Below are 72,089 nucleotides of genomic sequence, written 5' to 3' on the forward strand. Positions count from 1 at the left end.
AATGTCCTAGGGTTTAGTCAATGGTCTCCTAGGGTTTAGGCCAAAATGTTATAACTCTCTAAGCCATCCTTTGGACATTTTAGTGGAATCAACTTTCCATGTCAATGCAGATAGATGGGTCGATACCATACATTCATATGGATAACCTAGAAAACCTCCACAAAACCTTTACCATGTAGTTTCGTGCCAAAGTTTTATAGATTTCATCCCTTATTTCGTGCCCTTAACGATAAAAATTCTAACAACTTTATTTATATATGAGTGTTTAAAATTGATTTATCGGATAAAATCAAGGAATTTTATTTTTGATAGATATTTTACAAAAAAATTATAAGTTCATATTTAGGTAAATTGATTTGAATCAGGAAGGGTTTTAGATTCATCCTAAACTAAAACAAAATAAAACAGATAGTGCTAATTTTGTGTCATTATGAATAATTTAATTCTTTAATTTTAGTTTTACCTACATTTAAGATTTTATTTAAGATTAAAAAAAGAAACAACATAAATTACCTATTTAATTATAATTTACTGAATTTACTGGTTTATGAGACTAAACCCACTTGACGAAATTGAATCAATTAAATTTTAGTCTTACTACTCTCTTGGATTTTTATTGAACTGTACAGTTTAGAAAAATAAAATATTAAATTCTAGATGCAAATGGGATATTAGGAGAAACTTAACCTATGACCTGAATCAGATTAGGAGGTCGAATAATCAAGGAGGAAAGAAGGGTCCAACCCAACCCTATTTAGAGATCGTGTCAAAATGAGGCATGATTTTTTAGCTCCATAACTCAAATTTCAAACCTGCTTTCCTATTGGAAGATATAGGAAACATGGAACAAGGGTATATTCAACATTTAGAAGTCTATTAATTCCCTGGAGTTAAATCCCAAGGCTGATAGTATTAGGTAGCAATTTAAACTTATCTTTCCCTCTTATTATATATCATCCTTAAATTTGGTCCCAATACATTGTTGGCTGCCTCAGTGCATCAGTTTTTTTGGTTTCATTCTTTCATGGATGTCATATTGAGATAGTACTGATCTAAAGCTATTGATCCAGAGAAGAAAGAAAACCATCTTGGGCCCCAATTTGTGTGAAAAAAAAGTAATGGGTTACTTTTAATTATTTATCTATTTATATTCTCTTTGTATTAAAAAGTGAAATTAAAATTTAATTTATATTTTTTGGATTGTGATATTTATTTTAGTAATTAAATATAATTTAATGGAATAAAAATATGGAAAATAATGTAAAATAATTAAAGAAAGAACTAAAATATTTATCCTAATTAAAATAAATTATCCAAATTTTATAGAATAAATTTGGATTTTTTTAATGTCACTGTGACAAATGCTAATTAATTGTAATCAAATACCTTTGCATGCACTTCGGAAGCCCCAAGTGATGGTTGATAACGCAGGGTATGAATGGAGTGGAAAGGATTAAATAAATACTACAGCTGATTGTGATAGAGATGGTGGTGAATACACAATGTTGAGCAGCAGAGTAGGGAGAAACAATTCAGATGTACTATCATTAGTGGTAACAAAGATGTAGGCAGATACGTGCCAGAGAGCATTGGAGTTGGTGGTGGTATGTGGGATGTTAAAAAACTAGGCTATCCATGATGATACGATTGAAAAAATGATGAAGATACGAGTTTGAAAAACAAAGATAAAACTAACCGCATCATCATTCCCAATGGGCATTTTCTTAATCAAATCATTGCTCCCTCAATCCCTCGCCCTCAGAACACGAGAACAAATCCAATCACTATTTGAATGGACAAAACACTCTTCTTTGCAATTAGGTAAAAATCCAAGGGTGCCTTTTACAGATCTGAGATAGTGGATGGATAGAGTGGTGAAAGAAAAAGCTACCCTAATAACTCTGCCCAAAACTCATTCTCAATTATCAGATACTGCCATTTGAATTTGGAGCGATCTAGGTGATGCCGGACGTCGTCTCAACGGCGTCCGACCGTCACCGAAGGAAGGAACTCGGTGTCGTTTCGCTAACTAATCGGGTTACGTCCACGACGTCAACCGATGGATATGCGGAGAACAGAAATATATATGTATGACGATGACGAGGACGATGGTTCTACAACGGTACGTGCAATGCGCCGACAAGCTATGAGAGCCAACCCGGAGCGGGGACAGGGTCGCCAAGCTGGGTCGGTCCAGCCCTCCAAGTCGTCCGAGGTGGGTCGAGGGCGCGCACGCCGTCGAATGGGGTAACTCCCACGGGAATGCTCACACGCTGCCGGGCGCCCCACTGCACCGACAGGTAAGACGCTCGTCTTTGTTTCGTCGTTCTCTCAATCTGTCCCACTCACCTATCTAACCCGAGCGCGGTGGAGGCAATACGAAAGAATACTGACGGAAATAAATGACGTAAAGAGGCTAGGGAAAGCAGAGTACCTTCGTCGCGCTGGCGACGGGATTTTCGCACCAACTGGTTCCGGAGGAGGGAGTTGTCGGGTGCGCCGGAGGTTGACTGGTGCGGAGGGGCGGTTGTGCGCAGTCAGCGCGGAGGCGGGCGTGCGGCGGTGGGCGCGGCAGGCGTGGCGCGCGGCGCGCGGGCAGCGCGGCGGTGGCTCGCGGCGCGCGGCGCCAAGGGCGGCGCGACGGCGGCAGCGGCGCGCGCGGTGCGCTGGCGGTGGCGCGCGGCGGCGGCACGCTGAGGCGCACGGCGGGCGCGCTGGCAGCGGCGCGGCTGGCGGTGGCGCGCGCAGGCGGCGAGCGGCGCGGCGCGGCGCGTGGCGAGCTGGCGCGCGCGAGCGGCAGCGCTGGCGGCGGCGGCGGCGCGTGGCGCGGCGGGCGGCGCGGCAGCGTGCCGCGGCGCTTGGCGGCGCTGCCAGCGGCGGGCGCAGCGGCGGGCGGCGTGATGGCGGTGTGGCGGCGGCGGTGGCGGCGGCTGCCTTTCCTCTTCCTCCCCCCCTTCTCCTCTTCCTCCCCTCTTCTTCTTCCTTCTCCTCTTCTTCACGACCTGACCCTTCTTCTCAAAATACCATTCTTCAAAATGTAGGTCAAGGTGAGGGAAGAGCCCACCTCTTCCCCTTATATATGGGTGAAGATGACCCTGCCTTAAGTCCCATAACACAAAATAAAAGGGAGAGAAAATAAGCAAGAAAATAGGAAACGGGCTTGTCAGGCCCAACATAAAAAAAAGGGGGGAAAGGGTTCCTCCCATGGGCCCTCCCCCCGCTACACGACAATACGAATAAAGGGAAAACTATAAGATTAATGAACCGAAGGTGTCGGAGAGCTCCGGTGGTCGGCGTCCGGGCCATGCCGAGTAACGGAATGCGAATCCCGTGTTGCCGCGGCGCTCGCCGTGGTGGCTGGACTCGTCTCGGTGGCGAGCTGGGTAGTGCCGGCTCCTCGGTGTTGGGTCGGGAAGTCCTGCTGCTCCTCTGCTGCTGGCTCGATGACGTCCGGTGGTGACGCGCCATCAACCCTCCCGGTGGGAAGGACTCGACCGGCGAGTCAGGGTGGAGGATCGGCGACGGTGGAAGGAGGTCGGGACGGAGGCGCCGGAGCTCCTGTTCTGTAACCCACGTGACGTCCGCGCAGGTGTGGCCCGCCCAACGTACTAGGAATCTCCTCGATGCTTCCCCACCTGCCTGGTCCATTACCTCCTGCAGTACAATCGATTGCCTCGTGCCTATCGGGTGAAACAATTGGGGAGTGGTGTCGGCAAACTCACTCATGTTGAAGGGGTCTAGAGAGGTTGGGGGTGGGGAGGAAGAAGGGGCCCGACGAGCTAGGTCCGCCACATTGAATGTAGAGCCTATTCCCACGTAGGAGGAATTTCGACGACGCACGCGTTGTCGCCCGCTCTACGGAGGATCCGGAACGGGCCGGCGCTGCGAGCATGCAGCTTCGTTGCCGTCCCGGGAGAGTATCTCTCCGGCCTGAGTCTGACCATCACTAGGTCTCCCACGCCAAATGCTCGGGTCGGCGATGCAAGTCGGCGGCTTGCTTGTACAATGCATTTTGCTGCGTGATCCTATCATGAATGCGATGATGTAATGCAGAGACATGCTGGGCAAATGCAAGTGCGTCCTCGAAACCCTAACATGAGGATCTATGGGAGCTAGGTCTAGGGTCGACGGGGTGCCTGGCCGTAGGCGATCTCAAAGGGGCTCAACCCGGTGGTTCTGTTCACCGAGGAGTTGTATGCGCGAACTCAGCGCGTGGTATGACAAGATCCCAAGACGCGAGGTGTTCACCTACGAGGAACGTAGTAGGTTGCCCAAGCTACGATTGACCACCTCCGTCGACCGCCGGTCTGCGGATGGTAGGCAGTCGAGAACTTGAGCCGTGCCCAAGAGGCTCCACAGGGTCCTCCAGAAGTAACTCGTGAAGCGCACGCCACGATCGGACACGATCGAGGATGGCAGGCCATGGAGGCGCACGATCTCTCGGAAGAAGATCTGGGCGACCTTCACGGCGCGCCGACGCCTTCGCGCAGGGCACGGCGGGCCATCTTCGAACCTATCCACGACTACCATGACGGAGTCGTGGTGCTCGCGGTGCGGGCAGTCCCAAGACGAAGTCCATGCTCACGCCGTCCCGTGGACGCCGGCGTCGGCAATGGGGTATAAAGTCCGCGCTCTTCTTGACCTGCTTGGCCAAGGCACATACGGCACTGGCAACTATGTTGCCAACATCGCGCTTTAGGGAAGGCCAGTAGAATTGGCTTTCCATGGCGGCGATCGTCTTGTCGCGGCCAAAATGACCGCTAAGGCCTCCGGCGTGACATTCCCAAGTGAGGAAGTCACGTAGTGATGTGCGAGGTACGCACAATCTGTTCTTAAAGAACAGGTATCCGTCAGTAAGGACATAGTCCTTGTAATCGTGGGATGGTCCTCGTCGGACTTCCGCGTTGATGGGGCCGAAATCAGGGCAGTTATCGTACCCATCTCGGATGGTCTCGAACCCCAAAACTGTCACCTTCATGACGTTGAGCACGTGAGTTCTCCGGCTGAGGGCGTCGGCTACGACGTTGTCCTTGCCCTTCTTGTGCTTGATGACGAAGGTGTAGTCCTGTAGGTACTCGACCCACCTGGCGTGCCGATCGCTCAGTTTCTGCTGCGAGTGCAGGTACTTGAGCGCCTCGTGATCCGAGAAGAGCACGAACTCCGATGATAGGAGGTAGTGTCTCCAATGCCGTAAGGCTTGGATGACCGCCAGAGAACTCCTTGTCGACGTGGAGTATCGGCCTGGCATCGTTCAGCTTCGCTGAAGAACTCCACGGGTGGCCCTCTGGCCGAGGACGCCCGATGCCGATACCGAGGCATCGCATGTAACCTCGAACACTTTCCCAAAGTTGGGAAGCCGTAGTACCGCGCTGTGTCATCATGAGCTTTATCTGCTGGAAAGCTCTCGCTGCCGGTGTCCAGGTAACGACTCCTCCTTGAGGCGATGGGTGATAATAACGGAACTGAAGTTCCGTATGAATCGTCTATAGAAAGTCGCCAGTCCTATGAAACTCCTAACGTCGTGCATGTTTGCCGGGGTCGGCCACGACGTGATGGCCCGGACCTTCTCCGGGTCGGCGGCTACGCCCTGGGCGGACATGATGAACCCTAAGAAGGCAACCTCGGACGCTAGGAAGCTACACTTCTTGGGGTGGGCGTAGAGTTGCTCCTGCCGTAGGATGGTGCAGACCTGCCGAAGGTGGTCTGCATGCTCGTCTCTGGATCTGCTATAGACGAGGATGTCGTCGAAGTAGACGACCACGAACTTCCCTATGAAGGCGCGCAGTACCTCGTTCATGAGACGTTGGAAGGTACTGGGCGCATTGGAGAGGCCGAAAGGCATAACCCTCCACTCATATAAACCGTCCTTTATCTTAAAGGCGGTCTTCCATTCGCCGGACGGATCCGCATTGATGGTACCCACTCCTCAAGTCTATCTTGGAGAAGATAGTGGATCCCGCCATCATGTCGAATAGATCCTGCACACGCGGAATGGGAAAACGGTACTTGACCGTTATCTTGTTGATGGCACGGCTATCGCAACACATGCGCCACGTGCCATCCTTCTTCGGCGCTAGGAGAGCGGGTACGGCGCAGGGGCTCATGCTCTCCTGGATGAGGCCCTTCCCCAAAAGCTCCCTCACTTGCCGTAGCAACTCCTCGTACTTCGGCGGCTCCATGCGGTAATGCGGTAGGTTCGGAAGCGACGCGCCGGGCACCAAGTCGATGGCATGCTGTATGTTCCTCATCGGGGGTAATCCGCTTGGTAGCTCTTCCGGGAAGATATCTCCGAACTCCGATATGAGAGCCTCAACCTCTGGGGTGCGAGGGGTCACTGCACTGTCAGCAGGGACGTCAAGGGTGACGGCCAGACACATAGGTGTATCGTCACCCTCGCGGCCAAGGTCGCGAGTGAATAAGGGTCCTCGGACTATCACTAACCCTACGGGTCGGGTCGCGGCCGGCTTGCTGGCCGGCTTCGTGGTGTACGGGTGCCACGTAACTCGTCGCCCCTGGTGCATAAAGGAGCAGGTGTTCACGCGCCCTGCTAAGGTGACGTCGTGATCATATAACCACGGCCGACCGAGGATGATGCTACCCACCTTCATGGGTAGTACATCACAGAGTACGTCCTCGGCGTATGTGTTCACCTTCAGGGGGACGCGGCACTGACGCTTCACAGATAGTGATGAAGCGTCGATCCATGAAACGTCGTACGGCGTGGGGTGCTCTATCGAAGTCAACCCTAAGCCGCTGACCATAGTATCTGAGATCGCGTTGATGCAACTACCGCTATCCACGATCACCTTACATGCCTTGCCGTTGATCTTGATGTACGTGTAGAAGATCGACGTACGGATGGCCGCATCATCGAACGGTGTCGGCTGTTGAGCGGCCCGTGGCAGTCTAGCGGAGTTGTCAACCCGCGGTGATATCCTATCTCTACTGCTGCCGGGGGTGTCGACAGCGATGTTGGCTAACGGCCGGACGGACGCACGGCCTGTCACGGGTGGGGCTCCTCGCGCCTCGATGATCTGGATGAACCCTATCTGTCCATCGCCTCGTACTCAAGGGCGCATTCCTCGCTCCGTGATAGTGGTCCTCCTGGGTACGCCGGCTCCATCGCAATAATCCTGTTCGGTTTCCCGACATCAATCAAAAGTGTAGATGGGCATTGGTGCGCGGTGCCCTCGCCCTGGCATTTGTAGCACGTGATGGGTGCTTGACTTGGTGCAGCGCTACGGGCGGGCATCGCGGTCGAGGCCCGGGCTTGCGGGGTAGACCCCACTGAGGTGGTTGGGGTCGTTCCTTGGCCCCCGGTGACCGGTGCGACCCGAGTGGTCGCGGGTAGGGTGGAACGAGCGGGTGCAAGCCGAACCGTAGGAACTCGCGGCGTGGTGTGCGCGTTGGGCGCCGGGGTGTCTTCGACAGGTGGATCCATGTGCTCCACTAGGTGGTATGCCTCATCGACCTCTGCCGGTTGGCAGTCAAGGACCTTGCTGCGCAAGGCGGGCCGAAGGCCGTGGGCAAAGAGGCCGATGATGACGCGGGGGTCCTCCACGAAACGGCAACGCATCCGGCATTCCTCGAAAGCCTCGATGTACTCCGACACCGGGAGTCGACCTTGCTTAAGGTCGAGCCACGAGAGGAAGAGTGTCATCTGGTACTGACGAGGAACGTACTTGTTCCTTAGCTTCCGCGCCATTTCTGCCCACGACATGATGGGCTGTCTCGCTGCTCGGCCGAGAATTGCTCATTCTCCCAGAAGATCTTGGCTTGTCCGCTGCCGTGTCTCCGCGCACTCGACGCAAAGGTCGTCATCCATCCTGTACCACCTGAAATACGAGTTCATTTTGATTCCCAGTCAATGAACTCCTTGGGCTTCCTCGAGCCCTCGTGACGGTACGCCGGCGCGCGACGCCTCTGGATGCGTGCACGATGCTCCTCGCGCGACGCCGTCGTCATCATAGTGCCGCCGGGCACGGGTAGTCCTCGCCGCGGGTCCATGGGGCGACGGGCGGAATGGGTCGTGTCCGCGTCGCCCCCGTGGTAGGGACGACCATCCGCGTGCTCGGTCCCCAGGCACCGGGCGATGTGGTGGTGGGCATGCACCGCCAGCCCGTAATATGGCGGGGTGGCGGCCGTGGTAGTCTCGCGTCGTGCGGTGGCTCGCCGAACCGCGACCACGGGAGGAACGGGTCGAACCGACGAGCCGGATAGTCACGGCTCGGTCGCGCCGTACTGACGATAGGAGATCAGGTCGAGCATAAGGGACCCCGTCGTAGCCACGGGTGTAGTCGTCCCGCGGGCGATGCATGTCCCAAGCGCGGACATCCTGTGGGTCGCGCACGGGCTCCCTAGCTAGGCGTACCGGTGGCGGTACGCCGTAAAACGGGCGATCAGGGACCTCGTAATCATCAGCAAGGTCCGGGTCGTGGTGACCACGGTATTCGGGTCTACCAGCCCCGTAAGGGGGGCGAGGGGGGCCTCGTGCAACCGGTCCCGCCTCAACTCCGTGCTCGGACACTCGGGTGTCGGCGAGCATCCGCTCCAAGCGCTCCGTCCTAGCTGCCGATGCGCGACGTTGAGCTCCTTGGTCTTCCGGAAGTTCTTCTCTTGGCGGGGACTGGCGAGTGGCGCTTCGTCGTCCTCGCCTCTACCCCGTGCAGGGGTCGCTCTAGGGAGTACTCGACGACGGAGATTTCCGTGTGGTCGCCGCCTGCGTGGTATCCCGGTCTCCGTAGTCACCGATCGAGTCGTCGAGGACGCGGTGTGCCGCGTGGGGAGCGCTGGGCTCGGCGTGCACCACCGGGCGGTGCCGGTGATTTCGCTGCGCCTGGAGCACCCGTGACGTCGTGTGGGCCCGGCGTGTCCTCGCTATGGGGTAAGGTAGGTTCCGCAACCGGCGAGGCCGGTCGAGGCCCCGAGAGGGCAATCTCGCTGCCCCTCTCGGCTCGCGACGGTTCGACTCGTCGCGGGGAGGTAGAACCTCCGCGTTGCGCCATCCGCGCGGATCGCGTCTCACGCCATTCCTGGGTACCGATATGGATGCACGTAAATCGATGGATGCGATGCACTAGATGCGATGCGATGCGATGCGATGCGGTCGGAGACGTGCTGTGGCGACCACAGCCGGGCTCTGATACCAATTGATGCCGGACGCCGTCTCAACGGCGTCCGACCGCCACCGAAGGAAGGAACTCGGTGTCGTTTCGCTAACTAATCGGGTTACGCCCACGGCGCCAACCGATGGATATGCGGAGAACAGAAATATATATGTATGACGATGACGCGAGGACGATGGTTCTACAACGCGATGCGTGCAATGCGCCGACAAGCTATGAGAGCCAACCCGAGCGGGACGGGTCGCCAAGCTGGGTCGGTCCAGCCTCCAAGTCGCCCGAGGTGGGTCGAGGCGCACGCCGTCGAATGGGGTAACTCCCACGGGAATGCTCACACGCGCCGGGCGCCCCGACTGCATCGGACAGGTAAGACGCCGTCTTTGTTTCGTCGTTCTCTCAATCTGTCCCACTCACCTATCTAACCCGAGCGCGTGGAGGCAATACGAAAGAATACTGACGGAAATAAATGACGAAAGAGGCTAGGGAAAGCAGAGTACCTTCGCCGCGCTGGCGACGGGATTTTCGCACCAACTGGTTCCGGAGGAGGGAGTTGTCGGGTGCGCCGAGGTTGACTGGTGCGGAGGGGCGGTTGTGCGCAGTCAGCGCGAGGCGGCGTGCGGCGGTGGCGCGCTGGCGGCAGGCGCTGGCGGCGCGGGCGGGGGCAGCGCGACGGCGCGGGGTGGCGCGGCGGTGGTCGCGCGCAGCGGCGGCGGTGGCGCGCTGGCAGCGTGGCGGCCAGCGGTGCGGCGCGGCAAGCGGCGGTGGCGTGGCGGCTGGCGCCAGCGGCGCGCGGTGGCCTTGGCGGGCGCGGCGGAGCGCGGCGATGCGCAGCGGCTGGCGCGGCGGGCGGCGCGGGCGGCTGGCGCGGCGGCGGGCGCGCGGGCGGCGCGCGCGGGCGCGGCGGCGCGGTGGAGCGCGCGGCGGGCACGCGAGGCCGCACGCGACCGGGCGCGGCGGCGCAGCGGCGGCGCGCGGCGTGAGCGCAGCGCGCGCGCGGCGTGGCGCTGCTGGGACGGCGCGACGGCGCGGGCGGCGGGCCGCGGTCGGCGCTGGCGAGGGCGCGAGCTGGGCGGCGGCGATGCCATGGCGTGGCGGCGCAGCTGGCGGGCGGATGCCGGCGGTGGCGGAGTGGCGGGCGGCGCTGGCGGCGGCGGCTGCCTTTCCTCTTCCTCCCCCCCTTCTCCTCTTCCTCCCCTCTTCTTCTTCCTTCTCCTCTTCTTCACGACCTGACCCTTCTTCTCAAAATACCATTCTTCAAAATTTAGGTCAAGGTGAGGGAAGAGCCCACCTCTTCCCCTTATATATGGGTGAAGATGGCCCTTCCTTAAGTCCCATAACACAAAATAAAAGGGAGAGAAAATAAGCAAGAAAATAGGAAACGGGCTTGTCAGGCCCAACATAAAAAAAAGGGGGGAAAGGGTTCCTCCCATGGGCCCTTCCCCCGCTACACGACAATACGAATAAAGGGAAAACTATAAGATAAATTAACCGAAGGTGTCGGTGTGCTCCGGTGGTCGGCGTCCGCGTCATGCCGAGTAACGGAATGCGGAATCCCGTGTTGCTGCGGCGGCTCGCCGTGGTGGCTGGACTCGTCTCGGTGGCGAGCTGGGTAGTGCCGGCTCCTCGGGTGTTGGGTCGGGGAAGTCCTGCTGCTCCTCTGCTGCTGGCTCGATGACGTCCGGTGGTGACGCGCCATCACTAGGCCTTTTATCTTTCTTTCTCTCTTCATGTTGGATCACCAGGGTGGTGCAGTATCATCAGATTTCTTAAAGTATTCATGTCATAATCCACATTAAAATGCCCTTCTATGATGCACTGACATGTACCTTGTTTTTTGCCCCAAAATCCCAATTATTAGTGTTATTTCCATGATTGAAACAGCAAGGCCAAAAATAAAAGGACACATGTACCTACATATAGGAGAAAAGAGGAAAACATTACCTTAAAGAACATGTTTTAAAGTTGGTTGCACTTATGATTGGCTCACGCCAAGCATTTGTCACAACCAATAATTGGTCGATGGCAATCATTGGCTGGAATAAAATGAATAAAATTGCGACCATGACGGAGAAGATTAAATCAAATAAATCACATTAAAAACCCTTATATATATTGAAATATATTTTTATATATTGACTTATAAAGTTATTTTATTTATGAATTTAACATCATAAAATTGAGTAAAATATTGGAAAATCAGGAAAAATCAGATTTCATTCTAAAAATAAATCACGCCCTAAAAATATTTCAATAAATCATAAACATATTTTATGACTTTTAAATTTTTTTATGAAGTTAATGTCCGAAATTTCAATCAAAATACCATGAAAAAATTTCCCAAATTCATTAGAAACTAGTTCATTTTAAGCTTTATTAACAAGTATTTATAAAAATTTAGTCAAAATAAGCATATCAAATACATGAAATCACGATTAAAAATAGTATGTTATGTGTGATTATCAATGAATTGATATCCTCATATCCACACCATTTCTTCATACAGATATTGACTTGGAAAATGGATACTCAAAAATCTCACTGGAGAAAAGGGTTTTAATAAGAGAAAGGATACAAGCTGAGAGAGGATAGACCAATCCCGAGGCAAATTTTGAGCTCAGGATTGACAAAGAAAACATACCAAGAATCGAGTAAAGTCATTTTTTACTGAAAGCTTTGGATCTTAAGTTGCAAGAAAATAAAATTTCTATGCAAAGATAGTTAACCGGAGATATATGGATAAGAGATAAGAGAGAGGTCAAAATGAACTCTATGACTGTAGGTAGCTTAACCGTAAACCATTCAGTTATCGAGTGGTGGTGCAATGTAAAAGACACAGTGGAGGGGTTTGATGTTTCACCTCTAAAGCTTTTCTCAAGGCTGGTGGATGATACTAACTTCAAGTTCGGCCGTGTATATCACTCAATTCTCCAAGTATTGGAGGACTCCAATGATTCCCTTGGATCATAGTGTAGGAGGAGGAGATGAGACAAAAATGCTACATGGGATCTAGGCAAGTGGAGAATACCCGTGAAGGGGAATAAGAGGGGGGAGGTAGAAAATCAACTCTGAAGGCCAAGAGTGGCAATGACTGGCCAAGAGAGGTGTGTTAGGAAGAAAAAAATTTATGAATGAACGGTTAAACACTTGTATGATTTTAAAATCGGGGAATGAATCCTGATGAAGAAATCGGGGAAGAGTAACGGAGAGAAATAACTGTTGGCGTTTATCCTTCCAGCACAGTATGAACCATCCAAAGGAACGGGTGTTTTTCATGATTTTAAAATCAATTTATATCTCCCTGCATGGGAAGACATGAAAACACAAGTCTAGAGACAGTTAATCGTTTTCCAGATTTTCGATTTTTGATTTTATTTTAAGGAGCTTTTATCAGTTATGTGCATTTAATAAGCTGTAACATACCTATTTGAAAAGTTGTTTCACGGAGGAACACATGGCCGCCCACTTTTACATTCCACCACGTAACATAAAAGTATGATTTTATGTTATTTTCATGCATAGAAGTCTTTCCCTTATTATCTAGAACTTGTATAGCTGACAGCTGATTATAGCGCAATTTCATGATTGAATATGATGTTTAATTCATGATTTTTTAAGAAAACCAGATGTTATCATACCCCTACTAAAATCATTTCTTGTTTCTTAACGATGTGTTAAAGTTTTCCTTTGATACCATTTGCCTAAGTATTTACAAGACATGTATGTAAAGTGTTAAATATATCAATGGAACCTTGAAGAATGAATACTCCCATGAAGAGCTGGACAGAAACCTTTCTCCTAGGAATCACCCTACATCTCTTCCTCATGATTTCCGAACGAGCTAGAGGAGATGTGAAGAAAAACCTTCTGAAAAGGTTGTACTTCGCTTCCCTCCATATGATGGTATCTGTCTATTATGATGGATGGATACTTAATGCTTAAATATTCACCTCTTATAGTCCTCTTTATTCAAAGGCAAAAATAAAAATACATCTGATTTGGCATAGAATGTATGGTGAGTGAAAGGAAGTGGATTGGTGATAAAAGAAGGATAGACTGGCAAGTTATGGTAATGCATGAACAAATGGGATGGGAGATGAGCATTCCCCCTAGGGTGGTGAAAAATGTTTGAAAAATAATCATGATTTCTATCCTCATAAGCAGGTGAAAAGTACATAATTGAGATGAGAAAAAATAAATAGAGATCAAAAGAAGAAAATAGGTGAATAATTACAGCACAATACATTCCCCATAATAATTTCCCCTAATTGTCTCCATTTTTTTAATTACCTTTATTTATTATTTATTTTTTTCTCTTTATAAGGGAAGAGATGTTAAGAGGACAGTGATAGGACATTGTAGTTGAAGATGATGAAATGTGAGTTTAACTGATAATATAAAAATAATATAGAAATTTCATGCATATTAAGTCAATGTATGCATCAAAACATTCTTATTTGTATGTTATCATGGTTTAAACTGATTATTATAGCCTTTAATGTGATTTTATGATTTTTCCAGATTTTTTGATATTTTTCCCGATTTCCTGACATTAAATTCCTTATGAAATTGTTTCTATAGCCTGGAAAATTATTAAAGGCATTACATAGTTTTTCCTGATTTTCTGCATTTTTTCAGAATTATATTTTTCGACTAAATAATTAAAATATGGATTTTAGAGGCCAAATTTTAAATTTTTAGAGAAATTTAATTCAATATTTTTTTCTCGTCTAATGTCCCCTTATCATGTGGCGACCATTAGTGGGCAGACTGCAACCTTGCAGCACTAACATTAGTGCATCAAGGGTGCTAAAAAATATTTCCTCATTTTTTTATTAGTCTCTCTTTCTCCCTCTGACCTTTGAATTAGTGCTCAGGACATGTGGTGAAGAGTACAAGGAAGCATCATTAGCATCTAGCATCCGTGTAGATGATAGAGAACAAAAATCCAATGATCAATATTAAGCGATATTGAAATGATGATATTTTGAGGTCCAACCATCTAATTGAGGTTAAAATTTGAGGGCAGTTTCTTCTTATGACCCTATATCCATAAATATGGTTGGATTATCAAATTGATGATGGGAAGATTGAGAAAAAACACAATGGAAGCTCACCCCAGCCCTTGTTGGCGTAGAAGGACACATAAGCTTCTGAAGTCAAAAATCCCCTTGGATCCAAGATTGATCTCATAAGTTTATTCTTCATCTTTGAATTCCTACTTGAGCATTTGTGAAACTCCAAAGATGTTTTAAATGCCCTTTGAGGTTTTAAATGGCGAAGAGCATTGCATTTCAATCGGATAAAGGTACAAATATAAGAATATGATGCTATCTTATTTCTTATTTCCTATCTGTAACTTATATTTCAAGATCCATTTAAATTTCATTCAAAAACTACTTTCTCTCTAGATAACTCATTTATTCAAACCCCAATCTGTATCTATTTCCTCAAATAAATACTCCAGTAAATCAGGGTCTAGACAAATAAGTAGGATTGGCCAATACAGGGAAAAAGGTGTATGTATGGACTCAATTCACAAAATTCATTGCTTTCATGTTTAAATCTCCTCAGTCCCACTTTCATGTATCCTCCTCATTACAATAGATATCCTAGTAACTTTCCAGTTAATCATATATTTATGATCCTCGTTCATTTTATAGTTCCATGGGTAGTATTATATGGAGATGCTTTCAATCTGATAATAATATGCATATTTATATACGCATGCATAATAATATGAATGTTGAATGCTGATTAGGAATAATTATATAATATTGAATATCAGAATGTGAAATTATGGTAGAACTATTATGAAATCATGCATGGACATTTAAAATTTTAATTTCAGAAACTCTTTGGAATGAAATTCCCCTCAAGTTAATCTATATAGCCCAGCATATGATGTTTTATAACATGGATGGTTTTGAGAAAATTGACCAATCCAAAAAACCAAGCTTTAAAAAACTCCTGAAAATTCCATCCATGTTTTATAACGTGGATGGAATGTGATGTTACTTTTACAGCATTGCAAGGGGGGAAGCCAGTGGTATTTAGAAATTATTCAAAATATTTAGAAGTACTTGCAAAGAAAAAAATCAAAGTTGTGTGTTTCTAAAAAAGTAACATCACATTCCTCTACTAGGTGCATTATGAATTGATGTAAAGACGGGTTAAGAAGATAGACCACCCAAGCTGGAGGGGTTGAACTTTCTGGTCTTATTATGCTTTATATTCCACGTGGTGTGTATTGTCAGAGCCATTTTGGCTATATCACTGCTTCACATTCCCATTATAAGAAATTATTCAAAATTTTGAAATATAAAATTTCAAAATAAAGATATGGTTGGGTTGTTTCCCAAAAAGTTGTGTTTGGATTCCTCACGCAGGCTTAATGTTTTACCTCCTTCCTGTGACATAAACAATGCGAAGAAAAAATACCAAAAAACAACATTATAACTATATCAATTTTAGATAATGTTTGGACATATCCTAATGTATAATGTATTTATGGTGTTTATCCAGTTAGTGTATGCTTATAGCCAATTTCTCAAATGACATGCACAATTCCAACATGCTTATATCTGTACCCTAGTTGGGTATTTCCATAATGTTCATTATCATGTGATGTTTTATTCATATATTGGGATCACACCATGTTACTATCTGTTACACTAGTCCTTGAAGTTTATACCATAGGGATTTTAGGTATACCATACTTTTCTTCTTAACTGAAATCATCTGGATCATGTTCCCTTACCTTCTCAATTTCCTTCTGTAACTCTTTCCTTCGCATAATATCCTCATTTCACTGGGTGAATCTAAGCTTGGGTTTGTTTCTTTTGTATGTGCTGGGATAAGATCTAGAGATTTCCATAAAATTAAAAAGGATGCTCACGTTGGGTAGGATCTAGGAGTTTAATGGGTTCATACTCAAAATCTTTTTTATACTGATCTCTTTATCCACAGTCACATGGGCATTTTTTCGTCTAATGACTCAGGGTCGAGTGGTTCACACCTCAAGGCATCATTTCATTTTTGTTGCTTAGGGATAGTTCTACAGAAGTTGGAATCAGTGGGCTCTTCTTGCGGGAAGCTAGAGGGTTCGGGCCTAAGATGACATAGGTTGAGTAGGAAGTTTTCCCTGTTCTCTTTCAAGTAAAAATGAATCTGACTCATTCCAGAGACTTTCCTCATGTTGATTCTAGCCCCCAATTTCTTGTTGTCATGTATGTGCTGATGCATCTGATTCAATATATCATGTAATTGCTGAAACATTTTCATCATCATGTTCTGGGTTGAAGTGAGAGAGGTTTCTCTGAAGAAGCCTTTCTTTATTTTCCATCTAGTAGATATAGAGTGATTAAGGTCAAATTATAAAACGATTCTAGACAATGGCTTTAGTAATTCCTATGAATTTGTTTATCAAATGGCACCATTGTTGAGGAATCAGGTACCACGGGGAACTAATATTTATTCATGTTTTCTTTATTGAATTAACATTCTTGAAAGATTCAAAATGTATGAGGAAAATAGGTCATTTTAGTAAAAGGGTAAAATCTATTTACCGATGCATACTTGTTATTTTGTTGACAACGTTTCTTTTATGTACCTTGACTTTAATTCATTTTTTCATATTACCTGTTTTGTTAAAATTTAGGAAATATTAAACACCACCTAACTGACTTTGAATTAGGATTAATGCCAGCCATCAAGAAGCAAAATCGAGATAACAGTGGAGGAGACTAATCTATGAACAAATCAAGAAATATTAATATGACAGAGTATAGAGTCAAATTGAAACTATAATAAACTATCCTATAGATGTAAATTTCAGAGCAAAACCTTAACTGTATTTCCAATGGAATGCCGACTTAATATCCACATCAATATGTAGAAGAATCTTCAAAGGCTGATGTGTTCATCAAATTGAAGTGTTTCAAACCAGAATTTTTTTAAAAGAGACTATTCCCTTGACCTTGAATGATACTGAATACCTTTTTCGAATCATAGTTCATAATTTGATTCATTGAATGAGATTGAGGATTTTTCATTTATTTTTTTACATTTTTTAAAACCAAGGCCTATTTTATTGCCATAATGTATTTCATTTGGTGTTCATCAGATTGCAGTTTCAAACCAATTTTTTTTAAAAAGGGACTATTCCCTTGACCTTGAATGATACTAAATAATTTTTTCAAATCATTGTTCTGGATTTGATTCATTGAATGAGATTGAGGAATTTTCATTTAAAGTTTTTAAATTTAGTAAAACCAAGGCCTATTTTATTGCCAAAATATATTTTATTCATTTTGTGAGTCATGTAAGAAGTTGAATCACTTTCTAGGGAATTCCATCATTATGGTATTACCAACAGGAAGAAGAATAATTAATCATTGAGTGTTGAGGATAGGGACATGATAGACAGAAGTAGTGCAACATTTTTTGAAATCCCATGACAGCATGCATTTTGATGTATCATGATACACAATTTCTATTAAAACCTGAAGACAGAATGGAAAAATAAACATAAAATGGTAAATGGTAAAATATGTTCACTTACCTGGTCAAACGAAAAACTCTGTGCAGATTTGCATGTATAAAGATACACACTCATATATCTCCATTTCATTATGCTAATGTTCCATTTTTAATCTACGTGAACGAACCAATGATACCATCTCATTAAGGAATGGGAATTTGATTTCCACATGAAATTCCCATGCAAAATCTAATGAATTTCACATCATTCAGATTTTCGGTAGAGGGATGACAAATGCACTCCAACCAAAGCTAATAGTATCCTCAATCACATAAAAATGTGCCACTTAGCCTGCACAAATCCCCCAGGATCAGCTAATAATTCAATGATGAACATTTCAATTAGATTATGCAGCAGAGGCCCAGATAATTAAGATTGAGGGCTACGTTTTTAAAAAGTGAAGATGGATCTGGATAGATTGAATATTGGGATTGTGATTTACGAGATCCAAATCAACTTCTTAAGAGACAATATGAATGGAATACAGAAGTAGGCTTAAGAAGGCATAACATAGTACAATAAGTCATACCCACTCAATATAGAATCTAGATATTTCTCTCATGTTAATACTTTCCATGTTATATAGATTATAATGATGTAAATATATGAATGTGATATGAGCAAATGTCAAAGGCAATTTCCAATAAATTCTTATCGAGAAACTCCCCTCCATAGTTCTGAGATCCAAGATCCAAAAGATAGAGATCAAGAACAACCATGATAGAAAAGATATGGGATAGGAAGATGGGAAAGATAACTGGAGATCTGTAATCTTATGGACAGCAGAGCTCAATCCTGCTAACCAGCCTCCAGGTTGCGCCCTGCAACCACTTGGTAAAATTTTCCAAATGACCTGCTCCTTCTGGAGCTGTTTATTTATAGATTCTCACACATGCAATATTAGAGTGCAAGTGTGTTTTATTGATTGACCTTCCTTTTTCCTTATTTGGTAACTCTTGGGGAATAATCGTTATGTATCAAAATGCCATCTCTATGCTAAGACTTGGAAAATTGTTACTTATCAATTTAAGACTTGGATAATATATGTCTTCCAATTTGGGGAGTTAGATACCGTTCTTATAAAACTTAAATTGGATGACACAAATTATTCAACCTGATGAGATATTTTAATGAATATTGCCGTTTATATTTCCCTAGATATAAAACTTAGACCAAATTTGAGTCATGCGCATAATATTTATTCTTGGAAGACCCTTTTCACATACAGTCATATACACAGCATGTTTGGATAAGGTGACTGACCCACACTAATGATAATTCAATCTCCAAAACCTATTAAAAAAAGTGAGGGACAACATTCGCGCTTCTTTCTAGTTTCATCAATATAAATAAGCAGTAGAGAGCAAAATCTGCATCTTTGACATCAAGTCGTATCAATTAAGATTTCTATATCTCATCCCTAACAAAAAGTTGAGGCGGACTATAACAATAGAAGGTAATGAATCATGCATGGAACTATTTGAGGAAAAAACTTGAAAAAAAATGCATATATTCACCTATCAAACCGAGTGGATAACTGACGCCGATCGCCTTGTGTCCATCCAGTTTTGTGGGTAGAAATTAGGAGGGGACGACTAATACAAAACAGAATGATAAAACTAAATCTTTTGGCAACAGGTGTATATTTCTACTCTAGAATGTAATAAAGAATTATGGCATATCATAGTCGGGCAAAAAAGATAATGAATGTCAATCTGTTTGTGAGGGTATAACAATAGAAGGTAATGAATCATGCATACAACTATTTGGGAAAAACTTGAAAAAACAATCACATATATTCACATATCAATCCGAGCGGGCAACTGACGCCGATCGACTTGTGTCCATCAAGTTTTGTGGGTAGAAATTAGGAGGGGACAACTAATACAAAACAGAATGATGAAACTAAATCTTTTGGCAACAGGTGTATATTTCTAATCTAGAACGTAATAAAGAATTATGGCATATCATACTCGAGCAAAAAAAGATGCCGAGGCATGGCCTAAATGGGCTGAGAAGGTCCACACTTACCCAGGAATCCACATCAAGTAAGATCAACTGCGTGGAGCAGCCATCTGCTGCTTTTTTATTCTCTCGCCATTCTTCACCATGCTGCAAGTCCAGAGAAAGAAAAAAAAAATGTCATGCCTCACAAACAAAGACAACAGAAATACCCTCGTGTGCAGCTTGACGGCCACCTTATATCGTGGGGCGTGATGAAGATCCATTGGGAGCCCTGTGCCACGGCAAAGTCCACCAGCGCGTCTAAGCTGATCTTCCGGCTCACCGCATCCTGAGGAGCAGCAGGTGACACCGAACCAAGTCAACCAATTAACTCACCATGAACTAACTTACTCGCCATGAAGTAGTTCACCATGAACTTAACTCGCCATGAATCGAATCACCATGAACTTAGTCGCCATGGTGAATATGAATTCACCACAAACTAACTCAGCATGAACAAACTCACCCTGAAGAATCCTTGAGAGGATCCTCAACCTAACTAGGGGTAGTTTCGTCATGTTAGCCCACAGGGGTAGTTCAGTCATTTGACTATTATGTATTCCCTTTAAATAGGGATGCCCTTCCTTTAGGAGGGTAGCCAAGAAGATAGAAGAAAGAAGTGTTCTTGTCTCCCCTCTCCTCTAGGTCTGGTCTCCTCTCCCGCTACGATCCCCTGCCCTCGTGCTCGTCTCTACCTCACCACGTCTTCAGGCGGCTCGTCCTTGGCCAATCCCTACCCACCTCTGCTCGGCCTCCTTTCCAATCCTTCCCGTTTCACCTCTCTATCCCGGGAATTTCTACCTCGCCTCGTCCTCTACCCTCCTTCCGATACAAGCCTAGATCCAGGATCGTATCACTCACCATGCACTTACTCACCATGAAGTAATTCACCATGAACTTACAAGCCATGAATTGAATCACCATGAACTAACTTACTCGCCATGGTGAATATTAATTCACCACAAAATAACTCAGCATGAACAAACTCACCCTGAAGAAACTCTCCACGATCTAACTCAACATGGAAAAACTAACTAACAATGAACTAACCAAGAACTAACTCAATATGAACATACTGACTAGCTTTCATGAACTGACCAACTCATCATGAACTGGCCACGAGCAAACTCACCACGGACTATCTCGCCATGGAGAAACTATTGAACTACCGTGAACTAACACAAATCAACCAACTAACTCACGGATTGATGAAATAACAATCTATTTAATTCACTGATGGATGAACTAACAAACTCACCATGAATACATCGAACTCATCCATGGCACGAAATGGTGCCTCCGTCATCTCATGAAGGGCCAGTGCAAAGCACAAAGTGGAGAAGGAACGCTCGCCACCTGAGGAGAGAAAATAAGTTCAGTAGAATTATATTTTCTGATAGAGATGTCAAAAAATTGGGAAGAGAAATGGGTTAATCTCGCAACCAGAGAGGCCTCTGGTGTCGCGGACGGCGTTGCCTAATGCGTCTTGAGGCATTTTCACCTCCACTGAGAGGGTTTTTGCCTCGTAGTCAACCTTGACAACCCCGCTTATACCCTTCTTCCTCAGATGGCTGTTGAACCTGTGGAACATGATAACCAGATGAACATGAAGTTGAGTACCACAGATGGCATGATCCAGGTACAAAGAACTGAACCTACTGCCACGTCAGCTGACGCTTCAGAAGAGCTGCATTTCTGTTGAACTTGTTCCAACGAATGTCTAGGGCTTTCTGGCATGCCTGCACAAATTCCAATGAAATCAGGTACCTGTAGCCTAATGCTTTCACGAAAAGGAGGTGCGTACTTCCAACTTCTCACGGAAAGCTTGATATGTTTGCTTCTTCTTGAGAATTTTCTGTTCCTTTTTATGGTATGTTTCTCTGAGGTCATCAATGGATTCAGTAAACCTGATGAAAAGAAAATGTGTAAGCTTAAACAAGTCAATGCATTGAACAAGAGGTGGATGAAACGTGAGCTGACTAATGAATATCAACCTCTGCTTCTCCTGCCTTAGTTGTCGGTCTATTCTCTTCAACTGAATGCTGAGTTGCTCAGAGTTGACTTCAGAGCAACCTCCCACAGATTCCATTTCTGTCTCCGAGCAAATCTTTGATGCTTTCTCGAAGTTTTCCTAAATACACAGAAGCTTGCAGAAATCAAATTTTCCATAACAGCTTCCAAAAGAATAGGTAAATATAACGTGAAAAAAGGTATTTACTTGGCGTTCAAGATGAAGCTTCTGAGAAAGGGACTCTGCCTCTTTTATATCGGAAAGTACTTTTTCATCCATGATCCGCTCGTAATGTGTTTTTTCCTGGAAATTTTGTTTCAATTACCAGCAGTCCTTGCGAAAAGTAAGAAAAATAATTCTACATAAAGATCAGTCATGGGAAAAGAAAGTAATCAAGAGACGGATCTCCAACTTACCCTTTCCGCCGATTGCATTTCTTCCTCAATTATCAGCAAGTCTTTTTCGGCCTCTTCAATTGCAAGAATTTCCTCCTTGACTGATTCTGTGTTTCATAGAGGAGAAAATTGCAAACATTTATAAAAAAAACTTGTGCATTCTCAAGTAGATGGAAAAACAAATCATTGCAACAAACACATTATCATTGGCCAAAAAAATACACAAAACTTATAAAACATTGATATATGCTTTCGACATTCCGAGTTCATATGGAAAAAAATCATTGTGAAAACCACATTATAAAAAGCTAGAAATTCATAAAATTTTCCAATTCCCAGATTAAATGGAAAACAAAACATTTCAAAACCCACCTTTTATGATAAGCAAGACAAACTACGGAGAAAATTACATAAAATTTTGTTATAATGTGTTAGAGGCATGCACTAAAAGCTACAACTGATAGCGAGGGTGCTACTTTTCATTTTTAAGCAGGATGTTGGGCTTCAACACTCCCCGACAACACCAGCCACTAGCCTATTTATGAACCAAGCATGCATGTGCTGCTTCTGGAATTTGAACCTGCCACCTTGTTCTGATGCCATGTTGGATTCAAGCGCTTATCAACTGTGCTAAAAGCTATAGCTTTTAAAACAGTTGTCAAGTGCTTGATCCAACACAAAGTTTCAAATTCCCAGCTTAAATGGAAAAACGAATCACTTCGAGAATCATTTTTTATGACACGCAAGAAAATTACTGAGAAAATAAAATTTGTAAAACATTTTCAAATTCCCAGCTTAAATGGAAAACGAATCATGTGGAGGACCACTTTTTTTATTTGCAAGAAAAATACAGAGAAAATTACAAAACATTGATTAGTTCCACATTGCCAGTTTATATGGTATAAACCATTGTGAGGAATAAGTTGATGAGCAATGAGTGACAATCCCCAAATATAAAAGATATCACACCGCGTAAGTTCTCATGAGACAAATTTAGACTGTTGGCCTTGTCTTCTGCAGACTCTCTCTTCCTTTCAACCTCCTGCAGCAAAGTCTCTTTCTCTTGAACTTGTAGCCTTAGTCTCTGCAGAAACAAGGTCAAAACATGAGACAAATGTTAAACAAACATCATTCAGACTAGGAAGGTGAGAAGAATGTACAGAAATCTCCTGCTGAAGCTCACTAGCATCAGTCAAAGGGTCGACAGTACGTTCTGCAGCAAGACCATTTTTCAAGTCTTGCAAAGCGAGTCGCTTGGACGTGATAGACCGTTCAGTCTCTAGACATTGTCTCTAGGATGAATCAAGGAATCAAGGAAAAAAAGAATTATTCAATATTTAGTCCATGTCAGAAGAACGCCAGTAGTTCTTTGGTTTCCCAAATATTACCTTGATACTCTGAAGTTCACGTTCCGCCCCCTGAACTTGTGCATCAAAATCCCTCTTTCTACCTCTTCCATGCTGAATATTTTCCTCTAAATTCATGGCCTCTTTCTCTAGTTTTGAAATTTGATCGCCAACAGAGTTGCACAGTCTCCCAGCTCTGACCCGCTTGTTTGGAGGAAGAATTGTCTGAACTGGTCCACGAGAGAACCTTCCCAAGACCATTAATTAGCAACTAAATTCACTAGACGTAAAAAATAAGGAATGTGATCACAATAGAGTGCAGTCAAATGGTTAACTATGTTTCAATTTGCCGTAAGGGTCAAAAGACACTCCATCGTGTTTAATATTAGGGCGAAGAGTGAACCAGAGAAGAATGAGGATTTTTGGCCTCATTGCACACATGTGAAGGATTTTGGAACAGAGTTAAGTGATTAACTTGCAATGATAATGAAAAACTTTTATGACAGGACTCTTTGCACAGGTAAACTTACATCCTGAATCCGTCAGACGTAAATATGTCCTTCAAGTTTTGCGGCCTCTGCTCGAAAGCCACAGACCTCCCAGTGTCGTAATCCTTGACCAGAACTTGCCGTTCGATGCTCCCCTAGCAATGAAAAAAAGATTAGAATACACTCTTGAAGAAGGCAAGATTCTGTAGAAGCCAAGACTCAATGAGAAATAGATGTTTAACGTCAATTCAGTCTTCCAAGTTGAATTAGGGTTATCCACAACAGACTTATAGAGTCTTAATGGAACAGAGTAGTGTGCCATGATACATGAGAAGTAAATAAATACTACATTTAATAACTATTACTCGTAAAAAATGATTCGTTGCCCCAATCTTTCCTTTATTTCTCATCGTCTTAAATCTCTTTTTTTTGTCTCTGTTTTCTCTTTATGCTTCACTTCTTCAGAATTCTAGTAGTGGTTTTGAGGTCCAATCATATCATGGATCCCATGATGTACTGTATGGGCTCTATTGGCAGGTCCCAAATGAGCATATTTACTTATCCGTTAAAGATGGAGTGTAGGGAATGGCGGGGGTTTCCAAGAAATTACCAGATGACATAGCACACAAATTCAAGATTGAAACATCAAGCATTGTGGTTCTCATCAGACACTGGCCAACCATCCCCAACAATATCCAAGGTACTCTGATATGATCCAGCGGAGGGTCTACATTCGACGGATGGTCCGACACAGGCCCAATATGCAGGGCGCGGCCCAACTTGCCCCTTCCCCTACTTAAGGGGCCCTCGGCAGGGCAACAGGCAGTCATTCACACAGTAAGCTCTTCTCTCTCTCTCTCGCCCTCTCACTCCCTTTCCCTGATCTCTTCTCTCTCTCGTGGTTCGTAGGTCGACGCACTCTTCCTTCGGTCGAGCCAGCAGCTACTCTCCACAACCATTCCTGTTTCTCTCCTCTCTACCCTGGGAACCTCCTATCTTATCCTCTCCCCCCTGCTCTGTATCAACTCTGGAAACAATCGTTTTATCATTGATCGTCTGGTTACAATTGGCTATCATTACGCCCCAACAGGGATTGTACCACACTCTCCCCTAGTCCAAAAAGATTGAAGAATATTCTCCAACAGACTCAATCTATAGAACCTTTTCGCCTGAAAAGAGGATGAGGGGTCATTGCCCTGAGACTTATTCCCCAGATCACTTGAATCATTAGTATATGGTAACGAGGGCTGATGATGTCCTTATTTTCCCCTGGCTTGGTGGCACAATGTCAAAGAACGTAAAATTTTCTTGTGCTTCAAGACTTCCAAAAAAGTATTATATGCACGAACAGAAAATATCCGCAAAGCACAACCTGGATAGGAGAGTTTGGAGACTTGTGACCAAGGATAATATTCAAGGTGATCTATCAGTGTTCGATTATAGCAGTAAATTCAAAGCTATTTGGACGAACATTGGCCTATAAAGGTCATTGAATTGGCCATTGCGACCATACCAATAGGATCAACTCTAAAAATTCCAGGGTCTGAATATGTAGTACAAGCAGTTGAGGGCCATATTCTCAACAGGGAGAAGGTTATGGACCTGGAGGAAGCCATCTTGATTACAATTGAAGAATAAAGATGTCTTCAGCTGCTGCCTGGAGCTACCAAGGAGGAGCTGGGAGCAGCAATCCTGGCTAAGTTGTGCGGGTAGAGGACACCTTCAACAGCTATGAAATAGAAGACAGGTCAATCACAGAAGTCTGCAGATCCTGGGAGGACAAATAAAAGTGAAGCGAGGAAGCTCTGTGGTGAGCCTACAGTAAATGAAGAATCATACAGAAGAAGAATGGAAATTTCATGTAACATCTCCTAGGCAGGCATTTGAAATGGAAACCGTAGCTGGATTGACTGTAGAGGGAAGGACAGCTCTATCACAAAGGCAATGTTGTCTCATTTCTGATGAATGAGTGTTTACACACTGGGAAGAAGTACGATACTTCACTTAGTCAAATTAAATTGCTCCACAGTAAATGTCAGTCATTCTTCACTGATATTATGCGTGCAGTATTATCGATGTTTTCATCTGGATGACACTTTAAAAAAGTCATTACAATTTTCTTTTTGAACAATAGTCATTAAAAAATTATACTCTAAAAAACTCAGTATGATCGACGAATCTTCATGCCTTAACACTAAAACGGAATAGCTGCAAGGAAAATTGGAAATCGAGACTAAAATTGAAGACACCCAGATAAAAAGAGGATCAACCCTCGTAAACTTATCGTGGGGAGGAGAGCGAGTCCGAAATGGGCCCATGTTAACAGCTCATTACATAGAGATATAAGAGAGAAAGAGATAGAAGCCCACTCAACAAAAAACAACCTTATTATTTCATCGTCATGTTCTGAAATATGTTTTCATAGGAGAACTGATAGTTCAATTGAATTGAACCATCACATCCCAAAATTCATATCGGCGGGGGGAAATGTCATTAAGTGAATTATAGGATCCCAGCTGGGGATTGTATGCAGAAGGAAGAGGAGGGAGCTGACCCTGGCAGAATGGACAATGCCAAGGGAGTGAGGGAGCGGAGATGACCCGATAGAGTGGGTGTCGTCAGAAGGGAGATGACCCGACAGAGTGGACGTTGTTGAGTAAGATAGTAGCTACCAAAGGGGATACACTACTTGTAATCCAAAGTCCTGCCCTCCAACGAGGAGGGTTACATATTTAAAGGCTTGGACGAAGATGCAAAGACAAGAATGACCCTAGAGGGTTACAAGGGGGATAGATCATAACAGTGAAGCCATGTCCAAGCCTAAAACCAAAAGATGTTTCTGCACACTGCAAAAGATGTTTCACGTGCATTTATGTTTTATTACCCCTTCAAATGGTATCAACACAATCCAATAATTAAAAGATCTTTATCTCAACTGATCTTACATTGAACGAGCATGAGAGTTATTTCTTATATTCAAAATAAACTGGGGGCTTTTATTCTGAACGAGCCTCTGTTTCAGATATTTAAAAATCCAGCAGGAAAGGCAAAGGCTAGAAAAAATAAAGACAAAGGCCCACCTAAATAGTTAATGATAGATAACTAATCGATACGATCCCTAATGTATTTAGGGCTAGTTTTATCATTTCAGCTCACTAGGAGCATTTTAGTGATTTCCCCTTTACGTGTATTTCCTTTGAATACAGAAGCCATCCCTTTAAAAGGCAAGCAAGGAAGAATATTGAAGCTTTTCTCTTTCCCTCTCATTCTGGCGATGTTCTTCCTGATGCCAACATGCCTCAGCCAATGATCTTTCTAGCGCTCTTCTCTCTCTCTCATGACGATTTTACCACCAGTCTCCCTCCTCCATCCCTATCATCTTCGATAAGAACTCCTTGTTTCTTACTAGTAACATTTCATTCGTCCATAATATTACAACCACCAGAGCAAAGGTTAAATTAACCAAGAAAGCCAGACAGAAAGTAACGGGCGGTAAGAAAAAGAAAAAGTGGATTTCATTAAGTTGCATCATGGAGAGCAGACGAGGATTCACGCAGAATTAGGACCTGACCAACTATATAGTTGCTCGTGAGGTTCATGGAGTATGGTTGGGACTCTTTCTTGCTCCATCTCAATTTCAGAGATAAGGAGAAAGCTGCAGTATGCAAGGAGATATTGCTTGTTAATCAGATCAAACTTCTTCAAGAATTTGGGTTTTAGGTCTTCATCAGGTATGAACATCATATCTACAGTCTGTAAATTTGTCTCGTTCACTAGAATGGCTCAATGTAAACGATCACATTTGCACATTTGCATAGTCACATAAATAGTATACTAAAACCAGTCATAATAAGTGACGACCTCGGTCAACAAAAATGATAAGAAAACGATGCTAAGGATCTGTAAAGCAGAGTATTGGTGGCAGACCATGTCGACCAAAGCATTGATAATAGTGGCCCTGTCGGAATGAAGGACGGACAGAATTGTCGGATGACCAGTCCTTGGCACCATGTTATCAGGGATATGCAATCTGCAAATTAACTGATGTCAAATGTAAATGAACAAAAGCAACCTCCGTTCTTGGGTAAGATACAAGCATGAAGGAGAAGGCCAACCTTGGTCTCGAAAAATCATATATAATGATCTGAACGTTGGAATAATTTGCCTCTTTTGCACAAGATCGTAAAATAAGAGAGTCTCCGTGATTTGTTACTACAAATGCATCTAGCAATCTGCCTATGGCGGTTTCAACTGCCAAGGACCAGACTCCACCATTTGATAAGGTCTGCATCGATTAATTCAAGGAGCTTAAATGTGATGACATATGAGCAAGACGATATCATAGCATTTACCAAAATACGTTACATGAAAGGTAGAGGGATGAAATTTGAAAAACTTGAAACAGCACATCGGAAGAACATAAATTTACAGCGCAGCATGAATTACTACCAAATACCAAAAGATGGGAGCAAAATATGATTATTCAAGGTGCCTGGGAGAAAATTTTGAGAAAGAATACTGTCCAAAGAAGAAGAAAATAACAGCATAAACATACGCACCACATGTGCTCCGATGGGACCAATGGGAGCCTTCTTAAATTTCTTTTTATTTCTCTCAATGGCCTGAAGAAGCCTAAGTACCCTTTCTCCTCCAAAAGCTGTAACCTGAAGTGAAAGAAATAAAATAAAATATTTAAATCAAGCACAAGTTGATAAAAATCAAAGCAGTGTCACCCTGAGTATGAATAAAAATATGGATTATATTGTACCTTGTTTGTTTGGCATTGCTTGAGCTCAGAAATTTCCCGCTGCAGGGCACGGTGCTGCCTCTCATATTCCTCTATCTGTAGAATTAACGATGGAAAATATTGTAGATATCATTCCACATTCTTTATAAAGTATGAAATTAACTAAGGTCTACTTTATGATTAAGAAATAGAAAATTTTACCTCCATGAGAGTATCCCTGGCAGAATTTTTCATAGACAAAAGATCCTCCAATAATTTATTTTCTTTCTCCTGCAATCTGAGGAAAATATAGTCTAAGACATTTTATACACAGAAAAGTGGCATGCATGTTTGCATCTCTAGCGCAGTTAAATAACCTTTGAATAGAAGAAGATACCGTATCGACCTCAGCCTGAAGGCTTCTTATCTCAGATTCGATCTCACCATCCTTGACCTTTACTTGAAATATATATTAAAGTGAAAAAAATGAAATTTCAAAGAGCACCGATAACATCAATTTAAAGATGGATTTTTATAAAAAACTGAAGATATTTATATTCTCAAAGAGGGGAATGGAAGCGAGAAAAAGGCGAACCTGTGAATCTTTAACATATTGTTCATGAAATTCATGAACTTGATGTTCTAACAACTCAACATGCTTGATCATCTTTTTAATGGAATTTCTTCCCCATGTCTCTTCCTCTTGAAGCTCAAACATCTCTTTTGCCGCCTGATGAACATCAAAGATCATAAGATGAGAGATATTTCAAGCATGGAGGATAAATTTTCCATGAAAAAAGGCTAGCAAATATGGCGTCAGACTGACTGAATATCTTGAGCAATCCCATAGATTTGCAGATGAAGTATGAAGAATCATTGTGAGAATCTAACCTCTTAGTAAAAAATGATAAATATGGAATACAGATTGAAACATGTACAACATAACAATACGGTTATTCAAATGAAGCACAAGACGTGCATAAAACTCCTGGCACAAGTTTCCTTCCTATAACGATGCCTACCTTCTTGAGTTTCATACACTAATGTTGGACTGTGTTGGCATTAGATAATCAATTGATAGAAATTATAGCATCAAACTCCAATGCTTCACCAAATCTATGATCATCATCTATCAGAAGCTCACAGAATGGAGTATTGGCCCTGAGAAAGAGAGCCAGTAAACTTCTGATAAAGACCCTTTGACCTATGACGAGGCAGGAACATTAATGAGAAGTTCCCAAGACTAAGTGTTGAGAACTTACTGTTCTTGAATTCCATAGGGATAAAGATATCTGAGTGGTATGATTCAAATAATATTAAAATCGACATGCTTCTTGGGTTTTTCCTTGGTCAAACAGCTGCATCTGGGTGGTCATCAAACAAAAATTATCATCATTCATGACTCTATTTCTCTCTTTTATCATGCCTCCACCATCTTGAATTCCTTGGATCTTGATAGACCGCCTTTCCCTCATCTATCAACTAGCATCAAAGCAAGCTTCTTGGACAAGTGAATTAAGATGGTGCTACAGAAGGGGGATCAAGAAAGCTTGAACAAACTTGCAGCACAACAGGAAGAAATACTGGAATGGTTTATTCAGATGCTGGAAGAAATCTCATCCAGATTGCAGAAATTTTCACAGTGAGAAATCAGCACGCGGGACTATGAAACTTAAGCAAGAATCACATCATTCATCCACACCACGCAGGCGAATATAGGATATAACCAATCTTTATAGGCCAGAATCCGGATTGTTGGCTCAGATATAATAGTCTGCCATTTCTGACTGATGATTTTCTCACCCCCAAACATAGTTTGGACATTTAAATCAATACCATTGATGGTACAGACAGTGAGGCTCCATAGACTCCAAAAACACAAGGGAAATGTCGGGTTGCCTCGGATTCATCAAACTCAGGGCTGAGGGTTCCACAAATATGTATTTTTAAGATTCAAAGCACCATTTTACATGGTCCAGTCAGCATACTGATCGATAGCAGAGCTTCATGTTGTATTCGTGCACTTACCAACTGTGCTAAAAGCTATTGTCTTTAGCACAGTTGGTAAGCAACGAATCCAACACGGTATCAGAGACAGGTGGCAGGGTCAAATCCAAGAAGCAACACACTGCACACCAGGGCCATACATAGGCTAGTAGCAGGTATTGTGGGGGAATGTCGAAGTACAACATCCTGCTAAAAGATGAAAAGTCGAGCCCTTGCTATTAGCTATAGCTTTTAGCACAGTTGGTAATCGCTTGAATCCAATACTACATATAAAATTGTACGGATAAGGTGAGGAAGAAACTATCAGTTCCCACAGCACCACCAAGCAATAATTCAGTCACAACAGGAAATGCCCATTTGTATAAAGGCCCATGAGTTGACAAAGACGAGGAAATTCGGATGCAAGGCATTAAGCTACTTCAGAACTATTCCTTATGGAGTTGAGGGACATGTATATTATTTTGGGATCTCAGTGGTTACGAACCTTGGGTAGGTACTGGGAGCTTTCTCTAATGAAATTCGTATAGGATTGATCTATCATCACCTTAAACCAGGATCATTTGCACCTAGATGAATTACCTTTATTTGGCTTTTGACAGCAGCCTTCCTCAACAGCATGAGGTTAATTTAAACAAAAAATTTACTTTTCAAGCATAATCTGACACAATTCCTTCGGAGTCTAGTCTGAAAGAGAAATTAGGCGATCAGCTCTCTTAAGTATTTTCTATGCTGGTGGCTAACTGATAAGGTCCCCCCCAGGACTTATCACTCCAAAAGGACAAGATGTAGCACAGCTTAGTCCCACATGGACCATTCAAATAAATGCAGGACTGAACACTATTGCACCAATAAATAAGACTGAGGTCAACTTGGGGACTTTTGAATACCCTAGGAGTTAGCTGATTTTGGCTAGAGCAGGGAGATCCTCTCATCCAGGGCGAGATGCATCCATTCGGCGCCCCAGTGTTCCTCCTCTCCCTTGTTCTATCCTCTCCTTCACGTCGTTCTTTTCTTTGTTGTCCCATCGCTGTACATCGTCATTGTATCTGTAATTCCATAGGAAATTGGTGACACGAGAATCTGTTTTCCTATTAGATTTGGTTTGTTCTTCACCGGATTTATAAAAATTCACCAGAATATCCAGAGTTGTTGCACTAAACCCCCAGGATGCCCATTTACCATGCAGTTAAATTATTACTCAGAAGAACAAGCCAGTATCTGTACATACTGGTATTCACATACATAGATAAACAAGTTGGAGAAGATAGTGCAGACAAATAGCACCCAGGTATAGTGATACGATCCTACTCCGGAACGTATCGTGGAACACTTGTAACTCAACGATCAATAGAGAGGAAGAGAGGAGAAGGTTCCTGGGGGTAGAAAGAGAAGGAACGGGAATGGTCGGGGTAGGGCGGCTGTCGGCTCCGCGGCAAAGATGGCGTGTCGTCCTACGAACCACGAGAGAGAGAGAGTGAGGGAAAACCAGAAGAGGGAGGTAGGGAAGGAGAACGGAAGCCTCACTGTCTGACTGTCTGCCTCCCCCTGTCACGGTAGAGGTCCTTAAGTAGGCTTAGATGCGGGCTGGGCCGGTGCGTGCGTGATGGGCCTGGCCCGTGGCTTCCTCTGAGCATAGACCCGCTGCTGGAGATATTAATACTCCCCCCTATCTTGAGCAGCTTGTCCTCAAGCTGGAAGGTGGGAAATTGATCCCGGATGACGGACGCAAGCTCCCATGTAGCTTTGGATGATGGAAGGCCCACCCAATGAGTGAGGACTTGGCACCCCGTCGCGGAAGGGCGGAAGGCAGTGATCTAGGAGGGAACCACGTGCCAAGTACGGTCTTCGGTGAGTAGTGGGGGAAGTGGCTGAGGAGCCACATTGCTGGGCACGGCACGCTTGAGCCGGGACACATGGAAGACGGGGTGAATAAGCGCATCCTCTAGAAGGGCGAGATGATAAGCAACCGGACCGATATGCTTGAGGATGGGGTAAGGCCCAAAGTAGCGCGGCGAGAGCTTCTTGAAGGGCTGTTTGGCCAAGGACTGCAGGTGGTAGGGATGAAGCTTGAGGTAGACCATCTCGCCGACCTGATATTCCACGGGGCGGCGACGTTGGTCAGCTTGGGCCTTCATGGTGGCCTTGGCACTGTCCAAATGTTGTCGCAGGAGATCCAAGTGGGCTTCTCGGTCGAGAAGGAGATGGTCTACTTCATAGAGTGGAGAGGGCAATGACCCATAGCTGAGGGTGGGCGGTGGCCAGCCATAAATTGCTTCGAGCAGGGACATTTTGATGGTCGAATGATGTGAGGTGTTGAAGCTGAACTCGGCCCAATGTAACCAAGTACTCCATCGGTGAGGTTGGTCACCTGCAAAACAGCGGAGGTAAGTTTCGAGGCTCCTGTTGACCACTTCAGTCCACCCATCTGTTTCCGGGTAGTGAGCAGAGCTGTGGCGGAGTTGGGTGCCTTGGAGGTTATATCACTCCCACCAAAACCCACTCATGAAGATGCTGCCCCGATTGGAGATGATGGACGTCAGAGTCCCGTGCAGTTTAATGACCTCCTTGGTGAACTTGTCTGCCACCTCCTTGGCCCAGAATGGATGAGGAAGACCGAGGAAGTGGGCGTATTTGCTGAGACAGTCCACCACTACCAAGATCATGTCGAGGCCATTGGACTTGGGCAGGCCTTCCACGAAACTATGGAGATGTCTTTCCACATAGGTAGGGGGTGGGTCGAGGTTGGAGGAGCCCCGCCGGAGCGAGATGGGACACCTTATTCTGCTGGCAGACGTGGAAATTGTTGACGAATTGTTTGATGTTGTGCTTCATATCCGGCCAAAAGAACTGTTGAATGATGTGTTTGTACGTCTTGAGGAATCCGCCGTGGCCCCCGTGGCCGTGGAGTGGAATTCCCGTAGGATGGCCGAAATGAAGGTTAAGGACTTGGGAAGTACCACCCTGCCACCATAAAGCAACGTCTCATTGGAGATGGTAAAGTGCAGTGGAGAAGCTTGACCTGCTTTGATGTCGTTGATGATGGCCGCTAGCTTGGGGTCTTCCAAAACCTCTTGACGTATCGCCGATAAGTCGCCCCAATGTGACCACGATATGGCCCAGAGAGCGAGGTCTATGTGGTTGGGGATGCGGGACAAAGCATCCGCGGCTACATTGGAGCAACCGGCCTTGTACTGGATAGAGAAACTGTACCCCAAAAGCTTGGGGAGTCATTTGTTGTAGTCGCCTTGGACTTCGCATTGCTCTAACAAATGCTTGAGGCTTTGGTGATCCGAGCGTATGACGAATGGTTCGAAGAGCAAATAGTGGCGCCATTTGCGAACGGCTAGGACAATAGCCATAAGCTTCCGTTCATACGCCCAGCGAGTACAGGCGGTGGCCAGAAGAGCTTGACTGAAATAGGAGACATGCTGTTTGTGCTGCATTAACACGACGCCCACTCCGGTACTCAACGCATCTGTTCCCAGCACAAATTCAGACGTAAAGTTGGGTAGAATAAGTACTAGGGCAGTGGAGAGAGCGTACTTGAGCTGGTCGAAGGCAGCTTGAGCGTCGGCCGACCACTCGAACATGCCTTTCTTTAGAAGGCGTGTCAGGGGTCATGCAATAGTGGCGAAACCTGCGACGAAGCGTCGTTGTTACCCCGCCAAGCCCAGGAACCCACAAAGGTCCCTTAAAGTGAGGGGGGTCGGCCAATCCTGGACTGCTCGTACCTTGCCCGCATCCGTGGCCACACCCTCGGAAGAGACCCAATGACCCAAATACTCGAGCCGGGTTTGGAGGAAGAAGCACTTTTTGGCATTGACGAAGAGGGCATGGTCGTCCAAAAGTTGCATGACTTGTGCGAGACGTTCCATGTGTTCGTCTCGGCTGCGGCTATAGATTAAAATGTCATCAAAGAAAACCAGCACGAACCTTCGTAGCAGTGGCGAGAAGACGAGGTTCATCATAGCTTGAAAGGTTGCCGGTGCGTTGGAGAGCTCAAACGGCATGACCACGTACTCATAGTTCCCCAAATGAGTCTTGAACACCATCTTGTCGTTGTCGCGGTCATGCCTTCGGATCTGATGATAGCCAGATTTTAGGTCCAACTTGAAGAAGTACAACATGCCATGTAGTTCCTCAAGTAGTTCATCGACCATCGGAATTGGGAACCAGTTGGGAACTGTGATTTGTTCAAAGCCCGATAGTCGATGCAAAAACGCCATTGGTTGTACTTCTTGCGGACCAAAAGTGTCGGGCTTGAGTATGGACTGCGTGAGGGCCGGATAAGGCCCCGATCTAGTTGCTCCCGCACCAACCACTCCAGCTTGTTTTTCTGACAACGAGAGTAACGGTAAGGGAGAGAATTGACTGGGCCCTTACCTGGAAGCAGGGTGATTTGGTGGTCCAACGCGCGCCGGGGAGGTAGGCCCCCTGGGTGGTGGAACACCCGAGGGAAACGTTGCTCCAACAAGGCGTGGGCGTCCGTCAAGGCGGATGATGGCAATGGGGAGCTAGACTAAGAGATGTACATGGCGTTCAAGGTGTCGGGCGCTCGGGTGGGCTGATGGTGAGCCTCAAGAGAACTGCACTTGGAGGGTCCCCTTCCAAGGTGTGCCATACACCGTCGACCAGAAATTTCAAAAGGAACAAGTCCTAATGCGCTTGGGTCCACCCAAGCGTGCGCAACAAGGGATATCCCAGGATGACGTCGGTGTTGAGGTCGAAGACAGGTAGAAGAGTAATGACGGCGGTGTAGCCTTGGAGGTCAATGGGAACTGCTACCACTTGGACGTTCCCTTGTGTGACAGTGCTATTGCCATACCGAATCTGATAGGGCAGCACACTGCTGAACGGGAGCCCCAATTGGCGTGTGAGGCGGCAACAAATGAAGTTGGTCGTCACCCCAGTGTCGATGAGGACTCGCACGGCGCATCCCCTTATTGGCCCCTGTATCTGAAGAGCATGGGGGGACGTGATTCCGAAAGCCGCCAGGGATCCACACGCACCACATTGAGTTGGGCATCCTTGATGGGGACTTACCTCCTTGTAGTCTGAGTCGTCCAGCTCCATGGGGGGGGTGTCAGGGGCCCCCTGGTGGTAGGTGAGGATGTGGATGCAGAGGTCCCGGCGGCAACGTTGGCCTGGGGTGAAATGCTCGTTACACTGGAAGCACAGGCCCTGAGCGCGACGACGAAGGAACTCCTTCGTAAGGTTTAGGCGGCGAGCCAGAGGAGGTCTTTCTCGCCCTCCATTTGGCCCCCCTGGTGCAGCAGCCGGTGGACTGGGCGGCGCATGCTCGTGAGCTCTACAGGGTTGCGCCACTCGGCGATCCTCGGAATCTTGCAGCTCGGCGAGTGTAGATTCTGCTTTGAAGGCACAATCAATCGATTCTTCCATGGTGCGACACCAGAGCCGCTTCACTTCGGCATGGAGGCCGGGACAGAGGGCGGCATGGAGAGCAAGCATGGCGATGTTGTCCGCGAGGGCTGGTAAGTAACCCACCAGCTCCATGAAAGACGCCACCAGCTCATCCATGTTGCCGGTCTGCTAGAGGCGGACGAGACGTTGATACGCCACATGGGGGTGGAGCCCAAAACGACGGTTGAGCTGTCGTTTGAAGTCCCCCCAATCTTAGAAGCCGGTGCGGTCGTTGATGTATCAAAACCAAGCTGCTGCCTTGCAGTCCAAGTATGACGATGCGATATGCAGGCGTTCGGCATCGTCCGCGGGCACGGAGCATTAGTACTACTTGAGACGGCACAGCCAACGGTCCGGGTCTCCCTTAGAAAACATGGGGGGTTCTGCCACGCGCGGCCGAGGCTGACCCTGTCGCGGTGGCCCTCGAAGAATCCAGGGCGATCCCGCTGAAACCGGCGAGGGGGGGGGTGGGGTGCCAATACACATTTGAGGTCGCGTCGAACTCGCCCTCTGTGCCCCCCCACCTGGGTCCACTGGCTCATCGTGTCGAGGAAGCACCGCCGGAAAGCGATGAGGTGCGACCGCGCCGTGACGTCCCCCTTCGTCGCTGCCGAAACCCTGGAGTGCGTGACCGTTGGGCCGTAGGTCTCCATGCCGGCCCCGGTGCATCCCGTCTTGGCGGGGCCCCATTGGACCCACTTGGGCTTGGTGTTGACCCTCCCCGATCCATGCAGAAGGGTCTCGTTTGGGCCCGTGCTGGGTCGGGTTGGGTTGGCCCGGTCCGCCTTGGTAAAACTCGGCCCCGTCCCAACGGTAAATGGGCCCCCCCACCAACACGGGCCCGACCTCCCCCAAATGGGGAAAGGGATCCAGCTCCCTGGCCCGAGATGTTTGGCCAGGGTCGCAGGGCCCTTTCCCCTTTGCCGGCAGCCTGTTAGGGTTTGCCAGAGCGGGGAAGTGAGATTGGCCCCGCGGGCTGACAGCGGAGGCAGTGGGGGCGGAGCCCTGTTCCGGTGGAGCGTTAGCCCACCCGTGGCCCGCGAAGCTGGCGGTTGCGACCGTAGGTTGCCTGCCCACCCCCCAGCGCCATCGAAGGATCCACAACGGTGGAGGGGAAACGGCGACGACAGGGCGGCGGTGGGGGCAGCGGTAGCAGGCCGTCATCCTCGTCGGAGGAGTCTGACATGACCAAGTCCGTTGTGCCCAGGGGCAGCTGTCCCACACCCCTGTTGGTCGCTGCTGTGCAGGCGCCCCTCGTCTCCCCCGCAGGACCTACGGCGGCCGGGGCTGCCGAAGACTGTGCGGATTGTTGCTGGTGCGTCGCCATGAGCAGCTGCAACTGAGCGGTGATGGGCGCTAGGGCGTCGGCGAGGGCCTTCGCCCATAGTTCGTTGCTGCAGGCTGCAGATTCCCCCTCCGATGTGGGCTCCTTGACCAGTTGATACGATCCTACTCCGGAACGTATCGTGGAACACTTGTAACTCAACGATCAATAGAAATTGTTCAAGATCCAAAGTCAATAACAGATAGGAGAGGAAGAGAGGAGAAGGTTCCCGGGGTTAGAAAGAGAAAAAATGGGAATGGTCGAGATAGGGCGGCTGTCGGCTCCGCGGCAAAGATGGCGCGTCGACGTACAAACCACGACAGAGAGAGAGTGAGGGAAAACCAGGAGATGGAGGTAGGGAAGGAGAATGGAAGCCTTACTGTCTGAATGCCTGCCTCCCCCTGTCACGGGAGAGGTCCTTAAGTAGGCTTAGATGCGGGCTGGGCCGGTGCGTGCGTGATGGGCCCGGCCCGTGGCTTCCTCCGGGCATAGACCCGCTGCCGGAGTATATCATATAGCCATACCTTCTCTTTGCAATACATGTCCTTCAATGTCCACCCTTTTTGTCAGCAGCCCCAGGTTCATGGCTTGTGAAGAAACCTAGAATTGAATGCGGATCAACCCTTTTAAGAGTGGTTTTGGGTCATTGCATGGTACTTATAGTGGGGAGGAGGCGCCATATGATGGCAGTTGGCAGCCGCCAGTGATAGCGGTGGTGACGATGCCATGGATGGCAGCCGCAGCAGAAGCGCCGACAAGCACGAGGGCTTGCTGACTGCCAGCGACGGAGAGGCCAGTTGGGTAGTCGGCGGAATGGCAGGATAGCTGGATGGCAGTGGCGGTAGGATTGCTGACGAGTGCTGTGGGATCTGGCAGCAAACACGGGCAACAGAAAGCCGTCACCGGTGGCCAGCCTGAGCCAGGATGGACGGCAGCTGCGAGCCGTGATCGATGGCGATGGTGAGCTGTGTCGACAGCGGCGACGATTGACAGAGGGTGGTTGCGAGCGAGGAGGACGGCAGATGAGTTGGCTTCGGGAGGAAACCCTAGAAAAACGAAAACCTAGAGTGACAGAGGAGCTTGCCGGCGGCGTTTGGTGGCGGCACCTTATGGCAGAACCCTAGAGTGACAGGCAAGATCACCGGCAGCGCTCGACTTTGGTAACCTCGAGCAACGGCGGTGGTCAGCAGACGGAGGCATAGTCTGCCGGCAGAGTCATAGAAGGGACTAGACAGCGGACTGCGACGGTGGCACTCAATGGCAGTGCTCGGCAACAGCTCTCAACGGCCGTGCCTGGGGAAGTAGCCGGAGACTGACGGACATCACATTAGCCAGGCAGCAGATGGCCCCCAAGCTCAATGATAGCCGGCGTGCAAGAGTGGCTGGCGGGCAGCGACCAACAACCTAACCCAATGGCATCTTAGAAGGTCAGTGCCTGTGCTCAACAGCCAACGATGGACTGCGGGTTCAAGGTTGCAGGTGGACGGCAAGCAGAGTCGAAGGGCGAGGTTCGGGAAGGGTGATGGACAGGGACCATGAAGGACAGTTAGCAAGGGGTGATGGGTGGTGATTGCTGAGGACTCTCAAAGTTCAGATGCACTCTTCTGAATCCATTATAATCGCTACCCTGTGGGAAGGGCCGACAGTGTGCGAGGATGGCTGTCAGGAAAGGGTGAACAGCGAGCGGCCCACTGTGAGGTCGTCTGCAGCCGCCCTGCAGGGCGACGATAGTAATCAGAGGTGAGAACGGGTTGCATTGGGAAGAGAGAGCAGTGAACGGAAGCGGACGGGGAACGAAAACATGTGAGAGCGGATGGCTGCCATCCCAGCCGATCTCAAAGGTCAGTGACCAAGGACTGGTGGGTGCTCACTGCAACGGCAAGACCCTTCTTGTCAAAGATAAAAGGGCTGACGGAAGTTGACATCAAGCGGAGAAACTATTGAGCCTGACGAGCGGATGACAGACACTGACCGGAGGTCAGGGGCAAGCGGCGGATCGCCACTGTCAGGGGTGGACGGGAACTTCCAGGGAGGGTGGCTAACACAACGGCAATCTCAGTTCCTGTGGTCCGAGACTCAGAGGGTGTTTGCGGCAGCAAGGAATGTACAGTTGCGCAGGTGGTCCATGGCGGCTGAGGTAATTAGGGTTGAGAGGTGCTCAAGACGATGCCGAACATGCCAAGGTTTCCCGTTCACTAGCATAAGGGGTTTGGATTGGAAGAGAGATCGGTCACCGGTGCAACTACACGGGGTGAGAAGGCAAGACACATTCAGAGATGGTAAGGATTTACTCTTGGAAGATACAGGGATAGGTCCTAGGGTGAGTCACATCCATCCATATATGGGGGTCAGGAGGAGGGTGAAATGGGTGACAAGGTGTCTGACGTCACATTCATTCTCAATCCTTGTACATGGCAAACCAGAGAATGGATGGATCCACACTCAAAGAGGGGAGTTAGACAGGGATGCCCATTGGCACCACTTTCATTCATCCTAGAAGTGATTGGCCTGGCCACATGTACAGTAAAGGTATGTGCACGAGGCAAGTTTAAGGGTTTCCAATCCGAGAGTTTCCAAATGGGTATACCACTACTTCAGTATGAGGATGACGCTACCTTCTTCATGGAAGGATCAGCGGAGAAAGCCCAAAATCTTTCAACGTTATTAGATCTCTTTGTCAATTTCTCAGGTTTGCAAATCAACCTAACCAAATCTGCTTTTGTGGGGTTCAGCCTTTTACAGGAGGATGAAGCTCAATGCTCAGAAGCTTTGGGGACTCCCATCTGGACCTTACCAATGTGCTACCTGGGATTGCGCTTGAAGAGGGGGAGGCTAGCAACCACGGATTGGGCACTGTTGATCAAGAAGGTGGAGAAGATACTAGAAGGCTAGCAACACCGGGTGCTACCACAAGCTGGTTAATTGATATTATTGAGATCAGTACTTCAGAAATACCCATATTTTACCTCTCAGTTTTCAAGATGCCCGAGGGGGTCAGATGTTGTCTTGAATCTTGGATGAGGCCCTTCTTCTGGAAAGGGCCTAGGTCAAACAAACGACTGTGTATCTGCTATAGTACCATGGGAGGTGGTGTGCCAACCAGTAGAACACAGCGGGCTGGGGGTACCACACCTTCAAGCCATGAACATGGCTCAGCTGACTAAAGGGTTGTCCAAGATTATGGGACTGGAGGATATGGTCACGAAAGTATTGAGAGACATGTACGTCATAGAGTTGCAGTGGGAACCGAGATCGACCCCAATCAAAAGGGCCTCCAGCTTTTGGCAGAGCATGGGCCAGATTTTCTGGCCAATTCAGGGGTTTTTTGAACCCAAAGTAGTGGACGGAGCCTGCTTAAGATATTGGATAGATGACTGATCAGCCCGACACAAAAGCTTTCCACTACCTCTTTACTTTGGCAAAGAATCCTCAAGCTTTGGTGCGAGAATGTTGGGACGACTCATGGAATCCAACTATGCAGGGTGCTTTGTCTGATTGGAGATTCGAAGACATCCTGAACATGCGTCAAACCATAGCGCACCTACAGCCCACCATTCGAGTACAAGATGGTTGGGTATAGAGAGCGTACAGCTTACAGTTCAGGAGGTTTACAAGAAGATCAGGTGGAATACAACAATAGATGCAGTCATTATCCATACATGCACACGCTTATGGAAGCTGAAAGTCCCATTAAAAGTGCGGATTTTTGGATGGATGCTTATTAGGAGGCTAATATGACACGTGTTCTCCAAAAGCGCATGATCCCAGACACATCAACATCGTGTCCCATGTGCATCCTAGGAGAGGAAGACTGGTCTCACCTGTTTTTTGAGTAACCTTTTGCGCAGCCCATTTGGAGATCGCAGAAGCTAAGTGGGATGGACGTGATGTCGAACGAGACATGCTGGAGATCACTCAGCGAGGGTTCGTGCAGAGGACGTTCGAGATGGGGAAGGATTCTCGCGGTGCTCTGGGCACTATGGCTGCACCGTAACGAGGTGGTATTTAAGGGAAAGACCGTGTTTCTAGACTCAGTGCTACAGGATGTGGAGAATTGTATATCCTACTGATTTGGTAGGAAGTGGAGGGAAAAGAGGCCAGGCTGGCTGGGCATGTACTTTTTACAGTCATCTATAATATTGTTAATCTTGGGTTGATCGCCGATTTTGGGTGATCTCCCTCTTTTCTTCAAAAAAAACTTATGATGGGGAAGAGAGAGCCCGAAATGGGCCCTTGTTAATGGTTTATTAATGGATATGAAAGAGAGAAAAAGAAAGAAACAAAACGAGCTATAGTTTTCTTGTTCTTTCTCAGTTGGTTCTCCTCTCTACCTTTTGGCTTAGGTTTGGATACTGAGAATTCATCAGTAGTTGTGAAAACCCCCAGCCCTCCCCCATCAAACCATGTCCCAGGAGACCAAAGTCATCCCCTTGTTATTCCCCATCCAGAACCTTTTTCAAAAGAATCTCCTCATCAAGCTTTCCGGACTCTTTCCAACGCCTGTTTGTAACTTAAAGACCTAAAGGTAAAAGATACCACCGAAAGTACCAGTCCGCCTTCAACAGCAATCTGTTGAATCATCAGATTCCAATCCTTGGTTGAGAGCTGCTGCCTCGTCATTGGCAGGCCCAAATAACAAATGGGTAGTGTCCTAATTGGTGTCATCAAACACCCACAGCATTGTGCCTCCTCTTTTGATAGCCCAAACACCATGAACGTTGATTTGGCTTGGTTGATCTATAGACACAAAAAATCCGCTAATAGATCTGCATACTGGAGATGGAATGCCTGTCTAGAAAGCCCTCAACAAGTCACTGAGAACAAGTTTAAATTGTACACGTATCCAGGGCAATGATTGCTAGGGCGAACAGAAACGTTACCGAGGGACGTCATTGCATGACCCTCCTTTGCCAAAATATAAAAGTGGACAGTCACACATCTCCAAACCCATGCCACCCATTGGCTGGGAAAGTCACTCTTCCTCATAGAGTACCACGTGAATTCCAAGTCCAGGGAGTCGTCTGCTTTTGCAAAGTCAACTTTCCACATGAAGCCTTGATCCCCTTTCTCTGCCATGCGACTACAATATCGCCTAACACCACTGCACCATTATCCAGCTTCCTGTCTGGACTCAATGCTGACAGAACATGTATGACAAGTTCTCCAATCACCTCTTTAACATGTTTGCTTGGACCTTTGCAAGGATGAAGTATAAGGATAATGATAACGAGATAGTCCCAAGATCTCCAACTTTGACTACCCATTGGCACTTTGTAGAAGGCATAGATGTTATATGTTGATTCGCTCTATGCCATAATTACCTTTCTGAAACTCATCTGATGTGGACATAACCTCTGTCTTGACCACCTCTAAGAACTCACTGAAAAAAGAGCACTAGAAAGCCATATGGCCCTGGAGGCCCTTCCCTATTTAATCCCTCAATGGCCACCCTCACCTCTTCCACTAAGAAAGGCCTCGCCAAATTTACCGGATGCTCCTACGTCACCCTCGTGGCCTCTCTACCACTTCATTTGAAAGCGGATCCCTCACCCGCCTTCCTCTTCTGACATGCCCCATCCCACTCTCATTCTCTATGTCTTCTGCCTGCATATTGGGGCTTCCCTTTGGATCATGTCCCCGCACTGTGCCCCACCTGACCAGCATGCCTCTGATAAGGATTGTCTCCATTTCACATATCACAATTTCTTCTTTGATTCATTTTTCTGTTATAATCCAACATTTGCAACCATGCTCCAAATCTTAATTGCATCGACTTGTTTTTATTGTGGTTGCATTTCACTGCTTGATTCTCTATGGTTTTGTGATTTTATCCCACCTTTTTTTCTTGCACAATTATAGTATTCCACTTTTCCTATAGTGTGTTTGCTTCTTTCTTCACTATTGGAAGTTTTAAACCCTACATAACACTTGCAAGACCCTTCATCCCATTTCTTGCTCTTAAAAAATTACATGGTGCATCTCTGTTCATAATATCATGATCTCAAATGTGCTACAACTGAAACAATCCTTGGGCCCACAGAGGTAATCGTAATCACACCAATATCATGTCTGACGTCACCATTGAGTCAGGATGAGGTATGCATCAAATGGAAGGCTCTACTTTGAATGATAGAAATCTTGATACGGGAAATGAGTGATTGCGGCTTTCCCCTTTGGAAATTACAACCTTGGAGACAATCATTGTTGTCTGGGTTCGCCGCAAAGGGAAAAGGGAGAATAACCCATCACAAAAAAATCATTTGCTGGGGACTGGGGGGGTGCCCATATTTGTACATATGGTCATGTGAGCTGAACTAATGGTTGGATCTGAACCACAGTTTACAATGGTAAAGAATGAAAATATAAATGCAACTATACCGTGCGAGATGGCAAATTGAAGGAAAGATAAAAAACCAGCATGGTCTTCCAGTATTGAAGCTTTGTGGGAATCAGCAGATGCTATTCAGAGTCAATTCTCTTAATTCCACCTTGGTGACTGATATGACACCAGATCGAGTCTGGGGAATCGCCGCCCAGTATATACTCAAATCCTATTCTAACACACCATGCCCAAGGGTTTAGTAGACTCCATCACAGGCAACGAACATAGTGAGTCTCTCTCTTCCTTTCTCTCTTTCTTCTCTCTCTCTCAGGTCTTAATTAGTTTTCTTCCTTGCAATCCTCCCTCTCCAGAGATGATCTTCCCACCAACTCCCTGTCCCCTCTTCTTTTAAGGGGATGATTTCCACCAGCTCTTCCCCTCATCCCACTCCTCTCATCTCTCTCTGGAGCTGGATACTCTCTCAATCTCTCTCAGTTCGAGAATTTCCACGAACAAGAGCACTACAGCTATGACCTCCCTATCACCTACTCAATAAAATGTAAAACAAAGCACAAAAAACGATGGAATACGGATCATTAGGACCTCCCCCAAATGTCAAACAGCAGGAAAGGGGAATTATTGTCTTAACTACTTTGAAGAAGTTTTTTGAAAGAAAATACGGAAGACCACCCGAAACCCCTGGCCTACCTGCTGTCATTAACTATGAAGGTTTTGTATAAACAATATACAGACAAGATCAGAATGGACTATCCCCCCCCCTTCCAACCCAAAAAGACACTAGTGCCTCCTCGTCATGAGTGACATTCTCCACCAAAGCTGTCCTCCCTTTAAACACCACCTCATTTTGATGTAGCCATATTGCCCCCATTTCAGTCTACTTTTGTATCTCCTGTCTATGGCTGAAGCCCGAAAGTCCTCGTCCGGGGAGATATTCACTCCCTGTAGTCTTCCTCCCCCCTGGCACACATAGGACAATCAGTGGGAGGCGTGGAGGCCCATCTCCACTGATAGACCCGTGTGACCAGCCTCCGCCGCCTCAATAACCAGCTGAAATGTCAAACTGAAAGGGGACCTTTGTGCCTCATCAACATGTGGCATGCCTTATTGATTATCAAGTCGTCCCACGCTTCCCCTCTGATCTTCACCACATCCAACCACCACAAGATTCAGCTGACATGCTGATTGGCAGAAGTGTCTCTTGTATCCTCAACAGCTCCTCGAACTGTGGCTCTACTAACACACCCGTCACAAGATTTCACCGAGAAGGACGACCTCCAACACATCCAACCATCACAAGATTCAGCAGACGGACTGATTGGCAGAAGTGTCTCTTGCATCCTCTGTTGAGTATGCATCTTTCACCGAGAAGGACGACCTCGACCACATCCCACCATCACAAGATTCAGCTGACATGCTGATTGGCAGAAGTGTCTCTTGCATCCTCAACAGCTCCTCGAACCGTGGCTCTACTAACGCACCTGGCCACAAGATTTCACCGAGAAGGACGACTCCAACACATCCAACCATCACAAGATTCAGCAGACGGACTGATTGGCAGAAGTGTCTCTTGCATCCTCTGTTGAGTATGCATCTTTCACCGAGAAGGACGACCTCGACCACATCCCACCATCACAAGATTCAGCTGACATGCTGATTGGCAGAAGTGTCTCTTGCATCCTCAACAGCTCCTCGAACCGTGGCTCTACTAACGCACCCGTCACAAGATTTCACTGAGAAGGATGACCTCCAACACATCCAACCATCACAAGATTCAGCAGACGGACTGATTGGCAGAAGTGTCTCTTGCATCCTCTGTTGAGTATGCATCTTTCACCGAGAAAGACGACCTCCACCACATCCCACCATCACAAGATTCAGCTGACACGCTGATTGGCAGAAGTGTCTCTTGCATCCTCAACAGCTCCTCGAACCGTGGGTTTACTAACACACCCATCAAGGTAGGGACCCAAGTCTTGTCCCAACACTCACTGACTGTGGCCTCCGTGTTCCTCGCTAGAGCAAATAGTCTTGGGAAGTTCAACTTCATGGAGCGTTGGTTGGACCAGTTGTCAATCCAAAAACGAAATTTTACTCTGTCCCCCAGTCTGAGCTCAAAGAACTCCCGAATGCCAGGCATGGCTTGACGCAGATCGCTGCAGAAGGGGGACTCTCCCCTGACTCTAGCCCAACATTTCTCCCAATCTATCTTGGAGCCATATCTGTCTCTCAGGACATTGAAAACCAGACCTCAGCTGAAGTTGTAATCCGTTCGACCCATTTGGTCAACAGCGCCAGAGTCATGGATTCCAGATGAAGGATCCCCCCCCTCCCTATTTCACATATCTGCATAGTATCTCCCATTGCTCTCTTCCTCTCCATTGCCTCCCCGGAAGAACCTTCTCATGAACCCCTCCAGTTGGTTTACCACTCCTGCTGGTATTTTAAATACCGATAAGTAGAGTATCGGAATCACTGAAAGCACCAACCACAGGAGCACCAACCGACCCCCTTTTGAAAGTATCCTGTTCTGCCAACCCTCTAGCCTCCTTTCCACTTTTTCGACCACCGGTTGCCATTCTGCAGCTAGGATACGTCTCCCTGTCCGCGGGAGATCCAGGTAACTCATCGGGATCGAGCCTCGAGGTGTGCCTGAAGCTCTGGCACGTTGTACCTCCTCCTCAAAAGAAAGTCCGAAGCCCACAAATACTTTGAAGAAGTATTGGACCCCTCCTAGAACCATTTTTCCATGGGTCTTGAATTTCGCTGCATTTATTACCAAATGATGAGTTCAAATAATTTTAGAGCTTCATTTGCAGGCCCAGACAATTTTATATTGTCTGCCCGAAAATATTGTCAATGATGGCTTTTTTTTTAAGGCAGATCATATACACGATTGCAATTTCAGTAGCCATAAAGGTTGATCAAAGTGATATAATCTCAGCCTTATCAGGGATAGGATCATTTCAAGAGAAAGACAAAGGAGATGAAAGATGAGAATAATAACAACGATATAATGGAAAGGGACAAGGCCCCAGATAATAGTTCCTACAGGTCACATAATCCTCTTCAGATCCCCAACACATGTGGGATAGGGACCATGGATCAGAATGAGAAGGCAAAACGATATGCAGACTTGTGCCGCAGATTTTGGTTAAATTGAACTGTGGGAAAGTAATCAAGCATCCAACCATGAATTTTGATAAGACCCAGTCAATGAAATGAACAATTATTGGACTAGCTTCCCAAGATAAATAAAGACGAATCAGTCAAGATCTTTATTTTCATTAAATCGAACTCATACATCTAGAAATTAACTTTTGTCTAGAATCTAAGCAATCAATATTCCAACTCAAGTCAACTTCCAATTGAAAATCACAAGAAAATCCAGTTGACAGCAGCTCTCAAAATCTGAAAGACAAAAATGGAAATGAGGAGACAAAAAGATCCCTAGTGAGGCTTACAAAAGGAGAGAGGTCATTAAAAAAAGCTATTTATGCGACTGAAAGACATTAATGCTAGCTTTGGCCACTCATGACACGGACCTTACTAAACCTTGCGGAAGGATATCAGCATAAAAGAACATAAGGATGTTCAAAACATCATTTTCTATCTACCTCTTTGAGAAATATAGAAATATTAGATTTCAAAATTTTAGAGCTTGCTCCAATCTAGAAACAGATTTTTTTTCTTTTGAAAGATGATTCAAAGAGGGGGGTCACCCGACAAAGCAGTAACCACCCTAAGAAACAGAATTTCAGGTGTATGCATAAAGACTTTCTGAAGTTTTTTTTTAACAACCTGTGAAATAAGCTTCATTTTTCCTTACGTTTCAGTTTCAAGAATATCATCCCCCAGAATCTGATATGATCCAGCAGCGAGTATATGTTTCGAGGAAGGCCCAACCACCGCCCATTACGCAGGCACAGGCCCAGCCAACAACAACTCCTACTTAAAGGCCCCACTCGAGGCAGCATGAGGCAGGAAATGACACAGTAAGCCTTCCCCTCTTTTACCTCGTCATCTCTTCCCTCTCATCTTGGTCATGACTTCTCCCTCTCCTGGCTCGCAGGTTGGCACCCTAACCTCCCTGCCAAGCCCAAAGCTGCTCTCCGGCAAAGCATCGGCAAGCTCATCGACATTCGAGTTTCTTTCCTCTCTACCCCAGGAACTTCTTCTACCACTTGTCTCTTCCCCACTCTCCTATAATGTTGACACTACATTGGAACACTTGAACTTTGTCTTGTTGAATTTGGAATTACATTCCCGTTTATTGATCCGTCCCCGTGGGAACGTATCAGAATCTTACGAGGCAAATTGCAGTAGACTATGATAAAATATTCTGCCAGGTATTTAGACCCAATCAGAAAGGCCAGGACAGGCTGGACATCACTTAAGAGATGCACAAGCCGATTCTGTTCCTTTTCCTTTCTCCCTCAAAATTATTTTCCTTTCCTGCTTTTGCATCTCTCTTTTGGATGGATATGAGTATAGTGAGACTTGGATAAGGATGAACTCAATTATCATTTTGGGAAATTCGTAGGGTCTGGGCAGCATCCAGACTTCGGAAACAAGAATAGTTGCATCCGGATTTGCTCACAAACAGTGTGTCTGCCCTCCCATACCATTACCCTACAATCTCCAGTAGGCCCCTAGGGTAGCTTACCAGATTATTGCAAGTTGAACAACTTACAGTAATGCGTGAACATTTCTTCATCATTGATCACTACGTGGTATTTATTTTCTGGCTTGTTAATGACACCCGCACGGAGCCCACACGCGAACATCACATGAGAGTGGCGATTCAGGAAAGATGGCCGTCGCCATATTTCCTATTGTTCTTTTTTTGCGTTATGGGCACAAGAGTCATTTGGCTCTCTTTGTATTTATAACTAAAGCTAAAGCAATGAAACATGTACGCTTTTCTGTTCAATTGCATTCTTTCTTCTGCACTGTCACGGCTCATCAACAGCAGCAAGAAATAAACTGGCAAAAAACCTTCTTACGTATAATTCAAATAAATTATTTTTTTGGTGAGCATACATCCAACAAAGAGCACCAAGTGGAAAAAAAGATTTTTCATGGAAAAAGCATCCATATTTTTAGAACCAGAAATTCAGTGAAGGAGGCAATAGACATACCACAGACAGTTTTTCTTGAAGCTCATCCTGCATTTTACGAACTTCTGATGTCTTTTCCATCAATGAAGAAATCTCCATCTTTTTGGTCTGGAGAAGGCGATTCAGCTCCTCTTGTTTAGCCTATATATTAAATATCAATCCACTTACCACAAAATTTTCAGTATGTGATACGGTCCTATCAATAATGGGCTATCAAACAAAGAAGCTGTGCCCGAAAAAGCTAAGAGTGGAGCGACAGAGAAAGCGAAAAACCCCAAAATGAGCAACTGAGAAAGAAGGCCCATTAGCCATCACGTGACACAGCATGTGATGAGCTATTGGTATCGTCTGGGTGTCAACCCAACCAAGAAGAGGAGGATCTAATAAGAATTGCTGAGAAGGGAGGAAAGGGCCCTGGAGGTGGTTATGCGTTTGATGGATTTGAACTCGAGCAACCAGTGGACCTCCTGTGGTGTGGGTTGTATTTGACCTTGGATCTGTAGTGGGGTACTTGTGCCAGAGGAGCAAAAGACGACAAGGAAGAGGAATAGACAATGATTGAAAGGCAATAAATTTGGCAAGGGTTTGAGGTGAAGAATTTGTGATTGAGATGCTTACTGTGTTCTTATTAGAACCAAATTGATACAAAATCGTATCGGTATGTTAATCAATTACAGAAACTTAGAGACATGAAAAATGATACTATGCGTTCATACACAAAACTGATAAGATAAGGATCAACATGGAGAAGGCGGACTATGCATTGATAAAAAGAAAGAAATAGATGTAATCCTCATACATGTGCAGTTACATGAGAGAAAAAGATAGAGAGTGGGATAATGAAGGAAATATAACGGTGCTAGGTGATCAAAACTGGTCCACTACTCCCTCTCAAGCTGATGAATAGATGTTCCCCAATCCCAGCTTGGAACAGAGACAACAAAAGCATGTGGATGGAAGGTGTTCAGCAAACAGGTCCGCACCCTGGGCTGAATACCCTAACTTGTCTTTAGTATGTCTTTCTAGTGTATAACTTGTCATTCTAGTGTATAAATAGGTCTTCGCTCTAACTTGTCTTCAGCAAATAGATCATCACCTCAATAAGTTTGGCTTGAGCACGCTGAACTGGATCCTGATTGATAGAAATAGCTGAATTTTTGCCACATAGGAGATGAAAAGCTGATATGAACTGGATGCAAAACTAATAAAGAATATTCTAAATTCACAGTGCCTCGCAGAACCCTTGTCCAAGAGCTCAAAAATCTGCATTTTCACTAGAGCATGCCACAACATGGTGCTTCTTGCAACGCTAAAGGCTTAGAGAGGACTTCTCATTAGAGAAAAAACCAGAGAAATCAACATCAGAGTTGACATTCAGACAAAGATCACCATGCTATTAAAAAAGAAAAGGCCCATGCAAACGCTGCCTTTCAAATAGGGAAGAACTTGTTCCTAGGAAAAGCACAAGGGCAGCACAGGATACAGGGAGGATAGGGAACTCAACACCAAGATTCACAGATAGATTCCAATTCCAGAAACAAAGTGTACCTGAAGTGGACTGAAGAGGAGAGAGAGATCCAGAGTAATCAACATCAGAGTCGACATTCAGACATAGATCACCATGCTATTAAAAAAGAAAAGGCCCATGCAAACGCTGCCTTTCAAATAGGGAAGAACTTGTTCCTAGGAGAAGCACAAGGGCAGAGCAGGATACAGGGAGGACAGGGAACTCAACACCAAGATTCACAGATAGATTCCAATTCCAGAAACAAAGTGTACCTGAAGTGGACTGAAGAGGAGAGAGAGATCCAGAGTAATCAACATCAGAGTCGACATTCAGACATAGATCACCATGCTATTAAAAAAGAAAAGGCCCATGCAAACGCTGCCTTTCAAATAGGGAAGAACTTGTTCCTAGGAGAAGCACAAGGGCAGAGCAGGATACAGGGAGGACAGGGAACTCAACACCAAGATTCACAGATAGATTCCAATTCCAGAAACAAAGTGTACCTGAAGTGGACTGAAGAGGAGAGAGAGATCCAGAGTAATCAACATCAGAGTCGACATTCAGACATAGATCACCATGCTATTAAAAAAGAAAAGGCCCATGCAAACGCTGCCTTTCAAATAGGGAAGAACTTGTTCCTAGGAGAAGCACAAGGGCAGAGCAGGATACAGGGAGGACAGGGAACTCAACACCAAGATTCACAGATAGATTCCAATTCCAGAAACAAAGTGTACCTGAAGTGGACTGAAGAGGAGAGAGAGAGATCCAGAGTAATCAACATCAGAGTCGACATTCAGACATAGATCACCATGCTATTAAAAAAGAAAAGGCCCATGCAAACGCTGCCTTTCAAATAGGGAAGAACTTGTTCCTAGGAGAAGCACAAGGGCAGAGCAGGATACAGGGAGGACAGGGAACTCAACACCAAGATTCACAGATAGATTCCAATTCCAGAAATAAAGTGTACCTGAAGTGAAGAGGAGACTAAAAGATCGAGGAGACTTGGGACTCTTTTTCTACTGCAATGAAAGGTTCAATGGAACAAATTGCAGCAGAATTTAATTTAATTGTGTCAGAAGAATATGAAGAACCTGATGATATACTGGAGGAAGCAGACTGTGACGGAAGACCAGACCGACCGAAGAATCTATGCCCACAGTTTATTTGCTAAAATGCTGTAACGGGATTTGCTTCCTACGGCACTTTTAAGGATTTGAGTTTAGAACCATCTGTCTTTCCGCTCTTGGATGAATCACATATTTCAGAAATTTTCCACATTTCATTCCTTCGAGATATGCTCTTCGCAGGAGAAGAAACCAAAGTATTTGCAAAAGAAATCTTCTCTCTTCACGACCCGCCCAGCTCAATCATCTTGGTCAGAGAAAATAATTTCACCAGGAAGTTCTGGAGAGAACTACACATATTTCTGGGAACAGAGTTTTAATTAAGATCAACATATCATCGAGATTTGGATGGGTGGACAGAGACTTTGAACTTATGCCTAGAGACATAACTTTGTCGTTTTGCCAGAGATAAATTAAACACGTGGATCTAATGGAAATATTGGGGGAAATTCACCTATAGTTCTTCTTTCCAGTGTCACCAAGATGTCTATTGGAGAGAACCCCTTAACATACCGCAATACGGAATTCTAGCATCGCCCTTTGATGGAGTGGATTCCTTACTGCTGGATGGGGATCAGACCTTGTCCCTCAGAAAAGCTCATTTCAGGCAATCATAACCATGTATGCGACATCAAGCTTACAGGAGTCGAAATACGAATGACATATTTATGATGCCGACATAGTATTCATCAAATTATGACCTTATTAGATGAAGTCTCTAACATACATCCAACAAAAAACTCAGTGCTAAGTACTTAAGACCTGTCAGGGACAGGACTAGAATTGGACCTTGTTTTTTGTGAATCCATTTTCTAAAATCATATAAGAGAAGCACATCAACTTACACCTCTCCAACCTGAATTAAAAAGGGCCATGGAGTGGAGGTTATTTCCAGAAGAGCTTGTAGATGCAGATATGCTAGTCCACCTTCAGCCGTGGACCCGAGAACAATTTGGTGGAGGATACATAACCAGGACGGGATTAGGGAAGGGGGATCTTCTTTAAGGGTTTAATCTGGGGAGGTTAGTCTGCGATTTTCTGAACTTTGGATATGGGGCCCATTTTTGTCTTCCCTGCCCTCTTTTCCACAGGACTCATTTCTCTTCTGTTTCAGAGACAGATCAAGAATCTATCAATTTCCTATAATGATTAAGGTCATTGTTTCATCGATATACGTCTCTCCTGTTAAGCCCCTATCAAAAGGAGTGTGTTCCGAATAACCGACCTCGTCCAAAATTATTAAGCACAGTAGGAAAAATGGACGCAGTCCAGAAAGAAGGTGTTTCCTCCGAATAAGTGGACCCCGTCCAGGATAATGGTTTTCACCTGGAATAAATGAGCCCAATTTCGAATGAAGAAAGAGAAGCCTTCAAGGCACAAGCAAAGGCTGAAGCAGGAGTAGTATTGACGGTGGCTGAAGGGAAGATGGCCCCGTCCCCTAATGGCAGCAGTGGAAGCAAGGGCAGTGCCTAAACAGCAGCCCAAGGAGCGGGTGCCTGGCTCGTGGCAGCTGCAGCAGCCTCTGCAAAAGAGAGATGCTGCACTCATAATGGGGTGGCCTCAAACTACAGATGAGAGAGTTACCACAAACTAGTTGACCGGGAGAGATGACTTTAGTTCATGCCAACGGATTTACTTTGCAGCGAATCAGCTGCTCTCCAGTACCATCGGTACAAGAAGGGAACCTCCAGAAACTGACCGCTATGAGGTACAATAGGTGAGGAATTACGTAACAAACCGAAAAGCAATGGCCTATTGGCAAGACGACATGAAACTTTGGCATTAAATGGAAAGCAATAAAAGAAAGGGAAATGAATTCAAGATGAAGAAAGGTAGTTATTAACGTGAAAGATCCTGCAGCAAGAATACATAATAGAGAAAAGAAAGCACTAGGAACTGGAAAAGGAATGTCATGACAAGGGGAGAGAAGTCTGAAGAAACAGAAGCTGATTGGGGAAATGAGAAAGATCAAGAATGTGAACAAATAATAGTAGATGTAATGACAAAATAAAATTAAAGTGATCACGAAGGGAATAAGGATCACAAGCAAACGAGATGTATGCAGGGGGAAGGGAGTTGGGGGAAGAAAAGACTCCTCCCATCTTTTCTCTCAATGCCCATTTGCTCAGGCTGAGTGGGCTAGCCAGACTATGACAGGGGTGGAAGCCTTCGCAGAGGAGGCCTCCTGAGAGCATCACCAATCTTGGCTGACCTTCCCCCGTTTTTTCAATAAAAAAACGCAACAAAGGATTGCTCTCAGGAAAAAGTAGAAATGCCAAAAAAGAAAAGATCATGAAGAGGGAAAAATCATGATTAAAAGGAAACAATCCCATGAGAGGATAAGGTCATGATCCCAAAAAATGAGAAATTATGAATTCAGTATAGCTAAGTATTACAATAATGTTAAAACATGCAGTCAATAAAACAAGGATTGTTCTAACCTGGTGGCTTGAACATAGAGAGAAATTTTATTACAGGAGAAACAATATGCACAAGCTTTTTAAAAGTTTAATCCCAGAATATGGACAAAAAAATATACACGTATTGCACTCAGGTAATCAATGACACAAAGTGATTTCATGATACGAATGTGTGAGAATCAAAAAATACCAAGCAATTCTTAAAATTACTCCTAAAGAGTTAAGAGACTCTATTGAATAAATATCTAAAATTCAAAAGAGGAAACCCCGACAGATAATTCAGCTACCAAATTGGAAATCCATTACTGTCGCTGATCTTCACTCTCAGCCTTAAAAATGAACTCACAAAAAAATCTGAGGAGGGAAAGTGTTAAATGAAATAGGAGACTAGTAAGCGAAAAATGAGAAAACAATTGTCGAAGGAAAACAAAAGCTGCGTACCAGCTGTCGATCAATTTTTGCTTGGCATGCAGGAACACGATCTTTCAGCTTTTCCAATCTACTTCCATGATCATGAATTTGTTTGTCAACATCATAAACTAATGACCATGCCAGCTTTTTTATCAAAATTTGCCTCTGTAGGTCTATTTCTTCAATATGTTCCATGTTTTTAATCTTATCGAGCAGCTCATCGAGCTCCTTCTGCACAGGCCTTATCAATGATTCAAGCTCCTCAACCACCGAATTTGCTGCATCCAGCTGATTCTTAATGTGCTGCAATAGTTCGCTAACTTGCAGCAGCAGGGTAGCCTTGAAAAAGAACTGAAATAGAACAATTTGTTAAAACTCATCTCAAAGAAGCAGAAAAAATGTCAAAACGCATTTATTGCATTATTCTAAATTGCATAAAGGATAATATATATTTTGCAAATGTCATCTTAGTGTTTTACTGATAGACACTCATTACAGCGCATAGAGGCTTAATGATATGATCATGGGCTGTGTTTATGAACAACTCCAGCCCAGCAAGACATCCCAGCCTGAAAACATACCCAACTCCCTAAGGGATGGAACCAGTTTGGAAGGGGGTATGAAGTTGCAGACCTTGGATTGCCTACTGTTCACTCTCCTACATTCTACAATCCCAACTTGGCCATAAGCTCTCTATCGCGTCTTGCAGATGGTTTTCATTGCAAAGACAGTAACATAATTCTCTATTTCCCGGAGGCGATGATCTCCCCGCCTCCTTTTCCTATTCTTAATCATTCGCTATCCCTCTTCTCTGAACATCGCAATTACAATTTGGAATTCTAAGGTATTTGTCCTTTTGAAGAAGGAATGCAATACATTTGAAAGACTCAACCCCCGACTTATCACTTAACTGTACTCAGTATTAGACCGAGTTTATATGAGGAAAATTAAGACACCTGTCAAATAATAAAGAGAAACGACATTCAAAAATACATTAATCAAGCTGTTGAATCAGGTCACCCTCAAATGAGACATTTGCAGGGAAGATTTTCAAAAGAAACATCTGTGCAGACTTTATTTCACAAACGATTAGCCCATCAGCAAGATTGGGGGTAGATATTATCTGGCTCACCTTTAAAAGTAAGTAGGACACTGATAAGGACATAAATACATAATGAGAATACATTTCAGACCCAACTACCATTGCAAGATGCCCTGGCCACCTGTACTATCAAGACATGGCCTTGGTGAACTGATAGGTCAAGAAGAGGTGGGAACAGTCCTCATCCACTTTTTGAGATAGACATTTGAGAAGAAAATGGAACCGCCCACTTTATTTCACAAAAGATTAGCCCTTAAACAGCGTATAGAAGTAACTAGGACGAACATCAACTGGCCCAGTTACACGAGTAAATAGAAAACCGATAAGGACATGAATATAATAAGAGAAAACATGAGAATCAATAAATAAAGAGGAACAATAAAGAGTATATCTTCAACAGGTGCTGTTCCCACAGAAGAAAATGAAAAAAACTAAAGCACACGCAGTTTTTCATCATCAATTTTTGTAAGGAACTGGAACCAAGATGATCGGAGAAATTTCTCAAGGAAAGAGAAGGCTGACTACTAGCTCATCACTTGCATTCAGATATAATGCTGAATAAAATTAATTGGAATTCACCTTAAACTTATCCTTCTCACTTCCCGAATGCAGGAACTCTCTGCTCTTATCTTGGCTCATAATTACGCAGGGATTCTCAACATCAATCTGTGAAATGGTGCACGTTAGTGTAAAAAAGAATGAGTATACCAGATGTAGCATCACAATTTTCCATTCGCAAAGACAAGAGGAAGCATAAAAAATGGAATCAAAAGAAGGTTAAAGGACAAACTTTTCCCAAAAATAACAAAATTAACAAAAACTGTACATCAGAATAACAAAATCCGAACCAAAACTAAACTTAAACACATGAATATTCATCTTATGTTTACCAGGGACATAAAATTATATGATGAGCCACGATAATTTACTGCATATTCATATATCCTCACTCTCTAGACAGTATTTTTTTCCACAATAAAGACCTAAAAAATTCGTTCCGTGAACATTGTTTCATCTCCGCCAATGCTAAATTCAATGAACAGGGGAATTTCTTCTCAACTTCAACTACCAAGTAGAACACACATGACTTTCAGTAGAATGCTCAGTTCTCCACATGACTTTCAGGATCCTTAAAAGACGTGATATAATCTAGATTATGTCCTAATTGATGTCAGTGAGAATGTCCATCGGAAAAAAATTGTCAGATTTGATGAGGCTCAAAGACACTTACATTGAAATGCTCAACGAGTTCACGCAGCTCAATTTTCCGTTGAGCAACTTTCTTGCCTAAAAAAGAAAAATCAACATAGAAAATTAAAGTTTGGCCATTTCCGGCATACAACATTAACAGAACTCGCAAATAGGGGCACAAACATATTCAATACACCACTCGTTTAAGCATCAAATTCTAGTAATAATTTGCAATCCACGTATAACACCTAATGTCTAAACCCGGAGAAGAAAAATAAGGAAGTCTAGGCAGAAATCAAATCGTGACATATGTAGGACTGCATAATCTCCCAGTTCAAATGACAGGATAGAGTTTAGCTGATATATGCAAAACGATAGTTATTCTTACATATATTGCAAACCAGACTCGTGAAGAAAGAATAAAGCTAAATTGACGCATAATAGAAGTCAAAAATAATTGAAAATTAATTACCAGCCCTTATAAAGCAGCATAGTAAGATCAACCATTAGTTAGGAAATTTGGTTTTATTTCATGTAAACAAAAGATTCAAGAGACCAAAAAATGGCCGTTGAAAGGAACGATTGAAAATCTCAGAGAAAACCTGCGTACCTTTATGGTCCTTCAAGATTATAGAGCTACTTGAATCGGTGATCCTTCGTTCCACTATTATCATCTCACCATATAAATCTGGCTTGAATGCGTCTACTCCTTGATTCTTGATTTCAACAATTACTACGGCATAACTAGATAAAAAACAACAAAATTCTTATTCCAAGGATTCTGAAAGTTAGTTATACTAGTTTTGAATGATACGACAAGAAAGATACTGAAACAGAAATTCCCAGTCTATAGATGAAGCCTACCCATGTGTTTTCACAGATCGGTCCCTGACCAAGAGAGTGTAATTATACATTTCAATTAAATAAAATATAAAATCTTCTCGAACATGTTTTAAGAAAAGTATGTCGTAAATGGCGATGATGGATGAGATCAAGGTGGAGTATACGATACATTGTACATACGTCAAAGACAGAAAGATCAACTACTGCAGTTACGCTGACGGAGCTATAAGAAGTGTTCAGAGACCAGCAGGCTTTAGAACGAGTAAACACGGGGTATAGCAATTTAAGCATGGCCAATGACTGATCCTAAATCTCGGCCTCTCCATATTCATCCATTTATCCCAAACGTGAATTTACAATACCTATAGCTGTTTATCCAGACGTATTCAGAGAAACAACAGTAAAATAATTTACCCGGAGAATACATATTCAACGGTGAAGACATGAAACACCACCCTCAGACATAAATTATTGACGAATTCTGAACACAACTGAATTTGAAGAATAAAAACCTTTATTTGAGAATTCTAAACAGAATATAATTAGGATACCTGCATCCGGTCTTTATAAAATCCTTGACGCTGGAAGCTCTCTGAGTGTCTCTGGCTCGGCATCCAAAAGCCACGCACAGAGACGTCAAGATAGCGCTCTTTCCGCCTGCAATCTCAGAACAGGAAAATCAAGACGAGACAAGGAAACAAATTCAGCAAAAACTATCACAAAGTAGAATGATCCTCACTTCCGTTCTGCCCCGTGATGAAATTCACCCAATCGCCAAACTCAATCTGGAGGCTACTGTGGCACATGAAGTTCTCCAATCGGATTTTCGATATGATCCCCGCCTTCCTCGTCGCCGGATCCGCCTCCGACCCCATGCCAAACACCAGGCGAAGGAGATGCCGCAGAGGAAAGCTCGAGCCGAAAGTCCCGCCAAAAACCATTTTTTAAGTGAGGGCGAACCCCTCGATAGAAAAGTCGACCAGATCGAAAAGTTGACCGGATCGAAAAGTCGACCGGATCGAAAAGTCGACCATATCGAAAAGTCGACCAGATCGAAAAGTCAACCAGATCGAGTTGGTCGAGCAGTCAAGTGGAATAAGTTATCATTAGAGAGTCCAGGGACGAAAAAATCGTCCCGTCCGGGCTATCGGACGTTAGACGCGACGTAAAATCGTCCGCCGTTCTAGCAAGGGGACGGTTTCTTTGCAACGAGACGAAAAAGCCATCCTGTCTGGAACTTTGGACGGTGACGAGTAGACGTGGACTAAAATTCCAGCTCATTTACGACAATTTTTATGGTTAATTAATTTTTTTTATTGAGCGTAAATAATTTTTTAGGGATAATCACAAAGACGATAGTCGTTAGGGTTTTAAACTCAAATTTAGGATTAAAATGATGTTGTTATTGATTTGAGTTTATTCAATATAATTTATTAACCAATTGTCACAAAATAACTAGCTAGAGAATGAGTGTGGGTCGTCTCCACAAGGAACATATCTTAGGGTTAAAATGATTTGGTTAGGATGAGAAGGGATGCATATATGGTTGGAGGTATAATGATAAGTAGGTGGATGACGTGAATGAGATGAGCGTAAATGAGGGAGTGAGATGGGCTAATATGTAAGAGGATGATGGTGGATGTAGGAGATGAGTGAGAAGGTAGATAGAGCAAAATAGTAGTTTAGAGTTTATGATTTCTATGGAGGAGAGAACACAGGATGAGATTGTGACGATGAAGGTGATGTGTGAATGGATATTACGGGTATTATGGGGCCGTCAAGCAATTGCACGTCCATATTTTAATTAAGTTCATTAAATGGATTATCTATTCAACATTATTCTTGTGTGATGGTTTTAATCAAATCCTGAAACATATTTAATGACTTAAAAAATTTTGATGAGATCATAATCCAATGATCACTAATCTTTAAGCGTGGATTCTAAATATTCTTATTCGTTGGATTCTTGAGATGGAAACTGAGTTACATGGATAGAATATAATTATCTGATCCTACTTATATGATAAGTAAGACTGATCTTGTGGGTATCAGTGTTGAGGCACTAAGGACAAACAACGGGTGTTCTTTGGTGAAAGAGTTCATTGAAGTGATCCATATAAACACCTAAATGGTACTATATATAAGCGCCAATGAGTTTTATTCATTTCACGGTTTTATTAGTGGTTTGTTGACCCGAGACACCATGGACATTTCATAAATGGACAACTATATTTTGACTATGAATACTTCAAGAGGATAGACACATGAATGACTTTAGAACACTCCCAATGAGAAAATAAAGGGTGGAACAAGTTTCCCACAAGGTACCATTTTATTTTATTTTAATCATTGATTGGGAATTGATTTTCTCTTTCACAACCATGAAAAGTGTTTTCCAGGAACTAATCCATAGCATAAGAAGTCAATAGTTAATGCAAGGCATGATAATATGAATGGTTCAAGGCCACGTCAATCTTTTGGGCAAATCAAATTTTTGTACTTGTCTGACGTATTTTTTGCTTTAATTGGTATTTTCATCATTGTATTTATCATGCAACCACGTGTCCAATGCTTTTCCTCATTGAATGTGATTATGATGGATTTTTTCTTAAGAATTATTTTTAGTGGCATGATCCTACACAGTTTAAAATAGAAAGACATTTAGCATAATTGGCATAACAATCATTTGTCACAACACAAACGAATAGATTGTGACACTAACTAATTCAATGTTGGATATTCATTCAAAACTTTTTAAGAATATTTTGGCATAATCATGTTTCAGATTATCTTCACTTTATTTTTTTAAGCAAAATATATATCATGCGTTGGTTGGTTCTCTATATTATTGGGACATATTTGGTATGAAATTTTCGAGTTTGTCTTACACTTTAACATTATATTTTAATAGAGGGAATGAATTTTTGCCCCAATCATTCTTTAAATTTAATCATGTTCTTGGGTTGAATTGAAAAAATAAAAACAAGCAAAAGGACCTAATGGGCCCATCAATCAGTCATGGAGCTCATGCTTATAGGAGGTTCACCTTTTTCATTCAAAAGACATAGTTTGAGCATTTATGTAGTGACCACGATTCTTTCTTTTTTTGACATGGGATTGTTGGGTTTCTAGAGGCCTTGACATGAATGAAGAAATCATAACGAACTGCAACGACAAACTTAAGCGATTTCTTGGATCCCATGAAACGAAGCACCTTTGCACGAATTGCATCCGTGACTATATGGATCCCGAAGTGAGACGAGTCGAGCTGCTCAAGTGTGCAACCTCTAGACGTATCCACGTGATCCTTGGCATGTCGAATCTCCTCATTCTCGTTGACGAGCCCTGTTCTTTCTCCATCGTCATTGTTACGTCATCCCAATTGCATTGGGAGTGGAAAGGGGTCGTGGGGAGAAGGGCGAAGAAGGGAAAGGCCCTCGAACAACTTTGGCCCGGGTGAATTTTGTTTAGGGCCTTCCCCTATTTATACCAAGTGGATATTTTTCATAAAACCCCCAAAACTTAAGTATATCTTCCGACGTCCAAAGACCATTTGTGTGTGACCCTCTAGGCCCATGTATCAGTCTAGTTAACGACTCAAGCGGCCCAATAACTTTTCTTGGCCTTCCAAATCAATTAACTATATCTACATATAGATTAATTAACGTCGCATTGATTTAACCCAGTCGATAGGTTGAGTCTCCAACACGTGGGGTGCCAAGCTACACCTCGTGCTCTAGAAGATACAAAGGAGTGTATATCGACTCACTCATGGAACACACGTGTTGGTTACTGTGTACTTATAATCCCTCATCCACTTGACACTCCTCGGATGACTTAGGGTATGATCAACTGTCAAAGTCAAATCGGCCATCCGAGTTAGTACTGATGCATTTAAAAATCATCAAAGAACTCTTCTCGGATATTTCACTGCATTGGCTAAGGACTTCATCGTATCATATTCCTTGAACTGTCACCTTTTATAACGAGGGTGGACAATCCCATCTTAACCACTCAATTATCTTTGTGAACTTTTTGATGTACCCGAACTAAGACCGTTTAGAATCCCATGATTAGAGACTCATTGGCCATAGTCAAAGTACAACCGTCTGTCAACAAGACGTCTTTGGTGTCTCAGGCTAAGGACCACTTACACAACCGCAACGTGAATCGACCTGATTGATAGTTCAATATAATACCATTCAAGGATTCGTATGGATCAATTCAGTGAACTCTTTCCACAAAAGATCACCCACTATCTATCCTTAGTGTCGCCACACTAATGGCTACAGCACCGGCCATACTCATCATACGAGTGAGGCTAGATAGTTCTATTCTATCCAAATACTTTGATGTCCTTCTCGTGTATCCTTCAAATAGGAATTTTTAGAACACATGCTTGAAGACTAGTGATCTCCATATTACGATCTCATCATAATTCACTAAGTCTGATCATGTATTCATGGACTTCATTCTAAGCAAAACACGTGCACTATAATGAATATGTTATGTTAATTAACATGGAATGAGATGTGGAATGTGTGATTGACTTATTGACCACATATATTTCTATCAGGGATGAGCCAATTTCTTTACTTGTTGTAGTGTGAGATAGACTGATGAATATCAAGAGATGGGATCGTGGCCCAATGGGCTCCAATTTTAGAAAAAAAATGTAGATGATGAATAACTTTGAGGAAATTTATCCCATACTTAGCATCGTAACAAGCTTATTAAAAAATGCATGTCATGATCACCATAATCCAATCATTGAAAGAATTTTAGAGGGCGAGATAAACTACCCGAAACCATTTTATCTTTCTTTATTTTTTCTCTTTCTTCTTCGATTGATGAATCAGTGAGGATAGGGATAGTAACGGGGAGAGGCTGGCTGCTGACAATGGTAGTGGCTCATTGCCCCTCTCATTAGAAAGATCTTATATCTAGGGGAAGAGCATTCAATCTCCACCCTTGGGCATCATTTTCCTCTGGCTCGAGGGTAGTTTTTGGCAAAGGTGAGTGCCATATTTAATCCAACGGTTCTCAAAGAGCCACATGAGCTTGGACCATGCCATCTGCGGCTAACAGAGTCCATCCTTGATACTTAAATGTAGATTTCTTGTTATTACTTTTGCATATTCCAATCTAGAATTCCAAGTGCGATGTGGGGGGGACCCACCCTGCGGTTCATCTAGCGTGACCTGGAGTCGTGAAAGCGCCGTGATGATTCAACCAGCTTAAGGAGGGGCCATGAAGACCAGATTGTACCAAAATATAAGAGAAATCTAGGAACAAATGCAAGAGTAAAGGGCAACGATTCGGTGCCTGATCCTTGCTCACCAGAATTAGGGCGACATGGTTTTTCTTCTTAATGTCTTATGGTAGATTTTTGCATGTTAATCTTTGATCGATGCGTTTATATAGATCAAACCAACTCTGAAATTGGATTTTGAATTGAATATCTTATAACAGCCTCTTTGAGAAATTTTATCAAAGACATTGTGATGCTCTGAAATCCTGTTATTTTTCGGCTATTTTCCTTCAATTTATAATATACAAAATAACATAAGAACACTTTAAACATATAAATATATTTACATTTCCGTTTACTAAGATAATCAATCCTCTTTTTCTTTAATTTACACAATTGAATATCGATCCTTTCTTATTATTCCTCTAATCATCAAACCCCTCTCCATCTACTATTTTTTACATCTTAAAATTTAAAATATCATTACCCTTATCTCTCTAGATCTCTATCTTCTTCAAAATACTGCAACTAGTACTTCTATCACACATATCACCTATCCATCACTTAAAATAAATAATGTAATAACTTCTCTACTAAAATTATTACCTCAATTGCTCTCGTTCCCTCTCCATTTTGTTTCTTTTATATCTTATTAAGAGTAAAAAATGCAGTTCTACCATCCACCTCAATCCCTATAATTAATCTAGCACAATAAACATAACTTCATACATACCCCCTACCTATTATATCTTAAAAATAAGAATAATAGCATAAATCATATACATTGTTACTACAAAATATATCATCTCTGTTCCCTCTTTATCCTACTTATTACCTCTGATAATTATTTATTTTATTATCTTCTAGACCTAATTGCTCCTAATATGATTCTCATGATACTGTAATGCCCTCTTATCAATATATCAGGTAATTATAGATTATTATATAATTACTACCTCTAATTTTTCCTACTAATATACCATCATCTAATTCTCCCTCAATCTAACTAATAGTTTAAAATTATCATCTCATTCATCACTAGATATTCCTGCATGAGTTTAAACAATTTGATTTAATTAAAAATACTAATAATAACATCAAAATTATACACCTAATTTATTTGGAAACAAAATAATTTACAATAAAATCAAAATTATTCACCTACTTTATTTGAAAGCAACATAATTTAAAATAGAGTCAAAATGATACGCCTAATTTGGGCTACTCAAGTTTTTGCATTGATCTGAATGGTGAGATCAATGGATGTTGGATAGTACAAATAAAGAACAAAAATGGAATTTTCTCAGTGTTCAAGAAAGCTTGTCAAGGACACAAATCATGTAAAGCCCAAATGACCAGAGGGTCTGATGCATGGTGAGAAAATTCAATAACATATCCCTCACCTCCAAGGGAGCTCACCCGATTGAAGACTGAATAGACTATAAGGTCATTCTACATCATCCCAAGACAACTTTTGGCTTGTTAGGCATCATTGCTAAGGGATTAGCAATGTTTAAGCAGGAGCGTGTGTGACTAGTCCAATAGTAGACATTCAATCTTACACTTTTTGTTTCATAGATCACGACTGGTTAGCAAAGGCAGACAATGACCGATGGGTCTCTGTGTTCAAGGAGCTGGATTTAGCCAAGGAGGCAAATGAGGATGGCAAGCATTGACGGGACACTGTTGACATGGGTGAGAGGGCACCATTTGTGTGGGTTGATGGCTTTGATTTAATCTCAGCTTTTGGTCCATTATGATAGGAATATCAGACTGTCAATGATACAGCAGTCATATCTCTTGCTCTCGCTCTCGCTCTCTCTTTGTCTAGCTCAAAGGCTCTCTGGCTTTGTGGCTCTATGTCTCTCTCACTCTCCATCTCTTTCTAGATCTCTCACTCAATCTCACTCTCTTAAGCCCTTCTCACTCTCTGTCTCTGTCTCTCTCTCTCTCTCTCTCTCTCTCTCTCTCTCTCTCTCTTTCTCCACATTTCTGTCTATTTTGTGCATTACATTATCTCTCTTCTGGCATCTGTTATGGTTTTCTTCCCTACTTGAAGATGGGTGGCACTATTATATCGCCCATCCATGCAACTATACTAGACCGGATTATGAACCCCAAACCTAGGTCTTTCATTTGGTATTAGAAAGAGGGAGGGATAAAGAGAGAGAAAGAGGGAGAAAGAGAGAGCGAGAGTGGAGGGAGAGAGCAAGTGAGAAAGAGAGAGCGAGAGGGAGAGCACGAGGGAGATAGAGAGAGCGAGAGGCAGAGCGCGAAGGAGAAAGAGGGGGAGAGAGAGAGAGAGAGCGAGGGATAAAGAGAGAGAAAGAGGGAGAAAGAGAGAGCGGGAGAGGAGGGAGAGAGCGAGGGAGAAAGAGAGAGCGAGAGAGGAGGGAGAGAGCGAGGGAGAAAGAGAGAGCGAGAGAGCAACAGACAAAGAGCGAGGGAGTGCAAGAGGGAGAAAGAGAGAGAGGGATAAAGAGAGACAGAGAGGGAGAAAGAGAGAGAGAGGAATAAAAAGAGAGACAGAGGGAGAAAAAGAGAGAGAGCGGGATAAAGAGAGAGACAAAGGGAGAAAGAGAGAGAGAGAGGGATAAAGAGAGAGACAGAGGGATAAAGAGAGAGACAGAGGGAGAAAGAGAGAGAGAGGGATAAAGAGAGAGCCAGGGGGAGAAAGAGAGAGGGATAAAGAGAGAGACAGAGGGAGAAAGAGAGAGAGCGAGAGAGAGGGACAGAGTGAGAGAGAGAGGGAGAAAGAGCGAGAGAGCACAAGGGAGAAAGAGCGAGCGAGCACAAGGGAGAAAGAGAGAGAAAGAGGGAGAAAGAGAGAGAGAGCACGAGGGAGAAAGAGAGAGAGCGAGAGAGCACGAGGGAGAAGGAGAGAGAGCGAGAGAGAACGAGGGAGAAAGAGAGAGAGCGATGGAGAAAGAGCGAGAGAGCACAAGGGAGAAAGAGAGAGAGCGGGGGAGAAAGAGCGAGATGTCAGAAAGTCGCCAGCGAAACGATGCGGTTAGATGTTGCCAACGAGATCACCACTGAACACCAGTGAGTCAAGAAGGAGGACCTCTGTTTAAACTCAGAAAAAAGCTCATTTAAAAAGGAACCTATTACATCTCTTAAATAGGGAAACAACAGGGGAAGGAAAACAACTAACTATCACCACGATCGGCCAGTGTTGCGCGGCGTGGAGAAACTTCCGCATCACCGCACAACGTGCCCTGGATGCGGTTACGTGGCCACGAACCCACGTGCAAGGCTCACATTGACAATCTCCTCCTGAGCTTTGTTGTGCTCACCCTGGACATCAACGAGGCCAATCTTGGTGCGAAAGTCATGGAACTTGCCTTTTCCGAGTGGCTTCGTCAAAATGTCACTTAACTGTTCTTCACTCCTGATGAGCTCCACGCTGATCTGTCCCTTCTCTGCCGATTCCCGGACAAGATGATACTTTACTTCAATGTGTTTGCTACGTCCATGGAGAACCGGATTCTTGATCAGTGCAATGGCAGACGTGTTGTCCACCCTCAACATTGGTACGCTTGGTGTTGAGCCCTATATTTCTGCTAGCATCCGGGAGAGCCACAAACCTTGACAGATGGCATTGGCAGCCGCAATGTACTCTGCCTCACAACTAGACTGAGCCACCACTTTCTGCTTCATCGATTGCCAAATAATTGGGCTGCTGGCCAATAAGAAAATGACTCCAGTTGTGCTCTTTCGAGCATCAGCATCGCCAGCGAAGTCACTATCGCTAAACCCTGTCAGCTGGACCTCCTCCTTCTTTCTTTCGAACCTGAGACCCCAGCTCTTGGTTCCATCTACATAGCGGAGAATTTGCTTCACAACGGCCAGGTGATCATTTCGTGGCTCCTCCAGAAAGCGACTAACATATCCAACAACGAAAGCAAGATCTAGACGAGTATTGACCAGATACCTAAGACTCCCCACGATGCTTCTGTACGTTGTTGCATCAACCAGCGGTTCCTCGCTTCTCTTGCTCAGCTTCAAACGTGTTGCCCTTGGTATTTGACAAGGATTACACCCTATCATGCCGCTCCTCTCCAGAATCTTGGCGGCGTAGGCTCTTTGGCTGATCGAGATGCCCCCCACGCTCTGCTTCACTTCAATGCCGAGGTAGTAGCGAAGCATGCCGAGGTCGCTCATCCGGAATGCATCAGCCATCTCCTTCTTGAACTGCCTGATGCCGTCCCAGTTGGCGCCAGTGATGACTAGGTCGTCGACATACACTCCCACCACCAATTGCGCATTCCCTTTCCGCTTGGTGTAGATGGCATGCTCCAAGGGACTCCTCCTGAATCTGAACGACGTTAGCGTGTTGTCCAACTTCACGTTCCAGGCCCTTGGCGCTTGATGCAAGCCGTAGAGCGCCGTCTTCAGCTTGAACACCTTGTGTTCATTGCCAGCGATAATAAAACCGGCGGGCTGCTCCACGTACACCTCCTCCTAGAGATCTCCATTCAAGAATGCCGACTTCACGTCCATGTGATGCACCTCCCACCCCTCGTGTGCCGCGAGAGCGATGAGAAGGCGCACCGTGTCCAGCCGTGCCACAGGTGCGAACACCTCGTCGTAGTCGATCCCTTGGCGCTGCGCGTAGCCCTTTACCACCAGGCGCGCTTTGTACTTCACCATGGCTCCGCTTTCATTCCGCTTCACCTTGTACACCCACTTCAACCCAATCGCTCAGCGACCGTGCGGGAGGTCGACCAGGGACCAAGTGCAGTTCTCCTCGATCGACGCCATCTCCTCCTCCATAGCCTTCTTCCAGCTTGGGTGGCGTTCTGCTTCAGCAAAGGAAAACAGTTCATTAGAAATTACAGCGTGCAGCTCCTGTGCAATAAACGCTCGTGATGCGAGCCCATGTGGCGAGGCCAACCCGATGATCTCGTTGATCTTGCAGAAGCGGAGTGGTGCATCATCACCGTGATCAGCATCCAGGTTGTAGACGGGGACACTAGGTGGAGTGGCGAACTCCACCTCCTCTCCTCCATCTCCGATCGGTGCTCCCCTTCTAGAGTGCCCGGACGGTGGAGACATTTGCTCTGGTCCCGGCGCATCATCCTCCGCAGGCATCTGATTCCCGATGGTATACTCCACCATTAAACCGTTGCCCTCATCGCCTTGTTCTGCGCCGCTGCACCAATTCCATAGGGCTTTTTCGTCGAAGACCACATCCCGTGTCACATGGACACGCTTCGTGGTGGGATCATAAACACGATAGGCTTTTGATCCACGCTCGTAGCCAATGAAGATCATCTTGCGGCCGTAGTCCTCCAGCTTCTTGAGATGTGGCGTCGTGTTCCGGACGTAGGTGATGCACTTGAACACCCTCAGATGGTGCATCGCCGACTTCTTCCCATGCCACGCCTCGAACGGCGTCATACCATCTACGCTCTTCGTTGGGCACCGGTTCAGGATGTATACAGCAGTTGTCACTGCCTCACCCCACAGCCAGCCTTGCAACCCCTTCGCCTTGAGCATGCTCCTCGCGGTTGCTACCACCGTACCATTTCTGCACTCAACGACGCCATTCTGTTGCGGGCTGTATGGCGCTATGTGTTGACGATGAATACCTTCTCCCGTGCAGTACTCCGCGAACTCATGTGAGGTGAATTCGCCGCCTCGATCAGTACGGAGCTGCTCCCATCTTCAGTCCGGACTCGCCTTCCGCCCGAGCCTTGATCTCCTTGATGGCTGTTGCAGCACGGTCCTTCAAAAGCATCATGGCCACGCACATGTACCGGTTTCAATCATCCATGAGTAGCAAGAAATACTTGCTGCCGTTTGGCGTCTCCGGGGCAAGTGGACCACACACGTTGTCGTGTACCAGCTCCAGAATGCGCCGTGCCCAGTACTCACCCTGCTCAAGAAATGACGACCGCCTTTGTTTGCCGGCGAGACACGCCTCACACAGCTGGTCCACCCGCCCAACTTCTGGCAATCCACGCACCAGCTCCTCCCGAGCCATCTTTCTCAGTGCGGCCATGTTGACATGGCCAAAGCGCGCGTGCCATCTCCAGGCTTCCTTGTCCAACTTTGTCGCCAAGCACAACGGCCGAATCAACTTGACGTGGAGGATGTACAACCGGTTCTCTCCGCGCATCACCTTTGCTAGGAGCCATCCGCCTAGTTCATGGATCTTTATTGCCCCCTTCTCGATGTCAACTCGGTACCCAGCCTCATCGAGTTGGCCGACGCTGATGATGTTCGCCGTCAATCGGGGAATGAAATACACCCCCCCGAAAGACCAGTGCTCACCATTCTTGCACTGGAACATGACTATCCCTCGACCTTCGATCTGTGCCACCGAGTCGTTGCCAAACCGTACTGACCCGAGCACCACCGCGTCCAGCTTGGTGAAGGCCATACGGGAACCCAACATGTGGTTCGTGGCACTCGTGTCCAAGACCCAAATTTCTTCATCATGCTGTTCCTCGTCTCCAAGGTGGGCGAACACCTTCTCTTCCCGCAACTGGATCTGGGTCGGGGCGTCTGGCCTCGCAGTAGAGCTTCGTGGAGTGGAGGTTGGTGTCGGTGACGTCGATATGACCGACGTTGACTCCACAAAAAATAGTGAAGCCCCCTCCTCTTCTTGGACGACGTGGGCCTGCTCCTTCTTGGACTTTGAGCGGCACTCACGAGCCCAATGGCCCAACTTCCCGCATTTTCTGCACTCATCGTTGGACCAGCCTGAGTTGCCCGACGAACCGCCTAACAACGACCCCTTTTCGCTACCACGGCCGGGTCCGCGCCCACGTCTGCCACGGCGTGCTGCGTTGCTGCTGCCTCTGCCACCAGGTTTGTTCTTAGCATTGCGCTTCTTCCGCCGTGCGTCCCACTCCTCCTCAGTCAGGTATAGCTTGCCCTCGTGGTGCATCGCCAACAGCGTCTCCTCGAAGGCATCTTCTGCCACCTTGAGCGGACCCATCAGATCAGCGATAGTGAGTGTTGATACATCGAGCAACGTCGTGATCGCGACCACTATTTGCCAGAAACGTTGGGGGACACTGCGAATTATTTTCTCCACTACATGCGTCTCTTCAATTTTGTCGCTGAGAGTGGTGAGAGTCGACGCCATGCTGTTGAGACGCAGCGCGTAGTCCTCAACGGACTCTCCCTCCTTGAACGTCGCCGAGTCAAACTGTCGTCGCAAGTTCTGAGCCGACATCTTCCTTACGCGGTCATCGCCTATCCGCATGGTGGCGATAGCTTCCCACGCTTCTTTGGTCGTATCCTTGTCCGCAATCACCGGCCACATCTCCGGCGGCACGGCACTACAGAGCGCGTCGAGCACCTGCATGTCTTCATGGGGTTCGACGCCCGCTTCCTCAATGGCGCTCCAGAGCAGCCGGGCCTTGAGCTTTACCTTCATGAGTAGCGCCCAGTCAGAGTAGTTGGTCTTGGTGAGCATTGGGAACCCGGTCCCGGTGCTCACCTCACGAATCACCCTTTGGATGATGCCGTCCTTGCTTCCTGCCATCAGTGCGTATTGATTGCGTGATCACGATTCCAGCGGTTGTACCCTACCGCGATCGACTCCTGGCCCGCAACCTAGGCTCTAATATCACTTGTCAGAAACTCGTCGGAGAAACGACGCGGTTAGACGTCGCCGGCGAGATCACCACCGAACACCAGTGACTCAAGAAGGAGGACCTCCATTTAAACTCAGAAAAAAGCTCATTTAAAAAGGAACCTATTACATCTCTTAAATAGGGAAACAACAGGGGAAGGAAAACAACTAACTATCACCACGATCGGCCAGTGTTGCGCGGCGTGGAAAAACTTCCGCATCACCGCACAATGTGCCCACGATGCAGTTACGTGGCCACAAACCCACGTGCAAGGCTCACATTGACACGAGAGAGCACAAGGGAGAAAGAGAGAGAGATCACGAGGGAGAAAGTAAGAGAGTAAGAGAGGGAGAGAGCGAGGGAGAAAGTAAGAGAGGGAGAGAGCGAGGGAGAAAGAGAGAGAAAGAGCAAGGGATAAAGTAATAGAGAGACCACGAGGGAGAAAGAGAGAGAGAGAAAGAGAGCACGAGGGAGGAAGGGAGAGAGAGCGAGGGAAAGGGGGGGAGAGAGAGAAAGCAAGAGAGAGGGAGAGAGTGAGGGGTAAGAGAGAGAGAGCTAGAGAACAGGAGAGAGCGAGGGAGAAAGAGAGAGAGGGAGAGAGCGAGGGAGAAAGAGAGAGAGGGAGAGAACGATGGAGAAAGAGAGAGAGAGAGAGACAGCACGAGGGATAAAGAGAGAGAGTGAGAGAGAGGGAGAGAGAGGGAGAGAGAGAGCAAAAGAGAATGATAAAGCAGGGGAGAAAGAGAGAGAGGGGAGAGAGAGATAGCAAGTAGACATTGTCGTTCTGTTATGTTCGTTTGAAACGAACAGAAAGTTCGCACATTCGCACAACATTAGACTAAAATTCGCACAAAGCGAACCAAAGAACCGCACACGGGTCTGTGCGATGTTTTGTTCGAATTCGTTTTTATTCTGTTTGGAAAACCATTCGCACAAATTCGCACCAAAAGAACAGAACGACCATGTCTAATAGCGAGGGATAAAGAGAGAGAGAAAGTGATGGGAAATGCTTATCATTTCCCTCTATCTCTTCTCTCTCTTTTATTTTCTCTCTATCTCTCACGTTCTTTGTCTCTCTCCTCTTAACCACCCACAATAGAAGAGGAAGAGAGGTTGATTTTTCTCCTCCCTCTATCATTGTTCTTTTTCTCTCTCTCCTCACTCAAGTCCCTTCTTTGACTTTTCTTCTCCACTTGTTATCTTTCTTTGTATCCCTCCTCTAATCCTCTTAACTACCCAAAATTATTGACTATTCTACCTTTCTCTTTCCTCTCTATTTTTCTTTCTTTCTCTCTTCGCTAAAACTTCCAAATTGACTTTTCTCATAACCTCTCTTCCTCTTCTTTCCCCACAACTTTCTCTGCCTGAACCACCATTCTCTATATCACTTTCTCTTAAACCACCATTTCGAATTGACATTTTATTTTATATGTAACTGCATGTTTTTTTCATTTAAAAGGACCATGAGCCTGCTTGTATGGACACTTTTACTCGGCAATGGAACGGCTATGACGTCGTTTCTTCTTCAACATCGTTGACTCCTCTTGGGTTCCTCCTTTCCCTTTCTCCGTATTTTATCATCTCCATCATTTTCCTATCATCTTATACCCATCATCCCCATCATCTCCATCTAGTTCTCATTGTCTCCCTTCTTCTTAACTTCATCAATTCCCACGTGTTAACCCACCCAATTTGCAAATCATTTTCCACACTTCATCTCCACCCCTTTCACATTACAGATCAACATCTTCTCGTGCCAATCAAATCTCACACTCCCTTTTATCCACTTTCCTACCTTCTCCTCT

At 45.1% G+C, this 72,089-nt stretch overlaps 1 protein-coding gene across 2 annotated transcripts; it reads right to left on the reverse strand.

Annotated features, from left to right (window-relative positions):
- Positions 1 to 19,367: 19,367 nt before the first annotated feature.
- On the reverse strand, positions 19,368 to 58,366 carry LOC144716764 (structural maintenance of chromosomes protein 6A-like). Of its 2 annotated transcripts, XM_078592010.1 has the most exons (27): positions 58,181 to 58,366; positions 57,993 to 58,098; positions 57,209 to 57,342; positions 56,639 to 56,694; positions 55,987 to 56,073; positions 54,336 to 54,656; positions 48,865 to 48,984; positions 29,227 to 29,361; positions 29,009 to 29,085; positions 28,854 to 28,929; positions 28,674 to 28,748; positions 28,465 to 28,569; positions 28,021 to 28,190; positions 27,833 to 27,935; positions 23,948 to 24,060; positions 23,460 to 23,664; positions 23,232 to 23,363; positions 23,041 to 23,155; positions 22,093 to 22,178; positions 21,884 to 21,979; positions 21,660 to 21,796; positions 21,470 to 21,572; positions 21,325 to 21,404; positions 21,109 to 21,245; positions 20,924 to 21,021; positions 19,860 to 19,954; positions 19,368 to 19,773 (listed from the first exon to the last, which is right to left on the reverse strand). In XM_078592010.1, exons 1-27 carry the CDS (start codon positions 58,314 to 58,316, stop codon positions 19,716 to 19,718), a joined length of 3,156 nt encoding a protein of 1,051 aa, XP_078448136.1. In that variant the 5' UTR covers positions 58,317 to 58,366; the 3' UTR covers positions 19,368 to 19,715. The 2 variants fall into 2 exon arrangements, with proteins under 2 accessions (XP_078448136.1, XP_078448137.1); XM_078592011.1 differs by lacking the exons at positions 19,368 to 19,773; positions 19,860 to 19,954; positions 20,924 to 21,021 and having other exon boundaries at positions 21,123 to 21,245; positions 21,321 to 21,404.
- Between the last annotated feature and the right edge of the window lie 13,723 nt (positions 58,367 to 72,089).

The sequence above is a fragment of the Wolffia australiana genome, chromosome 2 (genome assembly GCF_029677425.1).
Source record: "Wolffia australiana isolate 7733 chromosome 2, ASM2967742v1".
In the NCBI taxonomy this organism is placed as follows: Eukaryota; Viridiplantae; Streptophyta; class Magnoliopsida; order Alismatales; family Araceae; genus Wolffia; species Wolffia australiana.

Coding starts and splice junctions, on each gene's coding strand:
- LOC144716764 (XM_078592010.1), bottom strand. CDS start 58,316: ATGGGGTCGGAGGCGGATCCGGCGACGAGGAAGGCGGGGATCATATCG. Junction 29,086..29,226: donor AATATGTTAAAGATTCACAG/GTTCGCCTTTTT, acceptor TTTCAAGTAAAG/GTCAAGGATGGTGAGATCGA. Junction 28,930..29,008: donor GTATCTTCTTCTATTCAAAG/GTTATTTAACTG, acceptor TATTTTCCTCAG/ATTGCAGGAGAAAGAAAATA.